The 72,089-nt window shown below is 43.6% G+C and overlaps 2 protein-coding genes across 2 annotated transcripts in view; one reads left to right on the top strand and one right to left on the bottom strand.

Annotated features, from left to right (window-relative positions):
* The first annotated feature begins 27,160 nt into the window (after positions 1-27,160).
* Positions 27,161-57,715, top strand: TMC2 (transmembrane channel like 2). Its single transcript, XM_054516388.1, has 20 exons — positions 27,161-27,206; positions 27,519-27,566; positions 29,517-29,868; positions 30,596-30,748; positions 32,949-33,039; positions 33,961-34,042; positions 34,332-34,438; positions 36,247-36,345; positions 39,595-39,737; positions 41,197-41,344; positions 41,773-41,961; positions 43,440-43,619; positions 44,414-44,566; positions 45,924-46,052; positions 48,246-48,313; positions 48,767-49,006; positions 50,576-50,701; positions 55,058-55,136; positions 56,234-56,354; positions 57,462-57,715. The coding sequence occupies exons 1-20, from the start codon at positions 27,161-27,163 to the stop codon at positions 57,713-57,715; spliced, it is 2,808 nt and encodes a 935-aa protein (XP_054372363.1).
* A 13,393-nt stretch (positions 57,716-71,108) lies between these two features.
* The window catches only part of RPSA (ribosomal protein SA), a 5,260-nt gene continuing 4,279 nt past the window's right edge, over positions 71,109-72,089 (bottom strand). Inside the window, exons 5-7 of the mRNA XM_036379038.2 lie at positions 71,756-71,884; positions 71,346-71,514; positions 71,109-71,248 (exon numbers count right to left, since the gene is read on the bottom strand). Of these exons, the coding sequence (XP_036234931.2) occupies positions 71,154-71,248; positions 71,346-71,514; positions 71,756-71,884 (393 nt within the window). The 3' untranslated portion in view covers positions 71,109-71,153. The remainder of the gene's footprint in view (positions 71,249-71,345; positions 71,515-71,755; positions 71,885-72,089) is intronic.

The following is a 72,089-nucleotide window of genomic DNA, read 5'->3' as shown; positions in this document are numbered from 1 at the left end:
CATCTAAGGTTTGGTTTGTTCCATTCTAGCCATGAGACAGGATGGAGTGGACACACAGCTGCCCTCAGTGAAGAAGGGCTGGAAGCACAGAACTTAGTGAAACAACACATGAGAATAAACTGGCCAGGAATAAATCTAACTTGGGGTCTAGAGAACTCTGGTGTTAAAGCAGCATCCAAAATTAATAAAATAAGCCAAATTATTTGGACTAGCGTATTTTCAAGTTTACAGCCTTCATCTATAAATATTCTATAAATCAGCAACTGTGGGGGCTGCAATCATGCACAGCTCATTGGAGAAGAGCACGGCAACCCTCTGATTTCCCCTCTGAGTTGGAGTTTTCCTCTGGAATTATTGTATCTTTGCACATGTAATCCAAACTGCCTGAAAAACACTGCTCCTCTAAAGTGGATCTGGATTCATTGGTAGTGGGAATTATTCAATGTGGTAGTTTGCAACAGTAAAGCCTCAGGCCTGTGGCTGTAGGGACCTGTTTTACATGCTAACTCAGCCTGCAAGTGGTTGTCCCCACGTCTCTAGGTCAGGAAATGAAAGGAAAGACATAGGAATGGCTGTACAGTGTGGGACCAAAGGTGATCCCGCTCCTCCCAGAGGGTTTTTGCTATAAGAAGTGCCCAAAGCAGAGTGCAGAAATAGGGAAAGTCCATGGAAGTGCTTCACTGCACACTCTCCTGGGAAGCAGGGACTGAGGCAGTCTATAAAGGTGATAAGACATGAAAGATTATCACTTTATAGAAGGTGATAATATCCTGCCCTCACTGGAATCACTGCCTTGTCTATCAACTAAGCTGAAAAAATGCCATGGAGCACAGTCTGTGTGTTAGAAAAGAGCAAATACATTTGTGACTTATAGCTGCTGCACTGTGACTTCCCACATAATTTATTTCTGCTGTCCCCAAGGATTTTTCTCACAGATGCTGTTAGTAGAAATTAGGGAAACTCCTACCCTAAAACTGTGCTACTGCATGGTATATAGTCACTTGAATTTCTCTATATTATTTCTGTAAGAAAAATATGAATAAGTGAAAAACTCTTTACCTCCTTGATAGTATACTATTAGCTTTGACTGACCCCTGATTTTGTTAAAAATGCAAAATCATTTTAGATTTCAGACAGTCCCAAAATATGTAATTGTACTGGGTTTGAGTAGCAAGACTTTGGTAGTGGGAGGCTTCTGAATGACTTCTGTGAGAAGCCACTGGAAGTTTCTCCATGTCCAATAGAGCCAGTGCCAGATGTCTGGAAGATGGCCATGCCACTGCCCTTATCTCAACCCACAAGACTTTTGTTATGCTTTCTCTTCCCTGTCCAGTTGAGGAGGGGAGCAAAAGAGTAGATGTGATGTGCACCTGGCATCCAGCCAGAGCCAACCCACCACAGAAACAAATTCACGTAGTTCTGCACTAAGATCCCATGCAGATATGAAGTAATGAGCCCTCAGCAACCTGAGCATATTTCTTTTTCCCTCTGTAAGACTGCAGTGGAGCAAACTACTGCAGACCATTCTGAAAACACATAATTCCATTTCCCTAATGATAAATGCTGCACTATGCAAATCTGAAGCATATATCCAATGCCTTTATTCTACCAAGTGTGTTGGTGCTGTTCTGTAATAAAGGGGATAATTTGAACTGCTGGCTTCCCAGGCCAACACACCCCCAATTTCCTTGACTGTCCTGCCTGATTCTCTTGTTTTCTTTGCTCCATTCCCTGAAGAAATTTAGATGGCAATTTCTCTAATTCACAGCAATGTACTGGCAAGCTCGGTAGCAGCTCCTGTCAGTAGCAGGGATAGAAATCATATTGATTTAGACACAGATTTTAGATTTATAACACAGCTTTCCAGTGTGCAGGCAGCAGGATTGCAGCGTGTAAGAGAAAAATCAAAGCTGATAGCCCCCAGGAATGATGGCTGCTCCAGCAACTGGTTCTTTGCCAGCCATCAAGACAAAGGAGAGGGGAGATCTTCAGTAAAATAAAGTTTAAGGGAAACTGCAAAAATGTATTAGAGCAAGCCAGGCCCATATTCATCATGTACACAGTAAACAGGCTCAGTAACAGGAATTTCTATGAATTTCAAGTACATGCAAAGGTTCATCATTGAATGACTGGAGAAACAGAGTTCATCCATCAAAGCCTCAATTACTCCCAGTTATCCGGGAGGGGGTATGGTTTAAATAAAGACCAATGTTGGCTTCACGTCAGCTTTATGCCTTCTGTGTCAGAGGGTTTGTTTTTCTGGCAAACTTGACAGCTCTGTAATAGCAAAAAAGATGCTCTCCAAAAGGTTTGGATGGGGGGACATGTCAGTGAGGCTCTTCTGTGGCCTGAGCCGAGGTCAGCACATCAGGAAGACCTGGGGAGGCTCAGAGGAAGCTGCGGATAAATAAATCTCAAAAGGAATATTCCTAGATCTGCTCTCAAAATCAGGGGAGAGAGGAATTTTTAAATCTCTCTATCTTGTCCCTTCTTATTTTGGCACACAGGGAGACATCTCTGCCCGTGGTGTTGAGGGATCCCTGTACTCTGGAGGGGAATAAGTACAGGAAAACAGCTTGGAACACAATGACACCACAGCTTGGTACACAGACACTTGTGAGACGGGATCATACTGACTCTTCTGTAATCTCTTCAGTGTCATATTTATCCTTTCCTGTTCCTCAGAAAGAGAGCCCCAAGATCTCCAGGAGATACTCAGTCCAGGTAGACATAGGGAACTGGAAGAAGATGGAGATCTGCATTTTTAGAGCTCCATCTTCTTCCAGACTGGTGGTGGTGTCTTTTCTAAAATAACAACAATTATTGTGACTCATGATTTTCAGGGCTGGTGCGTCATAATTACAGATGCCTGTTCATTTTGTATGCTCATTACACTGAATTACATCTTAGATGGAAACTTACCATTTTATTCTCAAAAAACAAAAATCAAAACAATACAAAACAAATTTAAAAAACAATTAGTCTCCCACATGTTTGAAACTCCTCAACAGTCTCTTTCTGGAAATTTAAGAAGTTGGTGAAAAACAGTCTAAATCACTAAGAGCAACAAGAGATATTTCAGCTAGATACCCTGCTAGACAAAGGTAAATAATGAATGTGAATCCCTGACTATGAAACCAGATGTTGGGGAGGGGGACACACCAGAGTTCTGCCCCTACCAGAAAGAAAATGGAGGCAGAATACAACATTTCCCTTCAGTGAGACTGGAAAGATGAATCAATGGGAATATTCATATTCCTTACGAAATAATCCCACTAATAAATATAGTAAACTGAAAAAACCCAAAAATATGATCCCTCATGAAAGGGCTTCTGCTTCTAGTCACTCATCTGGAAAAACCAGATTTCTAGAATTGTTTTGCCAGCCCAAAATAAGGCATAAAATGTAAAGCCATTGCTGAATTTATAAGGCTTCTAAAGATTCTCCTGACACAGGTTTGCACCAGCTTAGGTGTTGTTGGCTCATGCCATGCCATGCTATGCTTATCCCACAGAGTTCCATCAGCGCTCAGCAGGCTGTGCAGCAGATGAGGACCCAGCTGTCTGAGTCACATGAATTACTTAAAACTATGACTAAAAAAGCCAACTTGAAGTTGAACTCTAATTTGCAGGCTTTGCCAGTTTGTCAACCTAGTGAATTTCCCCAACCCTGTAAAATAAGTGGAGAGCAGTATATGTGATGCTATACTCAATATTTCCATTACCTGCATAGTCCAAGACCATTTTTATGGCATTAATGTTTTGAAGGTGACAAACAAACAATTTGTCAAATTTACAAAACTGACTGAGCTTAACAAATTTCACAAGTTGGAAACTAACTCCTGATAGATTCACTGCCAGCATCCTACAATTGTAGACACCACATAAACAGTCAGACCAATCTGCAAGAAATTTGTAGAGTAAGACTGGGACTAAGACACTAAGCAACAGCTCACATCAGGTGTGTATGCATGCCCAGGCAAAGCCTTGGGAAAACAACCAATTGGAAAATGTGTGATGATCCCATATGCTGCCATTTCCAGTGGTCTCCTTATCATCGCACCTACATCTGCACCAGTGCAATGATCAGATCCTGTCTGCTGGCTCTGGTGGGACTCCAGGCCTTGACAGCTGCCTTCCTCAAACTCCTTGTGGATAAAATAATATAAATAATATATAAACAATAAAATCTAGTCTCTCTTTTAAATAAAAAATATATATGTTGAGAATGTAATTGCCCCCAGTGTGCGATATTGCAATCTGACAAATTAAAATAACCTACCAGTATAAACAAGTTGATTATGATAAGAAGGGTATAAAATCACTTTTTCTTCTGAGTATTTGGGTGTTTGTTCTCAGGTTGTTGATATATTTTGTAAACTGCAGAGATTAAATAGATCCCTGGGGTTCCCAGGTGTGAAAGATCAGCACTACTGAAAGTAGCTGAGGGAGGGAATGTTCATGAACTGTATCCTGTCATCATTAAATCATTTTGCTGAATACATCAAGATGCTAAACACAAATATTTACATATAAATCAATTCCTCTATCTATTCATGTTGCTAGCACAAACACACAAAACATACGCAGAAATGTAACAGGTCCCTCCAAGGCTTTTCCCCCCCAAAAAATAATCAGAAAGGAAATTCACTATAAGAAAAATCTAAGTGATAACCTGGGATGTTACTGAGCTGTCACAGCAGCAGCTTGAGTTTGTAAACAAGCAAACCCAGCAGTTCAGACAGCATGAATCACCTCTGCTCATCTCAGGGGGGCATTAGCGGCGTTCCCAATAAAGAGCCTCCAACGCAGAAACACCGGGAATTATTTCACTGCTGACCAAAGTGGGAGTGAAAGAGAAACCTGTGTGACACACTTGGAGCAGCACCTTATTTTGGCACCATGCTGATGGAGGAGTGCCAGCTCCCAGGTGGTCTCTGGAACATTAGGGAGCCATGCCCACAGCTCTGGGGAGTTGTGCCAGGGAAGAGCCTGACTCACCTATTCCCAAACAGAATTTCCTTTCTCCATAGGGGGGGATTCAGAACTTCAGAACTATAGGTAATTACTGTGATCACCTGGCTCAAACCCAGCAACCCCTTCAATCCTTATGTTGTAGTCTGTCTGCACAGTCTTCACTGCTGCCAGCTATCTAGACCAGTACTGGTAACCTTGCTGGTATTTCGGTTACCATTCCCAGCAGCACAGGCTTTGCTCCCCTCAAATAAAGGCAAGGGTTAGAGAATCAGGCCTTCAGCATGGCAGGATAAAGCCTCCATCTGTTTAAATTAAGGCATGGCATTAATTTATCTCCACACAGGGACCAAGATGGGCAGGAAACAGCACAGAGCACTCACAGAGATTTTGGTTTCTTGCAGAACCCATCACGTCCCCTCTCATAAAACCTACATGAAAAAAGGGGACCAAACTCCAAACACACACTGGAGGTTTTCAGCAATTATTGATTTTGTTATTCAAGTAGAAAGAGCAGTTCCCATGGCAACGAGCCCATCACTCCCTACCTATGGCATCACTTGCTCTCACAACACAAAATCTTTATTTAAAGAAATACGTATGTTCCCAGAGCTGCCCCTTGGAGACTGATTTCTTTTCATTTCCCCCTGGCATAAGCAATGAACCACTCTGTGTCTGGCTGCTTGAAACCACACTGCAAGCTTTTCCCACATTCCACAGTTTCCATAGGAGGGCAATGGTGGCAGCTTGGGGGTGGCCACCTGCCTGCCCCAAGGGGTGACCACCCAGCAGTGCTGGGGCTGATGCTGCTCCAAAGCACTTCCAGGTGAGCTTCCAAGGGAGCACCCCTTTGTGCTGCTGTTTGGGGGCTTAGTGAAACCCTGCTCCTTTTGCATCAGCACTACACAAGGACAGAGATGCCCCCCCAATTTTTATTAGTTGTGTCACAGTGAATCTGGCGTTGGTGGGAAGAAAATTTACCTTCACAGTATTTCTTCAACAAAATAGAACAAGTAAATAAGTTAATTAATTAAATTAATTAATTAAAAGTGATATCACATCATCACAGAAAATAATGGCGGTTCTGATTAGGAAAAGTCAAGGACTTTTGATGCTTTCATCATTTAAAATAATGGACCAGCAGGACAGGCTGGCTCCTTGGGAGGTGCAAATCAGCACAGCTACCTGCAGTTTTAATGGCAGTCAGGTTGCACAGGCTGATGAGCAGGCTCCTCATCACAGAAAGAAAAACACAGATCAGAAAGAGGGGAGACAGCAGGTCTTCTTGGGGTGGTTGGCAGGGCAGCACTTGGGGAAATCAGGTCACACCACAACCTCTGGCTCACAGCAGGGCTTTATGTTCATCATGTGGCCTTCTCCATGCTGGGAAAGGGGAGGAAAAGATCCCACATGCACCTGTGAGCAGCACCATGGCTGGGCAGCAGCCCCATGCAGCCACCAGGAGAAGCATTTGGGCTCGAACTAGAAATGTGAGAAGCAGCAGTGGCACTGGCTCACCTGGAAAGTTAAAAGCAAAGTCTAGTCCAGATGCAAGATCTGCTTTCTAAAACTTACCCAGTGAAAGAGAGGAAGTGGGGATTGGTGTGACAAAGCTGGGAAAACCTGTGGCTGAGATGAAAAGGCAGCTCACTTTGCTTCTGATTATACATGGGAGGAAAATACATGTACAGACCCAGAAATCAGTCACTTGTGAGCAGGGTCTTTCGGGTGAAGTTCAGTCTCCTGGAAAAATTTTATGAAACATAAGCTATTCCCAAACTCTTTTCTCACACAGCTCCAGGCCCCTTAACCATAACCTTGTGCACCCTGGCTGGGGCTACCAGTGCCTGTGTGAGCAGGATGCTAGCTAGCCCTGGCTGCACTCCCAGGTTGTGGTACCTAAGGGATTTGCAGCAACATGCCTTGGTGTCTTTGCAGATCAAAAAGAAGCATGGTGTGCACAAGCCCAGCCACTCATCTGAGCTACAGACAGTGGGGTGGCACTACCAGAGGTGCCAGGAACCTGGACAGGGAGACCTCAAACTAGGCACAGAAGAAGAAGGTGAAGATACCTGTTTTGGAAGATGATAGAGGAAATAGTGGAGAGAATTACAGTGAGGGAGATCAGACAAGCCTTGTCTTGGAAGAAGCAAAGGAGTTAGAGCTGGAAAAACAGTGGCTAGACTGAGGAGAAGAATAAATATTAAAAGCAACAGCTGAAGGAAACAGATCAGTTGGAATAGCTGGAAGTGAAAAGATACAAGATCATCAGACATATTATAGTGCAGAGCCTCTAGAGATGCAACAAAGATTGATGAGATATTAATGGATTTCAAAAAAAATGTTTTAAAAGAGTCTCCAAGAGATGCTGGATATGAGAAAAGATGATGTGAAGAATCTTTTTTGTTTTCCTATGCTTGTGTCCAGATCTGTAAAATTCCACTCAATACAAGGGAACCTCTGTTTCACAGATACAACTGGTTTGAGAGCATTAGCAAGCATGAAGTAAACCAAGGGTTGATAGAGGGTAGGACTTGTACTTCATCAGCCCAATAATTCAGCAAAGACAAAACTGTATTTCCACTACTAATTTGCATTTAGTCAGTTAATATAGCTGAACATATAGTCCTAAGACCTGATAGAGTAATTAAAAATAAGACTGGAAAGAAAGTCACTGATGTCTTGTATCACACACTGCTTATCTAATGCCACTGATTACAGCAAAACTGCTTGTTTACCCTCAAGGCACAGAAGCTTGAGGTTCTTGCTATTTTGCCTCCTTTCCTCTTTCCAATTTTCCACTGATTTTCACGGTGTTGAAGGCACTGTATCACATCTAAGGATCAGCCTATAGAGAGGCATTAAAGAGGGATGAGAGAATTATTCCTTTTTATACAGCAGGATGCTTTTATAGGAATTATCAAATCTTTTTCAGTGTTCATTTTTGCACCTGCACAGAATGGCTAATAAGGAATCTGAAAGAAATTCTCTGGGAGTAACTGTGGGCATCAAGGTATTCCATGCAGAGCCCCATTGCAACAGGGCCAGCTGTTGCCTACTGTAAAGGAAAGGGAGCTGTGCAAGACAGATATCCATCTACAAGAGAATTGCTGTCAATTTGATGCAGCCAATGTAGGAATAACAGAAGGCTTCTCCCTGCAAATATGATTGCTGCACTATTCAAGCAGAAAAAGCTGTGGCATGAGGGGTTTTTTTTTACTTCATTGCTGAACAAGCCTGGGATACAATAGGAAAAATGACCTTGACATCTCTTACAAAGACACATAAACAACAATAAGCCTCTTCTTGATGTCCATTGCATTAGTCATGCCTTTATAGTGCAGAATTGAGAAAGACTCCTTTATGTATAAAAAGGAGTAAATACATCTGTTTCATGATCACATCCATTAGGATAGAAAGAAAGGGATTAAAAAGTAGTTCCTGATATTTAATCTTAGGAGAATGGATGGCTCTTTTTTTGTCAACATAGAATTATTCCATGAATTAGTCATGATGGTTCAATTATGTTCAAATATGTAAAGCACAGCCTTCTAAGTAGACTAATTTGTGAGCTTGCTTCATGGTCCTCTGCTTCAATTTACCACTTAGTCCTAGATTAAAGGACAATTTGCCTTGGGGAGGTGGCATGAAGGATGTGACAGCAGTGTTTGTCTTTCCTGGTGTGAGAGCAGGGTGCTTCTTTTGTGTGTCATGGGATCAGAAAACTCGACTGCTTTTTCCATAGGACAAGCTCAAAAAGAACACAATTGTCTCCTGTATTGTCAGAGAATGAGAGAGAAAGAAAGATCAGAGAGGATGTGAACATGGCAGGGGGTTAAAATTTGCAAGTTTTGATCTTCTCCAAAGCTGCTCTGAGTTTAATCCATTGTTGAACAGCAGCCCCAAGCATCAGTGTCCTGTGGGGATGTTACAGTTCACATGGTGGGCAGTTTGGTTACCTAGAGGTACCCACTTAATCCAGTTCATGATTAGCAAAAGCACCACAGGGTTTATGTTCAAAGGTAAACCCAAGCCCAAGTGCACAGGAGCTTGCAAGGACCAGGCAACTGTGCAGCCATAAAGTGCCCTTGTGCTGCTGTACCTTCTCCAAACTGTTTCTCTGCCCCAGAGCCCAGCTCAGGCTGCCACTGCCACAGAACCTTCCCTGCACTGCACTTCTACAAGGGGGGATTCCCAGGCTCCTTGCCATCACAAAGCACCCAACATGAAGGGGCCAGCAAAGTTGTGAAGAAGGTGGGAAATGATGCACTTATGAAGACAGAAAAGACATGTCTGGGACAGGAGAAAAGGAACACCTCAAGCTGAAATAAGCTGTGAACATTTCTATGCATACCAATGAAGGAGGCTCTGAAACAGGATGTTTCTGGATATATATAACAGGATACTGCTTCTGCATGCATTTCAAAGATTTTTTATTAATTAGCAAAAGCTCAGAAAATAATAATTTTTGATCTAGCAATTTGTACCTTAAATCTTTCAATGAATGCAATTCAATCTAGAAACTGTATCCAGAACTTTATCTGCACCTGGTTTGGTAAGAATCCTCTAGGATTTACAAAGAAAAACACACATACATTTACAGATGAACCTGAACTATCAGGTAAAATTGAAAAGAATATATTCATGACAATAAGATTCATCCCAAGTAAAGACTAAAAAGAAGGAGAAAGTTTTATTTCTACAATGATTGTCGGAATAAGGTGGCTTGAAACATGCTGAATCTTAGCTGTGCAAAGTCTTTAGCTTTCCAGGAAAGAGATACTTGAATCCAGCCAAAAATCTAGGCATTCACTAATAAGTAAAATGAAGTTACTTGACCCATGTGACAGGGAAAGCCAAATTCAAGATTCATAATTATTTGCCCAGCATTTAACTGGACTGATACCTCTCACTGGTGGTCAGGATTAGGACATCTTCCAGAAGAAATTCTTCAGGGATGGGAGGTCCTCAGGCTCTAGCTGCTGTGGGAAACCCCCTGAATAGAGCTAAAATAGGATTATTTTTTTTTAGCACCTCCCCATTCAGAAATATTAATTTACAGCATCACAATTGTGAAAACCTGTTCTCCCTAATGATGTGGGAACTACCCAAAACCAGGATTTCTACCATTCCCACAGAGACTATTTCTAAAAGTCATCCAATGCTAGGTTTATGCAGGTTTGTATAGAAGTACTAATATTTTTTTCAGTCCATACATAAGTCTTCTTTTTGGCATAGGAAACCAGATACAAACTGATTAATAGATATTGACTGTTTCAAAGACAAGCAATGAAACCAGGTGTCTTTACTAGTGAATGCCCCAAGAAATGAATTTGTGACCACTGATCAGAAAATAAGACACCTTCTGATACTTTCCCTAAGGCAGAGGTCAGACTACAAGGTGCAACACAGAAATTCCAAGACTGAAGAGCGGTTTCTGACAGGAACTGCAAAAGCAAGAGGGTGATGGAGGTGGACCCACCTCTCTGGGCTCTTTGATTCTTGTGCTGGGTGTGGGGATACTTGATACTGCACTTCAGAATTAAGAAACAGATTGCCACAAAGGTGGTGCAGGAATACAGCCCAAGACAAATTAACAGATGCTCTCTCCTTTTTTTCAGTCCCTTGGGGCAGGCAACTTTGGATGTAACTGCTGAAAATGCAGTTAACCATAATCTGTTGCCAGATGTTTAAGAATTGAGTGGGATTCTCAGGAAGGGGTTCCCATGGAGGAAGATCAGCACACAGCTTTGTGAGTGATGTGCCAGTCAGCAGGGTAGCAGCCTCCTCCTGAGACACAGAAATTGAAGGTGGTGGGGCAGAAAGGTGGAGGCTTCTGCTAACTTCAGTCAAAAATGCTGATTTAAAAAAAGAAAAAAAAAACCACATTAAGTAAAAGCATTGCTTCCTTTACATTGCAAAACACAGGAAGACAGCACAGAGGGCTAGTAGGAGGGACAAAAAAAATCCTCTGTGCCTGGAAGCCAGGAGATCAGCCAAAAACCTGGTTTTTGTTTGCAGAGCGTCTTTAAATCCACGAGTCTTGCCATATTTTAAATCCACGGGGATTTTCCCTTCCCAGGGAGCTAATTAAACTACACAGCTTGTTTTGTTAGCTAACAAGAAGCTTATATCCTTTATGGGACTATGAAAAACTCCAAGAAAGCCAAGCCATCACGAGCAAGCACTGCACACAGAGCACTGGTGTTGGCAGTGCTGTGTAATGCCGAGCACACCAGCACTTTTCAAATACTTTTCCAGGCTTTCAGAGGTTTTTTTTACCCCTAATTCCCAGTTTCCATCCATTTCCACCTGATGCTGATTTTTTTAATTTTCCACCCAGCTGACCAGTTGAGGGCACAGCCAATATTGCTCCACACATGAGGGATGCTGCCACTCCAGGAGTATTTATGCAATAACCAAGAGAATAGTTATGGATCTCATCTGCTTAAATGCAGGTAGAACCAGAGGAGGTGGGTCTGTCACAACCTAATTTTGGGAGGATAAAAAACTCAGAGGGACTTCTGTTCTGCCTCCTTCCCTCTGGGAAAATGACCCTGACCTGTGCCAGCAGCACCACGTGCTCAGCCCCTTGAGCTGGGCAAGCTCCCTGCAGACCATCGCTCTCCAACATCAGGAGCTAACACTTAATTCACACTATTGTTTTCTTTTCCTTGGAAATTTTGTTTCTCTGCATGGTCAACGTTGCATTTCCAAATCTGCACTGCTTGCTCTGCTGTGCGTGACCTTGGACGTTTCATCACAAGCAGCCCATCCATGCCTTAGCCCTGAGCTCAGCATCCAGACAAAGACTGAAAGAAGTTTTGACTTAGGTTAGTTTTGTTTCTAGGAAATCTTGCCTCTCATTTTGACTATTCTCTCTAATTAGGGATCAGAGGGCCTGGCCATTAACAGTGATAGTAATTTTTCAAACATTGGGGGACGGAAAGAAAGAAAACCAGGATGCAGCAGGAGTCTTTCCAATAATTTCCTCTTTTCTTTCTCTAACCCTCAAGTTCCACATAGAGAAAGACGTGCCTACATTAAACGCACTGAACTACAATCAGAGGTTTGCTTTTTCTCTACTGAGAATATGGAAATGCCTCACAGGCCATGCTAGACAGCCATGTATTTTGAAATACTGGATACTGTAATTATTTCTATTCCATTTTAAGAATAACACATCAATAGTCAAGCAGCAAACACTCCCTCCACAGCAAACTGATGGAAGAGCCAGAGAGCTTGTTTAAAATTCAACACATCAGCCAGAAAAAGTGCAGCCAGAGAGAAAAGCCTGTGTGCATTTCTGCTAACTGTCTTGAAAGAAGACAGAAGTCAGACACAGGCCACATCAGAAGTGACAGCAATGACCCAGAGTGAATTCTGCCCAGCCAGCTTGCAGAATCCCATGTCCTCAGTGCCATGGCCCAGCCAGCCTGCACCTGTCCTGTACCACAGTGCAGTAAAGGCAGCAAACAAACATATCAACTTTCCTTTCTTCTGGGGAATGAAGGGACTTCCCTGCTTCATATAGTGCTGGAAAGATAATTTATTGATATTTGAAAGTGTACAAATACTGCAGTAGTATTACAGTGCTTAACAAGAGAATTAACACCTCCACTTTTCCAGACTGTATCCAAAGCTGATTCTTTTTGTGCTATCCCATATTTAAATTCCATCTGGGAAGCTTGACCATAGCTTTCCCTAATGCTAACAAAATGGCCTAGCTGAACTATGGACTTGAACATTTGACAGTGATTTATTAATGACATCTCCTAAAAACACTGACTGCACTCAAACTAACACTAACTCTGCTTTGGCCAGCATTTCTAAACTAGACTTGTCTGGGGAAATGCACAGCTAACAAAAGGAGGCAGCGTGGGTGTCTTTGGATACAGATCTGGCCAGGTTTCCAACACTGAATAGGAATGGTAATACTCTTCAGTACAGAAAGATGATTTATACTTTCTGAACCTCTAGGCATCATTGAGGTCCTCATCCTTATATATGAATCACAACCTTATTTCCACATGAATGAAATAGAGATATATATACACACAGAGACACACATATATATGTATATATTCACAGAGCAAGGAATCTGCAAGAACTCAGAAGAATAACCTTTCTGTTTTGCAGTTCTGTGATTCTTGAGAAGAATTTGCAAAGCATTTCATGTCACAGCAAGTTGGTTGAACATGTACAGAACTTGTGATAAGAAGCTCAGGAAGAAATAAATTCAGATAAAAGAACAATGTGTCCCACCACTATGAAACCCAAAATTTAAAATGCCCAGAATGTTTCTGGCCACCCCACCGGACATTCTTCCATCCCTACTAGTGTAGGGATCATCCCTGTCAGAGTTCATGCTTCACACTGCAGATTTCCGAGTGCTTTGTGGTCACTGTTCACTGCAGCACTCCCTGTGATGGTTTACTTTCCTGCGACTGCTTTCACTCTAGCATAACATTTTAATTGAGAGCAAATTAACAAAACAATACTCCATAATATCCTTATTTCCTCCAAGTAGTACTGAGAAGCCAGTAGGTGCCCCAGCATCATTCTTGCCTGTAGTCCAGTACAGTGATATGATGCATGGGCTTTTGTGGCATGGGGATTGTAAATTGTAATTGGTTATTGATGCATTTGCTTGTGATCAAAAAGTGCCATTGACTGCCAAGGGGTGGTTCTTCAATTAATCTTCTTTGACCTAGCATATACTGGCCTTTTTCTACTTCAGTCTCATATACAATTACAATTCTGGCTTGTGTTAGTCAGTATAAGAATATACACATATGCCATTTACCTTCTATTAAAATGTGATGGCTTGCAGATTCCTAAAGTCAAGTATCCTATTTCCTCAAAGCAATCTTCTCTTCATCCTGCCCTGCATCTTTCAAAAAACTGACATTTAGAAACAGATTCTTTTCAAAATTTCCTTTTGAAATCATCCACAAGAGCTTGTTCTGATTCACACAGGATTTCTATTGTGCTTTTAACCTCTGCTACCAATTTGCATGCTTGCAATTTTTGTTTGTGGAGTCACTCTGCTAAAACAATGCACAAACAATGCTTGCATGCCTCAAAACTGAGAGAAGTATAAAAAAAAAGATCCAGCAAGTCAAGCTTGTAAGAAACTCCAGGGAGTAAAGAAGAGCAGCCTGAATTCCATCCTGACAGCTGCTGCTGGTGATAAACACAGCAAGGAAGTTTGCTATGTGAAGAAAAGGTTGGATTTTATCTGTAGGGACCCAGGAGGGCCCTTCTGACAGACAGACAGAGATGCTTTCTAAGGTGTGAATCTATTCAAGCAACTTTGGAGGGGCCTGAAGATTTGAAAACAAATATCTTCCTTTTATATCTGGCAAATATCACGGTTTATCTTCCTTTTATCTTGTCTGAAAACTTACTCGTCCGTTAATGATATCCTAATTTTCCTTTAAAAATGCCTTGGCTGTTTGACTTTTATAAATTGATCACTACACAAATCTACTGCTGCAATCTCTGCAATTCTCTCTCCTCTGCATTTATAGCCTTGCATCCATTAGATTTGCATATATATATATTCAAATAGGCACTTGAATCTCTGAGTTTCTTGACAGAGCAATCTAATTTTTATAATTTATATATTTTATTATAATAGCAACATTTAATTCCCAGTAAATTACCAAGTTGTTTTCAGTGAGTGCAGTAACACAACTCAACACTATTTCTCTGAGAAAGCAGAAAGAATCCTCCCTCTACCTTCCAATGTAACAAAACCCACTTGAGACAGCACCAGTTTGCAGCATCTAGGGGAGGAAGGGTCAAAAGTGAAACCCCACTGAAGTGGTACACTGCCATCAATGATGAGTATTTCTCAGATCCATACATCATAGTCAATATCATCATAACTATAGCAGAATAAATTGGCTCAAATAAGCACATAGAATTAGTTTTTATTTCATCTAGGTCTGTCTTGGTTGAAAAGGCAGTAGCTTGCCCTCCTGGGGCTACTGGATCGCTGTTTGAGCTGTGGAAATCACCAAATACCTCATGTACCCAAGGACAACGAGGGATCCATTGGCTGTTACTCATCTGTCCCTGCACTCAGCCCACCCAGGATACAGCCAGGAGTGGCAACACGCCTGAGGCATTTGCATTTTTAGTTCACTCTACCATAACATCTCCTTTTGGTCAGCGCTGGTCTCACAGAAGATGCTGCCCCTCCAAAAGGTGCTGGGAGTCAGTGGAGCTCCTGGCCCCAAGATGGTGCTTCCACATTCACTTTTCCAGATACCTCTCTGGCCATGGTCAGATACTGATACTATAGGTGCTTCCAAACTAAATTTTTGCTCTACATAGTTTGCATTCTCACCCTGGCCTATTCAGCAGGGCAATGTCTTAATAATAGTTTTAGGAATTGCAATTCAATAAAATGGGAATTTGGTCCTACTCAGAAATCTCTAGCAGGAGAAACACATGTTCATGAAACCAAAGGTGAGAGGCAAAACCTGCAAGTAAATGTGGGTAAAAGACAAATCTGGGAATTAGAAGACCAAATCTGAAGACTTCATTAACCTTCGGGAACTCCTAGTTTAACACCCTGCAGGCTCACTTTCCCTGTGGCAAAACAGGAATAAAGCTGGATTTCTCCTGTGAAAAATTTTACTGATATTTCTCTATAGAAATGCAATATATATGAGCAGCAGTATTCTGGTAACTTAAATTGCCACACACTGAAAATTCTTTTAGCATAACTTAACAGGATAAAAATTTGAGTCTTAGGCAAACCCCAGAAGGATTCTGAGGTTTGTGGGTCAAAATGAAGGCCTTGCACATCTTTTTCACATTCATAAAGGCATGAGGTTTTGAGAAAACTCTTCAAATCCCTATAAAACCGAAGAAGACAAACAGTCTGCTGCTCTGGGGAAACAGGAAAAGGTTTCAGGCTGGAAGCAGCAGGTGTAATCAGCATTTCTCTCTGTCACACAGACAGAACCCTAGCATCCTTTTTTTCAAAGAAAAGGAGGGATTAAGAACTCTAGCCCAAAGTAAAGGTTTAGGTTATATAGTTTAGATTAGCAGCTCTTCCTTCGTGCCCTACAGAACAGTTCTCATTAGCTCACAAGTGCATGATATTTTAAAGTAAGATCATTTAGGCTAAAAGGACACCTCAGGATGTCTCAAGTTCAACCCCTTGCTCAAAACAGGGTCCAAGAGGAGTTCAGACTAGGTTTCCTTGGACTTTGTCCACTTGGTCTTGTTAGATACAGTTTGAGCTCTCTCTTCAATGGCTAGAGCAAGTTAATGCTGATTTTGACAAGAGTCCTGCAGTCATAGCAAGCAACTACAAACCAGAAGGCAGGTTATTAAAGCAAAAGCATGACTGTGCAGTGACACTGTAAATGAGCACTTGCTAACAAATTGCCTCAGGAGCAGGCCAATGCAGTTAAAGCAAAAATAAAAACCAAAATCCATTCTGCACTCTACACACAAGATTAATAGTTTAATCAACAGGGTTTTGTCTTGTTTAAATAACCTATCTTTCAAACCCTCTCATTTGGATCTTCATGACAGTGTAGTTCACCTGATCTCAATCTCACTCAAGGGTGACTTAACAAATTCTCTGATAAAAGTCTCTGATCAGAGAAACACCCAAAAATCTGAGCCAGTGACTACGTACTTGAGAAAATTTAAAGCATCAGGCTAAATTTCCCCTTGTTACACTACCACATGAGCCAAGTTTACCAGCAGTGGCTCAGCAATAACACTCAGGCTGATCTGCCCAGTGAACAACAAAACATTTCTTAGGAGTTTGCCTAAGAAACTGTTTTTCCAGCCTAAAACCAGCCAGTTTCAGCTTCCAGAAGATCCTGAATTGCCCCAAATGGTAAAACAGACAAGATGATGGAAAAAGTTGTTTGCACATACCTGCATTCAATATTTATTTTGAAGCTTTGCAAAAATTCCAGTTTCATTGTGAGACTGGAAACCTCATCCACAGCAGCTCAGTTTTAGTTTTAACACTTGATTTGCCCAACTCAAAACCTGATTCCTCCAGTAAGCTCAAAAGAATATGAACATGAAGCCATGGCCACACAGCAGGAGAGGCATGCAGATATGTTTTACATGACACATTATATTAATTACTGTATACACTCTATTAATGATAGCCATGAAGTTTCAGCACATAAACACACACAAAACACATGATCACAAATATATAGGCACACACACCTATTATTAATAATAGTAACAAATCACCCTCTTCTTACTTCTCTAAACAAAGGGAGCCTCATCACAAACCATCAAAAGGGATTAAGTGCACCAGCAGATACTCAGTGACTTTAAATAAACCCCAGATGAAAACAATAGCTTCTCATAAGCCAATTATATCTGCCACATACTCCAGGCTAGAAAAGGACAGACCTTTATAATTATATTTTTCTAGTTACTATTTAATAATACACAATCATTTTATATAATAAGCATGGAAATAATTAACATTTTAAAAGCATGTAACTTGGCAATTTTCTTCCTTTGCCACTTATTGGAAATTTAATTTGTTCATGAGACCAAACAACAAATGATTCCACTGAATTTAAGGAATGTTTTTTCATGAATGAGAATCAAGATGTTTCTGCAGACACTCTGGCCTCATTTAAGATTTGATACTTAAGTGTGTCAGTTTTATATTGAAAAATGAGACATCATAAAAGCAAATTGGGATCATTTAGAGAGACAGCCCAGAATTTTTCTTCAAAAAGGCTTTAGATATTTCTGTAACAGATCTTTCCAGCATCACTAGACTTACACCTAGTAAGTAGGTGTAAGTCTAGCCCCCTACCCAGGGGGCTCAGAGACCTTGGCACAGAGCCCAAGACCCCTGTGCCTTTACACCTAAAATCAAAAGTGTATAATTTCTGGCCTTGTGTGCCATCAGAGACTCAGACCAACCAAGTTCCTGAAACCATGCCTAACACAAAGTATTTCCATGGCAGGGCTGCAGTCAGGTGAGTTACTTAGCTGCTCACACACCTGCACAGCCTTACTCCCATATCTAAATAATTTTCTCTCATTCTGCTGAATTACTGACCTCAGATCCCAGGCTCAGCCCTCCTGTGCAGACTGGCTGACTTGCTGAGCTCAGCTGTGATGGATGCCTCATCAAACCATCCTGCTGGGAAATAACAAATTTATTTTCTTCCAGCCCCTCCCCCACTAGTTAGGGGTTCTTCCTAAAAATATTTGTGATAAATGAAAATTTTGAAAACTCTTCAGGTTAATAGTCCTAAGAGATTTTTCTCATCTGCTTTTGTTAACAAAGTGGGAATTCCAACCCCATCTCTGTTTTGTTAAGAACATGAATTTATTAAAAATAGAAAAAAAAAAAAAAGAAATCAGATCCTTCAATAGCAAGGTATCTCACAGAATCACAGAATAATGAGTTTGGAAGAGACCTCTAAGATCATAGAGTCCAACCTATGCCCTAACACCTCAACTAGACTATAGCACCAAGTGCCATGTCCAGTCTTTTTTTAAACACATCCAGAGATGGTGATTCTACCACCTCCCTGGGAAGAACATTCCAGTACTTTATTATTCTTTTGGTGAAAATTTTCATTTCATTTAATTTAATAGAAGTACTTCAAAGAAAAAAAATAGAAGAGATAGAATATAAAAAGTCTTCTATTAATGACTTACACGATATGAAATTAATATTGCAAATGGCCTGGCATGTCAGCCATTTGGGATAAGTGGAAGTTTAAGCCCTCAAATCCCTCTCATTTTCTTTTCTTCTTTTCTGCTTTTGGGGGCTGTAGCTCCAATTCTGCCCAAGAGAGCAGAAGGTGCTAATTTCAGATGTTAATACAGATGAGGCTGATATAGGAAGTCTTTGAGCTTGTTAGCGTGCTAGGAAAAAGAAGAAATACCAGTTTCTCACAGGGCGAGCCCCATTCGTTTATCCAGTGTGCCGCCTCTGTCGGAGGAGGCGGTAAAGCAGCCGAGACGGAGAATTTGCTGTGCCAAGCAAGGGGCTGCCACAAGAGGGAGGTCCCACTGCAGCCGGCTGGGCTCGCTCACCTGTGCTGCAGTGAGCATCGCCCAGCCAGAGCCCGGGGCCGCCGCTCCTGCTCCTCCCGCTGCTCTCGAGCCCATCCCGCACAGGACGGACGCCATCCCCCTGAAATGCGCTCCCTTCCCTTGGGACCTCATCTCACCTCTCCCTGCCTTGTGCAGAAACTCTCCGTGGCCTGAAACTCATTTTGGTGGCACGTCACTGTCAGAACCCAGGAAATTCCTCTGGCTGCCCTGGAGGACTCGAGCCCCTGCCCAGGGGGCTCAGAGACCTTGGCACAGAGCCCAAGACCCCTGTGCCTTTGATTTAGCCCTTGGAAAAAACAATCACCAACCTTATATGAAGAATATAAGTAGAATGATAGTGAATTTATCAGAGGGTGAAAAATAGATTTTTGGGGTTTTTAGAATGGGGGTTCAAGGGGCATGATGGAGGAATCTGGGCATGTCCTGTCTTTCTCCTTCTTCTTCTTGGCCTCCATCTTCTGCTGTGATGTTGGCACTTTTAGATTGGTTTAAAGTAGAAGCTCACTGTCTAACATAGGTGATAGGTATTGGAAAGTTATTGTAAATATTGTACATGTGGTTTTTAGTATAAAAAGATAACACAGCCCGGGGGGGCAGACGGAATGCCTCTGACTGTCTTGCTGAGCGGACCTCAGCAGGTCAGGAGAAAGAATTTTATAGATAAGGAACAATAAACAACCTTGAGACCGAGAACTGAAGAGCTCTGACTCCTTCTTCGACCGCCGGGCTGGGAAAAGAGACTTTCTAACACATCTTGGGATCACTCTGACCAGCGAGAGTCCTGAGATGTCACTGCTGAGCTAGCTGGGAATACACTGGGAGCACGGCACAGGCAATCCGGCTTTTGCAGGGGCAGAGAGGGATACAGTCCTTGTGGGCACTATCTGCTCATCACAACTGTTCATCACACTGACACCGAGGAAAAGGAGGAAGCAGGTATTTAGCATGATATAAATGTACTAAAAGAATCCCTTTGGATGCCAAATCATTGCAGTCCTCTTCCTCAAACAAATTCGTCCTCTTTTGTCTCTCATGCTATGTGACTTCTGTCCACCACCATGATGCTGTGATTTATTCTTTTTGAAAACTTACCTGGAAAACCTAATAAAAAAGTAATCCAACATGTTTCATTAACATGTCTTCATCTTTCTAATAATGGCACAAAACCTTGTGGGTTTGGACTTTTTCATCCAGTATAAACCAACGATGTACAGGGCTTTGATATCATTTAAACAGAAATCCTAATTCTGACTTCCAGCCACCTCTTCTTTTCTGACACAAGCAGTCACATTCACAGGGACTATCCAACTCTGAAACAGCATTATGTGGAGACTCCTCAAAATCCTAGGCATCTCTGAGACTATGATCCAGCCCTAGGGTGCTATTTGGCACAAACCCACAGCTGGTGTGACTTGGTAAATCCTCATGGAAACCACTAAAGCTTTAAGAGTTTGTAGCAGCAGAGGGTCTGACTAATGCAAATGAAAGCAGAGCTTCTCTGGGAAGAGGGAGGTTAAAGCATGCAAGATCCTCCTGCCATGACTGGATGGTCAGGCAGCTTTCTCTCTAATTTCTAAAAAAAAGGAAAAGAAATTAGTTGCTTTACAGGCAAAGAGATTCTAGAAAAAATGTGGGGTTTCCCCCCCCCCCCCCCCCAGAAATCCTCTCAAACCCAGAAGAAAAGAAGGGTAAATCCAGCAGCAGCAGCTCCTCTGTGTCTGGAGGGGCTGGACAGGAGTCAACACAAAAGGCTCAACTCCTGTGAATGGTGTTCTGATCTTCTCACACTGTGACCTTCATTTATGCCCTTTCAGGGAGCTCCTACAAAGCTGCTTTCCTCCAGAAGAGCAGGAGTAAAAGGCGGAAAAGGAGCCCAGCAAAAATGTTCTTCCAAAAAAACCCCTCCTACCTCAGAATCTGTGCAAAAAAAATGCCATCTTCTGGTTTTGCACACATGTTCTCTAAACCACAAATCTTCTCATATAAATCCTATATGACAAAATCATTCTCCATTTAAGTCCTGCATGCAAGTGTTGACTCAGATTAGTTCAGAAGACTGTTGTTTTAATACTTTTCTCTTTTTGTCCTTGGAAACTTCACAAGAACTTCATTTTTGGATTTCATTTACTCTGCATAAATGGAGTAATGCGTTGGCAAATATCTTGTGTTGCCTCCATTCCCTAAAAGGAGTCTGGGACATGGGTAGGGGGTGTCTATATCTGGTTAGAAATCAGAACAGTTTTTCCAATGCCACTTAGTTACTCGTGCCAGCAGTGCCAGGTTCAAATGACTGTGTTGCATTCCATTTTTTGGATGAACAAGAGCCTGTTCTCCTCAAAGCTTGTCCCCAAAAATGGCAGCAACGAGGAGGGATGATGTAGCAGCAACACACATTGTCTGACCAGCACCACTGCTAAACACCTTCATGTTGTGTTTGGAGAACTCTGACAAGCTCACCTGGATCCAGGATGACTTCCAGCATGTGCTTAGTTTGAGACATGGAGTAGGTGAAGATGGCAGACAGCTGGCAGACATTGGCTTGTATTTTGCATTAATCTGGGGTCTTAATAACTGCAGCGTTTCCCACAAGGCTGCTGCAAATGGGGGACTCTAATCTTATACAGCTGGGTGATATGAGCACATTTGGGGAAAAAAAAAATCTTTACTTGTTCCTACATGACAAGAATCAGTGGAAGACTGTGGAAGACTGAGGGGCTCTGTCCTATGATTGATCTGACATTCCAAGATATCTCTCAGAGCCAGCACACCTCCAGGACCTGCCAGTGCACATCCTCCTCCCCCTGTTTTGGTTTATGTCTTCCTAAACTGAAGAACCTGGCACCTGAATCCCACTGTTCTGTGGCAGTTCTTCAGCTAAGAGACCTTCAGCTAAGAGACCTAATGGCTAACAGACCTTGCTGTGTTCCTTCTCAGCACTCTCCTGGCTGTGCCTTGAGGTTATGAAGTAACAACAGGAAAGTTATAAAAAAGCAATAGTTTTGTCTCTGAGGACCTTGTGCCCCCACCCTGGGTTGGGATTACACAGATAAAGCTCATTTCCATGGGCCAAGATAACAAGGCACTGACTTGAGCATCCCCAACACCACAAGATTAATGTTGCATAACTTCTTCCATTGGGACTTTGTCATCTTTACAAGTAACTAATGCCCACTCTGAACAGAGAGCATAGGGCATATATTTGTCATCATTTTACTGCCTTCAGCTACAGTCCAGACTTACCATTCCCTATGGCAGCCAGAGGGTTATTTTCAAAGTCTGCAAAGAGCTGAGAAATTTCTTTCCCAGATTATTTTAAGGTAATGAGACTCTCTTTCCACATGTTTGCAATCAATGCTGCAGGTGGGTCCTTCCTTTCTGAGCATTTTCATGCCGCTCTGTCAGAGTGCACTCCAGATCCCGGTATCAAAATACAGAATAAAACTGCAGCATTGCAGAGATTATGTGAGGGCAAGGATGACCTCTGCATAGATAGATGCTCAGGTTAGCATGTAGCCCCTGGTGGATTTTCATGGCTTTGTTTTTGCAAAGTTGAACTCAGACATGGTCAAAAGTCAGGTTGGAGTTGAATCCAGTTTTATGAAGCATGCCTGAGAGACCCTGGAAAACATGAGTTGGTCTGGGTTTTTAAAAATATAATAATTTGGTTTTCTTTAACAGTTCAGCAGAAGCAAGGATGTGTTTGGAAGTGGTCTCTCACTTTTAAATGTCTCTCTCAGATACATTGTTAAAGTTGGCTGCAGCAATTCACAAGTTTTAGGTCCTCATCAAAATACACACACACAGGTCAGGTATTATTGTTATTATTATTGCTTGAAAACCCTTTCAATTAAAGATTACTTATAGATGAGATGAATATTGAATAAATGTAATCCTTGGATTAATTAGCTAAAGCCCTATGTTAATCAGAAAGCAAGAAAGGGAGAAACACTAGCTCATTAAGCATTTACAAGTATGTTGTATGTGCTTCCAGGATTCAGTTACCCTCTCTCCATAACACAACTGTTTTTTATTTAACACTTGGATGTGTGTGAGACACCCAATGTCCTCCTATGCTAAAACTCAAAACTGCCAAATTATATAGTGTTAGTCATCACCAGTGTGAGGAGAAAAATACTAAATAACACAGTAAAAAACAGTTGTGCTACATCTCCATCAATTGCATACACATGATATTTACATAACTAATAGCTGAATTTGTGGCTGTCCATTACTTATTCACACCTTGTGTGGAATAACTCAAGAGGTAAAAGACTCGTCCATTAATCTCCTCCCCCCAGTCTATAATCCTAAGAAATCCTAAGCCCTGCAAGACACTTGATCCTCTTAGGAAAATCAGGCCCGTGAGCTGAGGATGATGGTGTGCTTGGTGCTGAAGCACTGCTGATGAACTCCCCATTCATTGTATGGCTATGCAAGTCCTGGTGAGCCCTGCATGGGTCTGTCACCTGTTTGATGGACACACACAGGCATGGAAAGTCCTCCATGTGTTCCACCTCCCTCACAGCCCATAAGGTGTCTTGCTGCTCTCCCAGGCCTGCTGTGCTGGAGTCTCATTGTAAAATTTTTGTGTACATTTTTTCTTTAATGGAGCACCTTCTACCATCAAAGATGGATGTCAAAAGGATGTGAAGTGCACTTTTTTTACTTCATACACAGCATTTTGTAAAATATCCCACCATAAGGTTTTTTTCACCATGAATAATTCCATGTTGCAATATCTTTTTTCCTCTAAACTAATTTTTTTTTGACCAATGCTATTCAGTGTCCACAAACTACAAGCAGACTATCACACAGGCAAAACCAGCCCAGAGGTACGGCAAGATCCCCGCCAGCCTAATCCTGGGGGGAAACTACAGATCTCTCTGCACTTACCAAAAAACAAGGCAAACAAGGCTGGCAAGGCAACCTAAGGTTCTTGGTCTCATCATATGTGACACCACTTTGTTGCACCGAATCCCACTCCTCTCCTCCCCAGCCTTCCTCTGCATCACAGCCTCTAACACTGCCTGGCCCACCCCAAAAGTGACGGTGGCTCTGCAAGTCTGCCACACGTTCCCCCAAGGACATGTACCACAAGGAATCAAGATTCCAAGGTTTCTCATCATGCTTGTGTGGCTGCACATCAGCCTCAGGGGGACCATCACTTCCAGAGGAGTCAGACAGCATCAGATGGAGGGAGGTTATTTATTTCTCTTGAGGCTCTAAGGCAAAGGGAGCAGTCTGTCATATGCAAAGGATCTGTTGCACCACAGGCTGAGTTGGAAAGGTAATGTAGGGATTTCTCCTTAGGGGTAAGTTCTTGGGCAGACACTTTAATAACACTCTTCATTAGGAAATAATTGCCAGGCGCTATGCAACTCCCTCCTCTCCATGGGAGGGAGTGCTACGGAGTCAGAAGTGTGAAAGGTCCCTACCTAGACAGGAGTGAAATGCTGCCACCCAGCCTGTAACAGCACAGTTTTATCATGGCCAGTCCTACAGCCTTTGGCAGTGCAGGTACAGGGCAGCAAAGCAACAGCCAAGCAGAGCCTATCGCAAATATGCTTATCCACACAGATGTGTGTTGCTTCATGGGAACAATGTGAAACAGCCTCCATTCCTGCTCTGTCCCATATGCTGGCACCCCTCAGCTGCCACCTCCTCTGTGAGGGGAGTGCAGGGCACTCTTATGTGGCCAGAGGTGCCCAGGGCCTCTGTGGCTGCTGTGGAAACACCACACCTTGCCCCCACTGCTGTGAGCAGACAGTAAAATCAAAGAGCAGGTGTTTCATCTCAGGGCAGGAGACAGAGATATTACCTGGCCACACATTTTGGTAGTAAAATGAACTTACAGTCTCCATCACTTTTCAAAATCACATACTTGGTACCTTTGGGCATGCCAAGTGGCACAGGCAGCTTTGGAGCCTGCAGCTGTCCCAGCTCCAGTGCAGATCATGGGTGAATCACTGACTCTGTGGTGGAGTGGAAACCAGGACGCTCAACTCTGCCAATGAGATGCCCACATGAACAGGCCTTAAGCATGCAAAATCCTTGGTGGGAAAGAAGGGGTAAGGTCCATTAAAGGACAAGGGGTAATAGTTTTAAACTAAAAGAGGGCCAATTTAGATTAGGTACAAAAAGAATTTTTTTGACAATGAGAGTGGTAAAACAGTGGCACAGGTTGCCAAGAGAGGTGGTGGAAGTCTTATCCCTGGAAACATTCAAGGTCAGTTTGGACAGGGCTATGAGCAATCTGGTCTACATGAAGATGTCCGTGCTCACTGCAGAAGAGTTGGAACAGATGGCCTTTAAATGGCCTTCTTGCCCAAACTATTCTGTGATTCCATGAGGCAGAAGCAGTGCTATCACTGAGTACAGTGCCAGGGGGTGGAGTGTGGGGTGTGATGAGCATCCACAGCCCTTTTGCATCCTGCCACAAAATTCTTCAGAAACTCGGTCTTCATTTAACTAGAAGACCCCCTAGATCTTCTGATTGGGATAGAGATGCTTGGGACTGAGGCAACTGAAGCATCTTGCAAAAGATCTGTTCCAGTAGCCTCCAGCAGCTGGGAATTTCTCCTTTTTTTCCTGGAGCAGTATTAATTCAATGACCTAGCGATCGCATTGGAAACAAACCACATCAACATATAGAGTTACAGGTGAAACTTATTCACTGGGAAGACCTTCAAAAGGCACTATCACTGTCTTCAGATCCAGTCAAGCCCACGGGTGTGGGGAACACACAGTGAAAATGCCCTGTGCAATGAACTTGTAGGGTTAGAGCTGTTAATAATGTATGGGCATATACCATCCATTATGTATTAAGCTCAGGAGAGCTGAAGTCAAACATAGATCAAACAATCCATGGGATTGGATTTAAAGTACTTGAAAGGTACTCCTGAACCCAAATTCAATGAGAAAAAGCAGCAATTGAGAGGTTCAGACTGACATCCCCTCAGAAACTACACCTGTTCCAAAGCAGGAGTCTTCAGCACATGCCAGTGGTGGCAGCAGCCTCAAGCTGATCTCTGCAACAGTTCTCTCTTTTGGGAGGGAAGGAAGGGATTAACACTCTCCCTGATAATCCTTGGAAAAAAGTCATCATGCCAGGTCCCCGAGGGACACCTGTGCAAGCCAGGGGTCTGCAGTATGTTTCAGAGATGGTGTGTGGGTAAGCTCTCCTTTTGGGAGACCAAGAGAAACCCCACACTGGGAATGCACCCTTGGGCACTCTCTGCAGAAGCTACAGCTGAGGCAGATGGAGCAGGTTTTACTCTGGATGTCACTCAGACAAAACTATTCTTGGCCCACTGAAAAACTGCAAGCTGCAGAATGCAATACAATACTTTGTGGTTCTAAAGGACCTTCCAAATGAGGGTCTCACATTAATTAATTAAGCCTCAGAGCACCTAGAAGGAAAATCTATCCTATTTTACCAGCAAGTGGAATGAGTATGCAAAGGTCACACAGAATAGAGGAGCGAAGGAAAGAGAGATCCTGGTATCCTGACTCCTGACTCTTTGCTGCATCTATTAGCTCATGAGTCCCCTCCAAGCGACACGCATGGAGGACAAAAGGTGACCCACAGCTGTGTCCAAGGGCCACTGGCTGGGAGATTTAATAAAATGCAGGAGAATGACTAACGGGGTTACACAGATTGTCGCAGGTCAGTAAAGAATATGGCATTAAGAAAATTGATCCTTTGAAAGCCTCCAGCCACATGCTTATGTCAGAACCAGACGTGACTTGTGTCTGTGCTTCATACGACACCACCAAGTACCCACCAAAGGGCTTTCCTTCATGTATAAATAATGAAATGCAATGCAATGCCAACAGGTGCTTTTTTCACAGGGAGAAGGGAGAAGAAGGGAAAGTGTTTGGGTAGGCTGAGGCAGAGCCCAGGTTCTCCCTGCCTCTCCCACCCCTCCCTGTCCTCATGGCTCATGAGCAAGAGGTCACTGACGGCTGGATGTGCCCACCTGTCTGCAATGCCAAGGAGACAAGCACATGGGCACTGGAAGAGGGAGTAAGCTGTGTATGACTGGGGTGTGTTTGCAGCGCAGCAGCTACCGTGTCTGGGCAATAGACGGGAGGCTGCCATGGGGAAGAAAAAGAAAAGCACTCTACAGGTCATCCTGGAAGATGGTTGGTATCACTGTGAGATCATTTCAGTTTGCATGCTGCCAAATACTTGACTAAACCTCCTGGGGCTTCCCGAGCACGCCATTTTGTATCTCTCAAAGACCATACAATTTCAGGTTGCTTGGGCAGGGGACTTTTGTCAGTCTGCCAGACTAAAGTAAATATTAAGAGCATTGCTGTAGGGAAGGAATATAATGTATAATCAATGAGGGATATTCTGCCAAGCTCAGCTGGAACTTAAGGGTCAGCTCTGTCAAGCATCACATGTGTAAATTCCAGCAACAATGCAATTACTCTTCGTTCTTTGTTTTGCAGCCGGAATAGAGTTTGATGGAGAAGTGGAAACTGACACAGAGAGTGAAGGTAATGTAGAGATTAACAAATGTGGTCCTGTTTGAAATACAAGAGGTGATACCTTTTCTTTTTCTCTCTGACTTATGACTTGCTCTACAACACAAACTCTTTCATGAGCTACTTGCAAGCAAGCAGATTTTTCCCTTGAGGTTTGATTTCTAACAGTGATACGTAAAGTGCCATTCTTAAGCAGTCTGTCCTGTTTTATCCATGTTCCCGGAGTTGGAGGCTGTCAGAGCCCACATCCCCTGGGAGTCAGCCCCTAGTAAATCAGGCACTGCAGTAAAGCACCACCCTGTGCAGGGCTGGGGCTGCTTTGCACTATCCTGAGGTCCTGCTTGCCCTCTCTGTAATGCTTGCTCAGACCATAACACACTGGGATCTTCATCAGTCATGGCCATAAGAAGATAGTGATGAAAATGGATTGAAGGGAGATTTATGGCTGTGAGGGAAATCAGGAAAAGCCCATGACAGGACTAAAAACACCTTTAACTCTGCAGGTATAGTATATCTGAAGTGAGAGAGCTCAGAGGTAAGACCATAACAGCAGTGGATTGGTGATACACATGTAGCTGTTACTGCAAAAACAGTTCACAACTGTGTCTGTATTAGTCAGAGAATATGAGAAAGTAAACAGCAAACTATTGGAAGTTTTTGGTTTTGTTTTTTTTTAAATCATATCCATCTTTTCCATATAGGCAAAAGAGGCAGTAAGATAAAGGTTACAAATTAATGCTTCATAATTAGCCTAATACTTGAGAGGTTGCAAATAAAAAAACCCCTAAAACATTGGCTGTCCAAAATGAACATTTTCCCAAAGAGAGCAGGTGGTCCTTTGATCTAGATGATTGTTCAAAATTCAGTTTAGATGGACCATTACATAGTAACTGAAACCTGCATAATGCCTCCTGAGAAATTAATTGGAAGCTCCTTCTCATTCCCAGTGTCAAATGTGACAACCACTTCCTACTAATTTTTTACCACTAAAAACCAGAAACTATTTGCTTATAATTAATTTCTAGCTTTTCACCAAACCAAAAATGCAAATACTCAAATTCTTTTTATTATTTGCTTCTTTTTCTCACATTTTAGGCTCCTCATTTTACACTCTGGATCCCATTCCAACACAATTTCCTTCTTCTATTACAATATCTCCAACTCTTTACTTTCATCAGACAGAAATTTTGGAAAAAGAGAAGCCAGAATACTCTGGAAAACTTACTATTAATTTTAATAGGCTTGGTAGTGTAAGAGATAGAGACACCTGGGGGCTTTTGAAAAATTTTTCCCCCTTTCCATAAAATTCTGCAATTAAATCATGCTCTACTTCAATCCTTTAAGCTGGAAGCATTTCTGACTTCTGGAAAGAGGAGGTTTTTAGCTTGCAATGCCAGTAAGAATGAAATGTGCCTCAGAGACTGTCTGGTCTTTTTCTTCTCTGAATAGAGACCATCCAATAAAAAAGGAAACTGAGAGAGAGGAAGAAAACCAGATACTGCCTGTGCTGTGCCTTTTCTCTCTATAAATAGAAGAACTCCATTCCCAGCCTTGAAAAGTAAACATCTTTCAAGGACATCGCATCAACAAGCAAACTACACATTGTGTAACAGACTGCAATTTCTGTTTCCTTTGTTCTGGTGTGTTTACAGGTCAGGGAGATATCTGTCTGTGCTGCCTGATGGATGGGCTTTTGCATTTGTAACTAATTTCCAATCTTCTTATGGTCACATATAAGTCACTGATGTGCTAAATTGTGGTGTCCTAAATGGGAGTTGCACAACCAGAGTTCCACCTGGTTCTTGGACAGGGCATAACACAAAGCCCATTGAGATCAACAGGCACCTGCTCTTTGAATTTGCCAGGGTTTGCATCAGGTGTCCTGCCTGCCCATGCTCTTCTGATGAATCTTTATTCTGCCAGCATGGATTTCCCAATGTAATTGTTTTTTATCACTTGCAGAAGATGAAGCAAAGGACAAGAAAACTAACAAACAATGCCTTAGGGAAACTGGCAGAGCAAGCACACTTCAAAGCAAAAAGCAAGAGAAAGACAAAGAAGAAAAAGAAGACAAAGAAGAAGATGAGAGTAAAGAGGAAGACAATGGCAGCCAACAAAACAGAGTTTCTAGGAGAAAAAATTACCAAAGGAAAAACAGAAATGGAAAAAAGGCAAGAGAGGAAGGAAGCCAGAAGAAAGACAGAGGCAAAACGGCTCCTAACAAAGATCAAAAGGAATCAGAAAACAAAGAAAAGAAAACAACCAAGAGAGGGAAGGAGGGGGAGAATAAACACATGAAAGGCAGGAAAAGCAGGTAATTAAACAATCCCTGACTATGGTGCCTTGTTCAGACTGCCAGCGATATTGACATGCCAGTGGCATATGGATCAGAATGGCAAAACCAATAGACTGCAAAAAAGTTCCTGCTCTCCTTAAAGAGACACAGTGGAAAACATTTTAAAATGCCACAAAACCAAACTCTTTCCAAGTTATTATAATTTCTCAACCAGGATCAGGTCTATGCATGTTGTGGAGTCTTAGTACCTACAGCCAGGGGTAGAAAAGCACGCCTAAAGAAGGTACCTGGAGAAATTTGGGCATGGAGACCTTTTTTTGGTTGGTCTATGGAAATGTTCCAGATAAAATGTATCCCTTGTGTTTTCAAGTCTCTTCCAAATCTTGCTTGTCCCAACCTTTGACTTCTATCCATATCTCTCCCATTTTGTTATGAAGGCATGAAAACCATTTTTCTGGAGCCAGCTGTAGCCCTGGAAGCTGTAGGCAATGTTCTTTAGCTGATATGTGGCCCAAAGCACAACATTGAGTAAATTGTAGCGGGGCATAAATGGCTCCTCACTATCCTGGCTGGAAACAGAGTGCGATGGTCGCTGGCATCGCACTGAGCCAGGGGAGGTTGAGGCGCTGTGCCCACATTGGCATGGAATCCCCAAGGCCAGAGCTGCAGTCTGACTACCCCAAGCAAGGCCTTCCCTCTAACCCCTGTGAGGTTTTCTGTGTCCTTTATTTTGTGTGTCTTCCAGTACTTCTTCTGCTTCCTCTAACTCGTCTGATGAGGAGTCACTGTCAGAGGAAGAGCTTGCAATGCTGAAGGAGCAGGTGGAGCAAAAGAAAAAACTGATTTCCACCATGAGGAACAAGCCCTGGAGGATGGTGAAGAAGCTCTCGGTGCTCAGGTACCCATTAAAATGGGAACCCCTCTTCATTGGGTCTCTGCTGACTGTTATGAGATGCACTTTGTCTTTCCTTGAAATTACATATTTGCTGCTGCTGTAACACCATAGTATCAGAAAAAGTGTGGCAGAACCTGGCCAGACTGTCTGGGTAAAAATGATCAGAGTTAAAATGTGCAATCTGATTTTCAGCCTCTGTAACCAAAGAACAGACAAAGTGCAAATCTGTTCAACTGATACCCATGGCCAGGACATTCTACCCTCGTGTTTAAAACCAAATGACTCACTACAGTCAGGCTACTTGTTAAAGCAAACTCCGTACCCTGGCTTGCTTATTCATGTCTTTTGTCAGACAGAAATCAGAGCAGCACAGTGCCCTGTTAGTGCACAGTCCTGAGACAGGGCTTCTTGGAAAAAATGCTGTATTATTTTCAGAGGTTTATGGAGCAAAGAGAAATCTGCCACACAGACCCTGATGAAGGTGGGAACAACTCAGGCAGCAGCAGAGACCCCTCAGTGCTGGGCAATGGGGAACAGTGGGGCAGAGCAGACCAGAGAAATCAAAACCCACGGGTTGATAGGGAACGGCTCATAACAAACCATTCCCTGTCAGGGCAATGATTCAGCTCCCAGCTCTACTGCTTAAGGAACTTCTGAAACCCCTTTCTACCAGGAGAGATCTAAAAATAGCATTGCAAAGCACATATACATTTTCTTTTTAACTAAAAACCAAGCTGTGTTAAACCATGACACAGCCCCAGAGGGAGTGGTGATGCCCCAGCTCTGTGTTTGCTGAGAGGTTGCTCAGAGCTGCAGGGACTGTGCTATCAAAGCTGACAGTCACCATGTGTCTTTGCCTCTCTCTTTTATGCCCTGAAGGCCAAGACCTGTTCCATCTTCCAATAAAATCAGAAATTGTGAACTCTGACAATTACTTTTGAAAATCTGGGTAAAGATCTATAACAGGGAAACTGTGTTAAAGTAACTTTTCCACCTCACAGCTGTGCTATGAGCCTGAGCTCATAACAAATAAATTCTTATGGCCCTAAAATTACAAATTTCTGTAAGGAAAAAAAAAAGGGCAAAGCAGAGTTATTTCTGATGCTTTTTTTCCCCTGTGGTGGAGGATACTGACTAAAATTCTACTTAGGATCATGTTTGACAATGTCCTTCCATACTTTCCTCTTATTTCTGAGCTATAGCAGTCATCACTACCCACTAATGAAACAAAACTGTTGCACTGCTTGTCCAGGGGTCTCCAGAAAGGCTCTCAGCACACTGTACATTCATTAGATATTTTTGGTTGCATGGACTCAACCCTGAGAGAAGAAATTATGAACCCCATTGCACAGATGAGGGGTGTAAAACATAAAGAGAGTGAAATAATATGTTCAGGACTTAGAAATCTCACTTTAGTTTTGCAAATGAAGTCACAGGTGATTTTTCCAAGGTTATAGGCTGACCTAGCCAACTCTTTATACCAAGTGGAAGTCTATCTTTCCCACAGGCTTAGGATGGCATAAAACCTCCCAGCTCCTGAAATTTAATCTCTTTTCATTGGCAATGCCAATATACAATATAATTTTATTCACAAGCTCAGCATACTCAGCATAACAGCAGCTACCTAGACTATTTTTTCTGTATTTCCCTTAGATATCCTCGTGTAAAACTAGTTTCATTTTGCAGCTTGATTTTACTCCTGACTAGCATACACTCATTCCTCTGGCACTGAGATTATCCCCTTGGGCTGTTTGCACATCTCTGGTATTTATCCTGGGAGGTGTTCATAAAAGGAAGCTCTGCATCTTCTTGGAGGTTATTTTCTCCTTGACCAATGCATCAGGAGAGAAAAATTATAACAGGCATGCAGGCTGAGAGAGCTCTGCAGTGAGAGAAATGGGCAGGCTTTTAGTTTGCACCCAGGGAGAAGTGTGGAGCAAGATTTGGGGCACTAACAATACTTAAAGCTAATATAAAACATTTCTATATGAATGTGAGTGCTTTGGGAACCTGACAGCTAATCCTGGGTGGGTGTCTGAGCTCTACATGGCACAGCAACTGATCAGCAGAGAGCAGGTGGGGAGAGAGACCAAGTCCCCACCTTCCTACGAACACGGTTGCTTTTCCCACTGGTGCAGGCAGAGGTGAAAAGCTAAAGACCCCTCTGCTGTTTTAATAACCTCCTTGTTTTTATTCCAATTAGGGAGGCACAAGATTTTGTAGAGAAGTTTGAAGGAGCACTGGGAAAAGGAAAGGGCAAAAAGTTGTATGCATATAAGATGATGATGGCAAAGGTAAGCGCTACAGCGATGTCAGCGAAGGGCTTGGATACTCAGTTATGTATTCAGAACATTTTTAGGTTTATTGACCTCTATTTGGTGAAAGAGGCACAAGGAAGTCAGAATAAAACTTACTGCCCACCTTCAGAAAAATACTAGCTGGCTTCAAATCTACAACTATTGCAGAAAGAACAGGGGGAAATTCACACCTACCTGAACCTGATTGTGACCTTTCCTGAAGCAAGGGAGGGTTTAGAGGAGCAGGGAAAAGCCATGGCTTTCTGCTGCAATCTCCAAAACCTTGATATGTAAGAAAAGATATCCCTAAAGGGGAAAGAGGCCCTGCCAAACTCTTGCCCTGCCCCTCATCCTGTAAAATTTCATCTTCTTCAGTGATGAGGAGATAACAGGGAGAATGATGGCTGTGCTTTGAAGTTGGTAGCCAAGTTGCATGTTGTCATGGAGATTATATTGAGAAGTGCAACACAGAGCCAGACCTGAGATTATGAAATCAATGGGAGCTTAGCTGCTGGCCTTGTGAGGAAAGATTCAAGCTCAGTGTTTTATCAAACTAAATGTTGTTTTAAGTAGAGTTTGTTCTGAACCAATTATTTCAATCCAGAGGCAGGTCTGAATTTCCCACCCCTATATAATCTGATCAAGCCATAGCACAACTGCAGGTTTCCAAAAGCCTGGAAAGGTTAAAACTCTTAAAACTCAAATCATAAATGTGAACACTTGGGAATGGGAGGGGGGGATTTTTGGTTGAAGGGAGTTTCTGAAATAGTCCAAAAGATAAGACCCAGACCAGAGCTCTACTTTGGACTTTACACCCACACCTAATCATGCTACTAAACTCTGATGTTAAAAAGCCCTGCTTAAGAGCAGACCCCCTCTTCACACCTCTCTGCTCACTGCAATGTTGTCTTCTTTCAGAAATGGGTGAAATTTAAGAGAGACTTTGAAAATTTTAAAACTCAGTGCATACCCTGGGAGATGAAGATAAAGGAAGTGGAGAGTAAGTTGAAGTTGCTGTGTGGTGGCAGTGGGACATTTTCTAAGATTGCCTTGTCTTCATACAAGCAATGTTCCAGCTTCCTGGTCCACAGTCTCCACTTGCCCTGGGCATCAGTGCCAGACAAGGAGCACACACCCCTGGCAGCTCCAGGTGTTGCTCTCTCCAGCAGCTGTGGGGACTCCTGGGAGGCTCATGGGGAATCTCTCATGGGGAGACCTGAGGGCAAAGGGTTGCTGAGGACAGTTTAACCCTCCTAAACTCCTAACCACAAAATGTCTTCTGCTTTAAGGTCACTTTGGCTCCTCTGTTGCTTCCTACTTCATATTTCTGCGATGGATGTATGGAGTAAATCTTGTCCTTTTTGGGTTAATATTTGGACTGGTTATAATTCCAGAGGTAAGTGCTTAATTCTTCTTTCAGTAATATCTTGCCCTTTGCTTGACACAAACATGGCATTGACAGGACAAATGCCTTATAACAGGCATCACTTTAGATAAATGAAATGCCTGAGGACAATTATTTACAAAGAGTTACTGACACAGGAGCAGAAGTCGGATTGATATCAGGAGACATAAAATGCTATCAGAGATCCTGCTCATCCAGCAGCTGAAACAGGGGCTCAACAATCAATCTAATTCAAGGCTAGTTTTACATTTTGAATAAAGTGAAGAACATGACATTCCAATCCTAGGCACAAGATCTGGTCTGCACGAGCCACAGGAAACGGATTGTGCTCTGAAAATAATTAAGTGCCATCAGTTTTGGGCTCTCTGGGGGGCATGGCCATGGGGCAGCAGCCATGGCACAGCCCCTCGGGGAACAGACAACTTGCCAGCACTCTGCCAACTAACACTTGCTTGGGAAATAACCCTTTTTTGTAGTTCCAATTCATAAGATTCACAAGCAATAATTTTATTTTTAGTTTTTCTATTTCTCACTCTTCTTGGAGAATGAAAAGGATCTCATAGCCAAATTTATATGATTGTTTATTGAAGAATTTTTTAATGTAGCCATTACAGCTCTGGCTAAATTACTCAGTGCAGTATTTAAAGGCTGTGCAATCCACAGACAGTGGCATCTGTTCTGTTCAATGCAGAATTTTATGGAGCAAATATGCACTGCAGAATGTCTCCTGAGGACCGTGCTTTTGTTCTCCTTAATGTGCTGGCTCACACTATGGAAAGGGAAAGCTCAGTTTCCCCCCAGGACGAGGAGACATAACCATTAGCACTGAACAATACAAATGTGTTTGGTTAGGAACGACGCATATGGCAGGAGCTCTCCTCTCTGAAGTGTGCACACTGTTACTCACTGCCTACTGAGCTGTTACGATACGGGAGAGTAGCTGGGCAATAAACATTTAATCATAAATTATTTTGAGTGTAATTAGATAGCCCTAAAAAATAAGTGATAGATGATATGCATTTCTAGGCTATGAATGCTAATGAGATATTTTGGTATTGGCACCAGTCAGCTTGTAAATATAATAATTCACCATAGCCCTTGGCATTCTCTGTCTGGACTTCTACTGCTGCTCCAGCTGCAAGACCTGCTTTGCATGGTGCCATGAGGACAGGCTGGGCCATGAAAACTATTCTTTGTATCTTTTTGTCATAGTTTTATTTTCCCCCAAACCTAATTGCCCTTTACCTCACCTTGACAACATCTTTCAATTCAGGACTGAAAAATACAAATTATATTGCAAGCTTGACCCAGTGCTCTTGACTTCTCTCAGAGGAGTAGCTCTGCATAAATAGATGGAGCTAATCCCTTTACTGCATTAGACCCATGAAGTTCAAGCAAAGAACTCCTTGCCAAACTAAGGACATTTCAACTGCAGATGTTCATTGAGGATACAGTTTCTTCAAAAAACATTTCCTGTGCCATGGATATGTCCAGGAAAAGGAAGTCCTCCGGTTATTTGAGTAAAATTAATACTAAGTATAAACAATAATTAATAGATATACTTAGTACTAAATATTAATAAGTATAATTAATAATAAATAATTATAAATTAAATTAATGCTAAGCAGTTTTTAAAAACTGCTGTTCTAGCATTAAGAAATAAAACATATATCAAAATCAACAGGAAAGGAAAGCCAACAAAAGCAAACCAAGACAGACTCATTAAGAAAAAAAAAACCTGTTAAAAACTCTTTGGTGTTTTATAGTATACATACATCATTGTTATGAATGTTCTCCAGGTCCTGATGGGAATGCCATATGGGAGTTTGCCAAGGAAAACTGTACCCCGGGCTGAACAAGCAACAGCCATGGATTTTTCAGTACTTTGGGATTTTGAGGTAAGCATGTAAGGGTTAATCATAAAAGATAATTTGAATACCTCCTAAACCCCTCTGAAGTTAGTGGTGCTACAAGGATGATTTTGTTCCAAGCTAAACCAGTGGAACACCTATTTCTTCCAGAAGAAGTCTGGAAATTGAAAGCCTTTAGCTGCAACAAAATCTTTGTGGATACTGAGATTTCTGCCCAAAGCAGCATGTCCACGTGCAGACACCTGCATATGGATTTGAACCACTTCCATATACAAATGTGCTGCCTGGTGTACACTGTGTGTGCAGACACAAAAGACATTTTGCTTCCAACTGGAAAGGCAGCAAGCATCCAGGTGAGAGGCTGGAGCTGCTCCAAACCAGGCAGCCAGACAGAGACTTCAAGCTGCAGACCCCTTTCACAAGCAGGAACCACCATGCCAGACCACTGAAAGTGCTTGGAAAGGGAGTTGCTCCCCATGTGCCTGCCCTCCCTGTTTGCCTGAATTACATGAGCCTGAAGTGCAAACAAATGTTTAGGACTTGCACCCAAAGGAAATATCCAAGTTTCCAGCCATCTCTGGGTGCTTGCCTGCAATACCAATCCACCTCCCACCTCAGTTACTTTGAAGATTTAAGCCAAAGGGATTAAGTGTTTTTAGGTGACAGCCCAAGAAAAAATATGTGCAGGGGGTGAAGACTTTCGGATGTAACTGGTGCCTTGGGATCTGACTTTCAAAGTAATTAATTCTGGAAATGTTTTTTTAAATTTTATCAGCACTGGCCCACATGCTACAAGCATGGGATGACATGCTACAGTCCTTCTGTAATAAACCCCTTTGCAATTTCTTTAGCTAAAAAAAAAAAAGAAAAAAAAAAAAGAAAAAAAACAAACCAAACAAACAAAAAACAACCAAACAAAAAGAAAAGCTACTTTCTTGTAAACCAGATTATTTAAACTAATCTATTAATAAGGCTTCGAATACTGGTGTCCAGGAACCTGCCAGGGCCAGGCCTTCATTTACCCCCCATAATCTGCTGAGGATCCTTTCAACTCTTCCTTTCAACTCTTCCTCTCCCTGCACTTTCCCTCACTGTCAGAATCCAGAATTCAGAGGTGAATTAGGGAGATTTTTAATAGAAGTGTAAGGAATGAAAAACTCATTTGAGTAGTGCACTGTAAAAATACAAGAGGTAGCATTTAAACTCATTAATCCAGAAAAATAAAAAGCAAAATAAAACCCCCAAACAAACAAACAAAAAATCTGAAGGAGTGTTGATTAAATGCAGCGGCTGATTTTCTCTGGGAGACCATAAGTAATAGACCCATCAGTAAGGAAACTTGTCTCTGGATGAGGCTGTATGCTTCCAGGAAACGTTTACTCCCATGACCTGCCAGTCTCCTGCCTCTGGCTTGGTACACACATCTACATTCCCCTGCTGTCACTGAGGGGTTGGTGCTCTGAACCCCTCTGCTGTACAGGTCCCCATCCAGCACCCATTCCCTTCCTATCTGACATCAGGGAGCGATCATCCAAGCTCAAGAAGCATCTCCAACCATGGGGCAGCACAGTACACCAACACCCTCTGCAGCCAGGAGATGTCAAATGAAGCCCTGTGCAGAGGTTTGCCCTTTGAAAATGAATAGAGGCTTATTCCAGCATGCTCCACAGGAGAGGTGCAGGGGGGAAATATAAATCAGAGTAGGCATAAATGAAGAGTCAATGCTGTTACCCTGAAATACCTCAGGAGAGGAGCTGGGGAAATGTATGCTTTGGCAGGAAGGAGGTCACATCACAGATTTCTAGAGGAGTAGAAAGGAATAAATCTCACTTGGACACCAGACACCATGTCTCACAAATGGAGTTTAAAGAGCATACTGGATGATGTGAGCGGGGAAACTCATTTTTCAGTCCCTGGCATCTGATGAATCAGGAAGACAAAGGTTTGGAATTACAGCTTGAGAAGCAAACTTCACTAGCACCTTCCAGGGACATTATATCTTACCAGGCTTTCTTCCACCACTCCTCCCCAGCAGATACTGTGTGTAGCAAGCCCCAAGCAGCCGTGCGGGGCTGTGCCAGCCACAGGCTTGCTGCACTGGTAGAAACACACACAGAGTGGTCTGGACTTGTGACACAGCACTTTGTGCAGGGCAAAAATGCAGCTTCTGTGGCACCTGAGGGTACCAAAGCTTTTACTTTAGGTTAGGGATAAAAAGTCAAGGGTTTTTGGGGGAGCTTAGTTTGATTGATCAAGGGAAGGTGGTCAAACACTGGAAGAGAGGCCCAGAAAGGTCGTGGGAGCTCCTATTCAAAGCTCAGGTGGACATAGCCCCGAGCCACAACACTTCCTTTTCCAATTGGCTCTGCTTTGAGCAGGGGGCTTGGTTAGACAGCCCCCAGAAGCCCTTTTCCATGTGAACCCTTCAATGTCTCCAGACAAGATCCATTACTAGGCTCTGATACGAGCTTCAAGTTGTGTCTTTCTAAAGGCTTGATCAGAGGGGAGCTTGCTCAACTATCGTGGCCAGACTGATTAAGTACACTTAACTTAGGAGCTGAAAGACAAGGGGCAAAAAACCAGAGAAGTACAATGTGCAGTGATGCACATCAACTTGGATGAGACATGACAGAAAACCAGGGAGAGATTGCTAATGCGGATTAGGTGATCTGCACGCTTGTTGAATGCCTAACAGATTGCACAGCAAAAAAAAGATTACTTGAGACAACGTGGTTGATACTGTGTCTGAGCTCTGCTTTCCACAGGAAAGTAATGCTTTGATTTCACTCTTTAGTTATATTTGCTCTGCAGGTGGCAACCAGTAAAAGGAACTAAATCTGCAAGGCACTGAGCATCAGCTGCCTCCTACCTGAAAGGAAAAGTTTCATATCATGGTAGGAAGGCCCTTTGCTACTGCTTTTATACAAGATCTGAGTGTTTGATTATTGCCTTAGAGAAGCAGGTGGGCTGCAGCCACAAAGAGCAATAAGAATGTTTTTCTGGGAGGCATGAAACAGTGATGAATCAAAACCACATTTTAGTTTTAAGCCACTATCTTCTGATATGGTCTCCCTCATCTTACCTCTCTTAGGAAGATGAACTCTTAAAAATATGGCTCTCAAAGGTGCCAGAGCAGCAAACAGACAAGAATGAGACCCTAAAAACTTTTCCAGGCTGATTTTCCTTGTTTTAAATCTTCAGTTTTCTCTAGAAACCCCTTTCCTGCAGAGAAGAAGCTGCACAGCTGACACAGGATTTCTTTTGCTTTACCTCCAGGGCTACATCAAATACTCAGCGCTCTTTTATGGCTACTACAACAACCAGAGGACAATTGGCTGGTTGAAATACAGGCTGCCAATGGCATATTTCATGGTTGGGATCAGCGTATTTGGCTACAGCCTGATGGTTGTTATAAGATCGTAAGTGCAGCCGACACTGACCCCTCTGCAAAATCCACCCAGATGTGTCTCACACCTGGGTTCCCCTCCCTGGGCACCCAGACTTGGTCTAGCCTTGGCTGGATGGCTGGGGAATGTGGGGAAAGGGGGGTGTGTGCCTGCTGCTTTCATGCACTCGGCCTCCCCATCCACCACCCTGGCTCTGGTGGGCAGAGGGGACCTGGGCACTCCCCTGCCTCACCCATGTGCTCATGTGCACTATTCTGAACCCTCCCTACTCCAGCCATCTTCTTCCTTCTCCTCCCCTCCAGATCTCTTTAACCCTTCCTCCAACATTACTACAGGGCCACCAAACAGGTAGATTTTGTAAATGAAGGAGGATTTTACTTGCAATAAATTTCAAAGGTTCCTTTTGCATGCTTTCATTGCAAAATAAACATTCCTGAAAGACAACATGGGTCCCACAGACAGTGCAAGGGTTGCAGAAAAGAGCCAAGTGCTACTAGATTGTGTTTGTTGAGTCCCTAAATTAATCAGTGGAGTTTAAAAGTGGCCACAATTTCTGTGTCTCTTGTGCACTGTTCCCAGCCTCAGTGAGGCTCCCACAGCATCCTCAGGGCACTGAGGATACAGCCAAAGCACTTGTCAGTGCTGTAATGGTCTCTGCAAAGTTAAAAATAAAAAAATAAGCCCCTCTATCTCTGCCTGAAGGACATGCCATGAAAAGTTCTTCCTTTCTTTGGAAGAAAGGATAAGCCCACGGATTTGTATAGCTTCCTGAAACAGGCCATATTGCTGTGCAGCAGGAAGAGCTACTTGAGCCTTTGGCTGGAGTGGGACATGGGGATTTGCTGTACATTTGCCATGAAATTGCAGCATCTGTTGTCTTGCCTTCCTTGAGGGACTAGTGCTAGGAGCTCTAGGGGGACTTACAGAAGGGTTTCAGGGATCAAATAATAGAGAGGAAACAGCAGAAGCCATATCTGCTCCTATGCTGATTAACAAGAATAATCCTTTCTCCCTCCCTGCATGACTTCCTGCAAGCTCTTTGGCTCCAGCATTGTGCAGCAAGTGAAGTCTCACTAAACCTTTGTGCTGCAGTGTATTGGATGGGACATGGAGGTTTTGACTAAATTTAACTAACTAAAGGTAGCCATAGACATATACTGCAGCCTAGGACCCAGAAGCACCATAAACAGACTTTCTTCAGGCACCAGCTAGACAAAGCAATACTTAACCTCCTCAATCACCTGTGCTAGTTTTTCTCTGTACAACTATTTTTAAGAGAAGGCCTGCATGGCCCTGCCAATTGACAGTTCAGTCCTCCTTAGACCTAAAGTCCAGTGGCACATTTTAGTCATTCCCAAGCCACAAGAATGGTTGTCCCACTCCATCTTACCCAAGCTGTGCAAAGCTGAAGGGTGTGTGGTGGCTCTGTGGAGCACTGTCTGACCTTGTCACTGCTCATATCCTCATACAGGATGGCTCGTAATGCCAACGAAAGCACAGCAGATGGGGATGATGGCAACTTCATTTTCAGCTGGAAAATGTTCACCAGCTGGGACTACCTCATTGGCAACCCAGAGACAGCAGACAACAAGTTTGCATCCATCACCACCAGCTTCAAGGTAAACCTAACTGTCCTCTGCCTGTTCCTGGAGACACTGCCAGCACCTACCAATGGCAGAGATTTAAGGGGAAATCTGGATACCTACTCTGCATCTCTCCAAAGGAATAGGGCATGGTGCTGATCCATGGCAGCTCCAGCTTCTGTGACCCACTTCCCCTAACTCCCTTTTTTTTGGCCTTTAAAAGAATTTGTATTAATTTAGAATGCAGTTCCCCTGGGATATCTCAGACTCTTTGCCATTTGATATCTTTCAGTCAAGCCAGGATGCCTCTATGAAGGTTAGTTTGAATTTAACCAAAAGCTGGATCTAGCCAGAATAGCAGAAGATTGAATTTCATAGGGTGAAAAACCTTGTGGTGTTGCCTCATGCTTAGCAGTGCAAGATATGCATCCCAATTTCTTAAGCACCCCTCCTGTTTTTTTCAGGAGTCTATTGTAGATGAGCAAGAAAGCAACAAGGATGAGAATATCCACCTGAGGAGGTTCCTGCGTGTTTTGGCTAATGTCCTCATCATATGCTGCTTGTGTGGGAGTGGCTACCTCATTTATTTTGTGGTGAAACGCTCCCAGACATTTTCCAAAATGCAAAACGTTGGATGGTATGAAAGAAACGAGGTAAGGAAACTTTGCTTCCAGTTTTCTGCTGGGATAATTTCCTTTGGACATCAGCAAATTAATTGTCACAGGTTGAGGACAGCATCTAAGGCAGGGGATTCCCTATCAGGGACCAGGAGTGCCCTTCAGTACCTTTGCACTGGTTGTAGCTGCAATGCACATCGATCTCCCTGAAAGTTCCTAGGGCAAATTAACAACTCCTGCAGAGAAGGGAAAATACTCTTATAATAAATCACTAGAAAAGTCAATGGCTTTTCAGCACTTCCAATACCAATCACCATCTTAAGAATCAAGTTGCATCATAACACTTACAAGCTCTGTTGTACTAGAAAGCTCTCTGGGTGTTAGAAATGTTTGTAATCAGACTTAACTCTAAAATCAAATCTTTGTCATTCACCTTGAATAATGGGAATAAAATTTTAGAACCTGCAAAAAATGTCAACTGTGAAAGTTTCCCTTTGTCTGATTTTGGAATGAGAAGTTCAAATCTTTAAGCTCTTTACATACAGCAAAAAATATTTCAACCTATGCAAAGGTTTAATTTCAATGTCTACTACATTAACATGTATTTATATATCAAAGCCAAACTAAATCCAAAGCCATGCATTTTTAAAATTCATTCAGAAAACTTTAGAAAGACAGCACTTGCTTACCAAATGCTTTATCACTATAGATTTTTCCCAAAGAAAAAAATCTTATTAAAAAAACTTTAATGTCTGACCCTTTCCTGGTGATAATGTGAGATCTGAACAAATATAGTGCTGGGTACTGTTACTTATTCTGGAAAGAAAAGCACAAAGAGGAGTCAGAGACTGCCTGTGCCTGTACAGATGCAGGCTATGGGCCTGAAGGGCTATAAAAAGATTTAAAGCCTTTAAGTCATGCCTGAGCTAACCTTGACTGGCCAATGACCCTGTTTACTACAGTACAGCTTAGTATCTGGCATGATAAAGAGGAACAAAGATACCACTGGGGCACATTTTCTTGAGCTGCAAAACTGAGATCTTGATGTGCTTCTGTTCAAGTAGGTAAATGCCTTCTGCAAAAGCAAAGGTGCTGAACGTGGAAAATAAACATTAGCATTGACTAATTATCTTTATGCACACAAGCCAAGTCTTGCGCTTCCTCTGAAACTAAAATAAGAACCTTGGAGCTGATGCAAGCAATACTGCAAGGTACTTGAGGAACCTAAATATTCATGAGTCTGGACTGACAGGGAGCAAATTCTTTGGAGCTCATCCCTTTGAGATAAGAGCAAAAATGCTCCTGCAAGAGCAAGTCATGCAACCCGGCCCTGAAGTCTGACGCTGTGCTGCCTGCACGCTGAGCAAAGCCAGAAGCTGAGTTTTCTTTGACTCCCTCCCCTTTATAAATCCTTCAGAAATCTCCAACCAGTTGCCGGCAGCCCCCGCTCTGCTCAAAGTAAGATAGTCACTGTTGTTACTATGAGCAGTTATCTTGTTTTCCTCATGTGGCAGGTTGAAATTGTGATGTCCTTGCTGGGCATGTTTTGCCCTCCGCTGTTTGAAACCATCGCTGCCCTAGAAAATTACCATCCCCGCATTGGGCTGAAGTGGCAGCTGGGGCGGATCTTCGCGCTCTTCCTCGGGAACCTCTACACATTTTTGTTGGCCTTGATGGATGATGTCAACGAAAAAGTAAGAGCTGAGCCAAAAAGCCATGGTCAAATAGCATTTCCCAGAGTTGAGGGTGAACATACTCTGTCCTCACAGCCAGCAGGGACAATCACCCCTTCTGCAGCAGGTGCTTGCTCTGTTCCCAATCCTCTTGAGCAGTGCCCCAGGGAGACTCACCAAGCAGAGTCCCTGGCTTCTCTTTACAGACCTGAAAAGAGCATACTTGTTGTCTTCCTATAATCACAGCATGTTAGGGCAATTCTATTTTTTTTTCTCCATCTGACATTGTTTGCAATTTCTATTACTGCAGACCCTGAGGATACAGTTTATAATCCTCTTCCCCTGCCTCCCCTCCTTAACATTATCCTGGTAGCGTGTTGTGGGCAGATAACTGCAGGAAAGGATAAACGTCTAACTTATCCACAGAAAAAATTACTCTGTTTTAAACTGAGAAGAATTAGAAGAACCAGGGCAGTTTACTCTGCCCTGAAAAATTAAGGAGGACTGGGTGAAGGCTACATCTGCATACAGGAGTCTTGAAGGAAGTCTGACTCCTCCACGTGCAGGGAGCATGCTGCTTGTTCCCCAAAAACTCATGGAGCCTTGACCCACTCTCAGCTGTTCCCCTGCTCTAGGCAAAAGAGGAGTTTCTGTGCTATTGCCAGCACTGTGACTCAATTGTGAACAGATGTTTATACAAGAGGTGGTAACTGCTAAGGAGCAGGGAGAAACTCAATGCCTTGGATTTCTTCAAGCACCTCCATGTTTTCTGATGGTTTTGTCTGGGGGGGTGTGGGTGTGTCTGTTCATTGCAGCTGGCAGAAGAGGATGTGGTAAAAAACATCACTCACTGGACACTGCTTGGTCACCACAATTCGTCTGCAGGGAATGACAGCACCGTCACCCCAGCTCCCCTTGACCCTGCAGACGTGCCCAGGGGACCCTGCTGGGAGACAACTGTCGGCATCGTAAGAAACCCATTATGTACCAAGTCTCTGTGTTAGTTTGGGATAGTCCATTTACATTTTTGCAACTGATGCCTTTAAAATTTCCAGGCTTGAAGTGTTCCTCACAAAGAGCAGGTATTTCCCCCACTCTCATACAGCATCACCAAGGCAATACCAACCCTTGGCCACGGCTCTCAAGCCATGGTGGTGAAATCCTCAGCTGGAAGCAGCCAGGGCATGCACAGCTCTGAGGCACTGGCTGTGAAGAGCACAAAAGACCAGGCAGTCTGCAGCCACACCTGCACGAAGTTCTTGTTCAGATCATGACTGTGCCTTTGAAGCAAACCTCTCTTCTCCATTTATTGGGGCACTGGTCCCAGAGAGGCTTTGGTGCAGGTGTAAAACCCAACCAGAGGACATGCCTCAGGAGAGCTCCTGACATGTCCCAATCAGTAATGCAGCATGGGGCCATGGGATGAAAGCAGAATTAGGAAAAGTAACCCACTTGAAAGGCAGACAGGGTGGCCTTCAAGTCCTCAGAGTTTCACCAGACAAATCCACCCTGCATTATTTACCTTGCACCAAGAAAATCTGCAGCCAGACTATGCACAACTTAAAACGTAAAAGTAGCTGTTTACTGGCTGACAGAGATAGTTAGGGCTTGCCAAGCTACAAGGCTATGCATTCCTGTGCACACTCAAGGCATCTTCAAAAGCCAGGTGGTTAGTTCTCAGTCATGTGGGAAAAGACCAGCCACTGTCACCCATCAGAAGGAGCTGATCCTTGGTGCAGCTGAGCTGTCATTCAGCAGATCTTTGTTTTTCCCCCCTCATACTTTAAAAACCCTTCTTATAAGTCTATTTTCTTTTGACTCCTTGGGCCACCAGCTATTTCCACCCTATGAGTCTTCCTTCTGCCTGCAATTTTATCTTCTTTCTCTTGCACATCTCCTTTCTCTACACTTACTTGTTTACAACTGAACAATTTTCTTAGGAGTCCACGTGAAAGTTATGGGGCTGAGCCATACCAGAGCAATGCACAATCAAACCAACTGAGGGCATATGTATATTTTACAGCAGCACTCCTGCAGCATTAGCATTCTGCTCCCACTTTCTGTGCTGCCACAGCATGCAGTGCAGTCAATAAAGCCAGCAGCAGCTATCAGGTCTAACAGCTGTAACAGAGCTCGTGGCTCCCAAGCACAGAGGTGAAGCTTAAGCACTGCACAGTTTGAAAGCAGGCATGGAGTTTGCTCATGGCATGCTTTCCTGAAGATTATTGTCATATAAAGACAAATAGCTTAATAAAAAATACAGTCCTGAATGTGTTACTGAAATTATAGGAGTTAAATGGCTTTTTTCCTTCTTTTAAATTGCAGGAGTTCGTGAGGCTCACTGTGTCTGATATCCTGGTGACCTACATAACCATCCTGGTGGGAGATTTCATCCGAGCTTGCTTTGTCAGATTTGTGAATTACTGTTGGTGCTGGGACCTAGAGGCTGGATTTGTAAGTATCTTATAGCCCAGTCAGTATCTTATAGCCAAGAAGATAAAAGTAATTTAGGGCCATTTGGTCAAACACTACAAATGAATTTGTTTTGAATGCTTCCAGTGGCCATCTGATCTTGCTGGATAATTGGTATCCATATCACTATGGTATCCATAGTCTGCATCACTTTTCTGGGTCAATCAGCTCCGTCCCAGTAAGAACTCTACAAAAATGCAGTTCTCCTCCCCATCTCAGAATTTTAAGACATAAAGCTGACTTAAGAAAGAAATAATCTGGTGCTCATTCAGTTAGGGCTATAGAAGGCCCAAAACCTTGGGCCCTTCTATATCCCCTTTCAAAGCCCCAGACCTTCCTGTTCATTGGCCACCCTGGAGGCAGGAACCTGCTTTTCTCACAGCAGTGTCTCCTGATTGCTCCTGGAAGCTTCTGCTCCAGAAGCTCTAGAAGCTCCAGATTGCTCCTGGTGTTTCTTCTGCTGCAGTGGAACAAGGAGCATTTCCTTCCCCTCTCACATGTGTCTAACACACAACAGCACCGGACTCTGGTATTCATAAAGGCTGCATTACAAAGCACTCAGTACTGGAGCTGCACAAAACACCAAATAAAATAACGGAGAGATGGAGGGAAGTCCATTGCTTCACAGGAGAGGAAACAAAAGCAGATGGATTCAGAGATGAATATACCTTGCAAGATTACAAGCAGATCAGTGCACCCACTGCCTAGCTGTCATAGTGACAGTGCTCCCAGGAGTGGTTTGGAGAAGAGCAAAAAGGAGGGCTTTGGTCAAGGAAGAGCAGACAGGGCACAACAGGCATTTTGCTGCTTGTGCAGCTCTGTGTTTCTTCTGAGGGAGGCAGAGGACATTCCCCAGGGTGGCCTAGGAGGGTCCCCCCAGCAGCCAAGCAGCATGAAATTACTTCCATTGCTTGTGGAAAGATGGTTTGCTGATAGCCAACTAACCCAACCTAGCCAGGGACACCAGCACAATTTTCTATGTGTTTTTCTAATGCAGATAATGAATAAGCTTCTTGTTTAACCCAGCCTTCTCACCTAGGAATACTCAAGGCAGAGGACAACAGACACTGAAAGTTGTCTTTATTTTCATGCAAAAAAGAAGCTAATATTAACTTCTCGCTGAAGATTTAAAGTAGAAATGGACCAGAATCAAAAGAACAAAGAAAACTGTTTACAGCCATCCCTTCCCAAAGCTGTGAGAAGTCAGCAAAGAAAGACTCTGACTAGACTCTCCTTGAGTTTTCATCATAAAGCACAATCTTCAACTTTATGAATTGCTGACAGTATTAAGTAAATGCAAATGCCATAAAAGACAGACATACTACATAGGATATTCCAAAGATATAAGAGCATCACTAACCATTTCTTAGAATTCTGTTTTCTGCATTGCAGTTAAAAAGAAAAATAGTTTTTTTCAAGAAAACATAACATGAAAATCTTTACACAAAGTTTCATCTGCCAAAAGTCACCTAAGTTTTGTGCACACAAAAGTAGATATCTATAGAAGAAATAGCTTCATCATAGGCAAATCTAACAAAATAATAATTTATAAAGCAACAAATACTGCCACTAGATCAGACCAGCCTGTTCTGGACCTGCCACCATTAGCACCCACATCAGATAGGTAAAATACTGCATTATATGGAGCAATAGATCAGCTAGCACAGAGTAAAATGTTACCTAATACCCATCAGGTCATATATTCTCTTGTATTTCTCTCCCTTTTCCCTGTGTTTCTGTTCTTCAGCAGCTTGGACCCAGGAACACGGACATAATCCAGCATAGCATTTGCCTTCCAGCTCATAATTATCACTGCCTCAAGATTCAATATTTTACCAGGGTGGAACTGTAAGTCCATAGCCAGGCACCAGCTGGAGTTTAAACGTGGTCCCGTGCCATGCTCACAGCTGGTGTCATATTAGCAGAGAGAGAGAAACACAGAGCAGATCTAAGCACCCCCATCTATCTTAGCAGTTTTCAGGAAGCCAAGAGAGAAGGAGCAGTAGCTCCAGTTCTGCTTTCCCCACCCTGCTGCTGCTCATTCAAGCAGTGTGCACGCAGCAGGAGCCCTCCCATGAAGCTCTGCTTGCCAGCTTTAAATAAGCATCATGCACCCAGCAGAAACCCAGCAGGTACCTCCAGCAACAGCACACTTTCCTTTCTTTCCCCACACAGCCGTCCTATGCAGAGTTTGACATTAGCGGCAACGTTTTGGGTTTGGTTTTCAACCAGGGAATGATTTGGTAAGATAATTTCCTTTTATTTTATTTTTCATGTTATTGAGAAAACCTGTTAGTGGAGTTAGAGAGCTTCCAGGCCAACTGGATAAACCTCTGGGTTCTGTTTTTTCTGATCAGCTTTCTGTGCTTAACTATAAAAGCGTGTCTCTCTCCTCTGGTTACATTCACCTAATATTTTCCAAGCCATCTCCAAGAAATTTTTGTCACAAACTGAAAAACTTTGCAACCCCTGAGCAGTCTGAGGCCTTGCTGCTCTCAGTGAGGGGGACCATACCTGCACCTGTGGGTGCAGGTGACTTCTGCTGTGGGGACATCTTGGTAGCACCTATCAGCCTGCTCAGCCTTTGTTTGTGAGCAAACTTGTCACCACACAAACACCTCCTTTTCTGTTCTTGAAAAGAGTAAACCTTCCAGTCTGTCAAAAAACAGCTCCTGTCCTTCTCTTTTCCTTTTCAGGATGGGATCCTTTTACGCCCCAGGGCTCGTGGGTATAAACGTGCTGCGCTTATTAACCTCCATGTATTTTCAGTGCTGGGCTGTTATGAGCAGCAATGTCCCTCATGCAAGAGTCTTCAAAGCATCCAAGTCTAACAATTTTTACATGGGATTGCTGCTGCTGATCCTCTTCCTCAGCCTCCTGCCTGTGGCTTACACCATCATGTCCCTGCCTCCCTCCTTTGACTGTGGACCTTTCAGGTATTACCAAAACACCAAAAAGGATGTTTGTGTCCTCTGGTACATGGGAACAAAATTTTCATTTTTGCTTTCATGCTTTGAAAGCAAAATTCTCATATTTTCATGAAGTTAGAAGGACTGGACTCCAGCAGAGATGGAGTCTCAGTCCCAGAAAAAAACCCCAAAAAACCCAACTGGAGTATCCTAAAGGCTCTTTGGAACATTGAGGAAACAAAATGAGTCCAAAGGATGTATTTTATATGTTGACTTTAGTTGGCAAATAGCAGGAAATGGATAGGGGTGAGCTGTAAAATTACTGCCTTTTTTTCCCCTTCTTTGGTGTTTGGGGTTTTTTTTAATGTTATGGGGTGCTTTTTTTCTTTTAATTAGGACAGAATCAGCACTGCACAAAGCATTCAGTGGACTGGATTAACGTGCCAATAAAATCTAATTTGATTGAATAACGCCATTTCCTGGGCTTGCTGAATCTGACTCAGCAAGGAGCCAGCTTGGAACAAATTGTTCTTGTAGATGTTTTGGGTTATCTGCTTGCTGATGGAGAATGACATCAGAAAGCTCAAAGACTCTGGGGAAAGGCAAGAGACCAAAATACCCTCAGTTCTCTAACAAGGACAGGTGTCAACGAGTAATGTCAGAAGATCTGACAAGTAACTTGTTGCACGCACACTATCATTGGGATATGACTAATCTGCAATGTGAAAGAGCTATTTCAATTCCCAATCAACCCTTCAAAAGCCACTCAGCCTGATTCAGACCCTTGGCAGCTCGACTGAAAGCTCAGCTCTCCTGAGCTCCTGGCAGTAGATGAGGTTGGGATGCTGTTTATCCAAGTTTTCTTTATTGACTCTCAACATTGAGACAGAGAGTCCAACACCCTCCTGAGGGGAATCCTGCAAGCTACCAGGAGGCACCAAGTCTAAATGGGAGGGATAGCCCTGATGGTGTTGAATTCCCAGACCCAAAGATGCTGGGGAGAGAAAAAGGTCAATTATATAATCCAGCCCTTTACAGATTTGTTCTTCTTTCATACAGAATACTCTCATCTGCTTCATCAATCCCGTTTGAAATTACTCTTTCACTGAGTCTCCTATTAAGCAATAATCACAGCTTGCTATTTTTGTCATTACTTAGCAGCTCTTCAAGTTGGCTCATTATTTCAGAAAGCTGGAATTTGCATATGGAAAGTCATCTCTACCATGAAAAGGCCAAACTTAACAAGATATTCATCAGAAATATGTGGTTACTGCAGTCTGTAGGGTTTTATCTATTTCAGAGGGGTAAATAGTCAGGACTCATAAAGGAGTCAAGCGTGGAAATAAATGTATTGACTCCAGGAGCAAGTTGGCCTAGCAAAGATTAATTGTATAGTCAATGAGGGGAGAGAGTGAGGGAATGAATGAACCCATAGATAATTTCAAATAAAGGCATTTTAAACTCCTTTGAAGCCTTCAGCAAGCTGATGTTCATTGAAAGAGAGGTGAAGCATGCTGCTTAGCACTATGAGACTATGGGGCATTTTGTCGCTCCAGAGGATACCTACACTCCGTAACTGGCTGTTTGTCTTCCCAGTGGAAAGAAAAGGATGTATGATGTCATTCAAGAGACCATCGAGCTTGATTTCCCACTTTTTGTTGCCAAGATCTTCAGCTATTTGGCAAATCCAGGACTGATCATACCTGCAATTCTGCTCATGGTGTAAGTTTTCATTGCAATATTACATGCCTGGCTTGGGGGAGAAGGTTGGAAAAAAAGTTCTGGTATATTAGTCAGGTCTAAATACAGGTTCTGCTGAGATAACAGCATGGATTAGAGCAGACACATGCTCCCTACACCCCTTAACTTTGCCTAACCCAATTTCCCAAAATTTAATTACCTGACCCAATTAAACACAACTTTGTGGATGAAATACATTGCTGACAGAGGCCTTGTAGATATCTAAGCTGTCACAGCTTCCATATGAAAAATTTTCTCTAGCCAGCAGGAAATAAATGGTCAGTCTCAGCCTGGTGCCTTTTGGAGAAGCAATTTCTGTCACAGCTGGTGGTATTTAGAGCACAGCCAAGACAGGGCATTCAAAAATTACATGTTCCAAAAATATGAAGAGTTGTGAGCTTTGTTTGGGTTTGGGGGTTTTACTTCTTCATTTTCCAAGTAATACATCTGGTATTTGTTTTAGTGCCGTTTGATCATTTCAGCTTTGAAATCAAACTTAAATCCCCAGCACCTTCAGCAGTATTAGGATTAGTTCTCCTTTTATTTGAAAATATATTTTTGGCACTGTTCTTGAGGCTTTACAAAGCTATCAAAATGAGTAGGAGGGCTGTGGCCAAATTCTGTAGGCAGTTCTGAGCACTTCAGACTAATCAATGGGAGATGGGGACAGAGCTGGGGAGCCTGATGCATACAGAGATTCCTGTTCTGACTCTTTCTGGGGTGTCCACACATTGGAGATGAGCCTCTGGGCTGATCCTTGGGCACTGTGATGCTTCATCCTGCATAGCTACACTGAAGGTAATGCCATTAAATTATATAGAATACTAGTTCCATACAAAGTTTCTTATACAAACAACCTGAGAAAAATCCTAAATAAACTGAAAATGACATGTCATCCCTCTACCTGCCTTAAACTACTTGCTCTTTTTAACCACAAAAGGATGATCAGGTACTGTAAATTCTGCAGGCAGATCCTACACCTGTACAGACCAGAGCAGGTCAGTGCAGAAGACAAGAAGTCTCACACCACACCCCAGCATGGCCAAGTATATATTGAATTAAAAACTCTGGCCCTGTGGGCTTCACAGCAGCACTGGCAGATACTACTGCAAACACAAAACGAAGACTGCAGAACACCCCAAATGAGCCACCTTAACAAAAGGGCTGCAGGCCAGGTTTCTGAGGCTTTGATGCAACCCTGAAAAAAGCTGATGGGAGAGAGCAATATCTTTGAAAATAATGGGTTTTTTTTTCCAGTCACAATCTCCTGCCCTTTCCTCCACTGACAGCTGGGAAAAGTAACAGCACAAATTCCGTTTATTTGTTGAAGAGACACCTTTTATCACACCTTCCCAGTGCTGGCAATTCCTACACCACAGCTTTACCATCAGTCCAACTCTCCTCAAGACACAGTTTTGTTTCTGCCCTGACTCCCCTCAGAAAACTGAGAGATACCTTATGCCCATTTTACCCAAAACATCTCACTTTCTAGCCAGATGCACTGCCTGTATGGCCTGTATGTATTACACACTTGCGATTTCCAGCTCTTCAGCTCCCAAGAGAGTCACAGCCCTAAAGAAATGGCTTTCCTCGTGGTGCCTGGACCAGTCAGACCTATGGCCCCTTGGCAGCAGCTCTCACATGCCCTGAGAGCATTGGGTGCCTTGCAGAGGCACTGATTGTTATCTACGTGCTCACCTTGCCTGTGATAATCCCAGACAAAATCACAGTGAACAAACAAGGTTGTTTCTTAAGGCTTTGGCCCTTTTCTCTCTTCCTTTTCAGTCAAGTGCCCAATTTCCTGCTTTGTCTCTGAAAATCTTCAACTTCTGCTGTGGTGCTGACAGGCAGACAGCGTTAAGCTGGAACTAGTCTCTGTGATGAACCCCATCCAGTTTTCCAAGAGGCTGAAACCAGGGAAATGCAAAAGCTTCATTTAGTCCTGATGAGCATGGAGCCACAAGCTCTCAAAGCAGCAGGCAAGGCAACCTGTAATCCAGCCTAACTAAAAATAGCCTCTACAAAGAGCAACAGGTGGATCATAAATGGACAGTCTGTTAATTTTGATTGCAATCTCTCAAAAAATGTGTTTTCCACTCACTATGGACTGAATTTAAGTAATTTTCTCTAGCCATGACAACCCCTTCTCTTTTATCCAGGTGCAATCCAAAATGTATCTTCTATTTATTTCGGTTCTTAGCTCCTGGTTCCAAACAATGATGGGGTCCAGTGAGTGACATGGGTCAAGCTTACTGTCCTGCTTTTAACTGCCCAAGGACAAGGGAAATAGGAAATACAGAGAAAGAAGTATGAAAGATATTGTGTCCATGGGCACATAACCTAATCCCAGTCAGGCTGAGAGTAGGATTTAAAGCTGTGGCCTGTAGAGCTTCCTGGCAGAAGATAGAAGCATTTTACTGTATCAAGAAGGGGGAAAATTAAAATTCCTCTGCTAGAAAAGAACAGCGACCCACAGTCTCCCCAGAACTGGGGAAGCAATACATCAGAGAAGAGGGGTGCTGGGGTGACATGGTTTAAACCCACTTGGAAATTAGGCACTACCCAGCTACTTGCTCAACCTCTTCTCTCTCTCTCTCCAATCCTGGTGGAATGAGGAGGAGAATTAAAGAAAAACTTGCAGATTGAGATAAGACCAATTCAATAATCAAAATCAAAGTAAAATATAATAATAATGGTAAATTATAATAATAATAAAAAGGGAAAAATAAGTGTCACACAATACAGTTGCTTACCACCCACTGACTGATGCCAGACCCCCCTTGCCAACACCAGACTGGCCCCTGTTAAAGGTAGCCCCCCTATTTGTACACCAGGCATGACATTGTATGGTGTGGAATATCCCTTTAGGTCAGTTCAGGTCACCTGTCCCACCTATGCTCCCTCCCAGTTTCTTTTGTGCACCTCCTCACTGGCAGAGCTGGAGACAAAAACAAAGGTCCATGCTCAACTTAGGATAAACAAGAATTAGCAAAACGAAAATATCAGTGTTTTATCAACATCATTCTTATTCACAGCCCTGATTACAAAGTAGTATTTTCTAGACAATGAGCTTGATAACATAAAAGAAATATCTAACTATCACACCTTTACAGAAGAACAAAAAGAAAAACAATTTCCAAGAGGATTTGCAGGACAGAGAGCCTAGATCACCAAGACTGAGTTTTGGGTTAATGTTAGACAAAAGGAAGCAAATGTGTTTCCTCTAAACAGACCCCTGTAGAAAGGCAATCCTAAGCACCACTTCCTGATCTTCCACCTGGAAACCCACATGCCACTACAAGGTGCCTTGCTGGGCTTAGGGTCAGGCACTCAATTGATGAAATCATTGAGTCTGGTTTGAGTTGGATGAACCTGGGCTGGAGCAACACACACAGCTTATGAACTGTCAGGAAACCATTTTTCTTTCCCTGCCTTTGTTTTCCTTCTATAAGAGAATTTTCTACTTTATTAAAAAAAAAAAAAAAAAAAAAAAACAAACAACAAACCAAAACAACTATAGCAGTGAACTGAATGGCTGGTACTTTTCCTGGAAATGGCTTGGAGTCACTGAGCAGATGATAGTTATAACTCCACAAAAGCAGGAGGGAACATTTTTTTTACTACCAAGATATTACTGGCTGGTGAGTGTCAGAGGTGGCAAGACAGACCCAGACACCTGGGCATGTTTTAAAGCACAGCCTCCCTGTGTGCCAGAGGCTGGCAGCCAGCATGCCCTGTCCCATCCCCACTTGCCTCTCAGTTCCCTCCAGCTTGGCTCAGCTTTCCCCTGGCTTTGGCATGCCCTTTTTGGAGAAGAGAGGATCAAAACAAAAGCCCATGGCTCTGCTCCAACCTGGCTTCTTCTTGCCCTCAAGGGCCCTGTCCAGGGATAGAGGATGCAGCTGTTCCTTGAACACTGCTTTTCAGGAGAGGTGTCAAGGCCCTATTCTACCACTATTTCCCTGGTTTTCCAGTTTTTCCTAAGGTCCCTGTGTTATGTGGTAGCAGTTCCATTTCAAGGCTGGTGCTTGGTTTCCCCAAGGTTGGTGCAAAGGAAGCAGAGAGAGCCCATGGCCAGCCAAGGTGGAGGCACAGGGGCAGGCTGGTCATTTTTCTTCTGTTTGATAGAACTGAGCTTTGGATGGGCTCAGCCTGTCTGGCTAACCATGCCACAGTCAGCTCAAATTTCTACTAAACCTTGAGCTTCTAAAAGAAGTTTGGAGACAGCTGGTGGGAAAATTAAGAATTAGAGGGTAGGCAAAAAATTACATGTTCCTTCCTTGTGAAACTTTCTCTTTCCCCTGATCATATCACTACAGCAACATGTTTTCTTTCTAGCCTCACCATCTATTACCTGAACGCTGTGTCTAAAGCCTATCAGCGCGCCAATGCAGAGCTGAAGAAGAAAATGCAAATGGTAAGTACTGATCTGGCAAAACCACCTTTGAAATACCATGCACTTAAATCTTGATGCATAGCACACAAGAAGATGACATATTTTATGCTTGTTCAATCCCCTCTGATGGCATTTAATGTCTAGCTGTGCAGAGTGGTCACATCCCATAATAGTCTGCTATTTCATACATCAAAACTACAGTTGGCTTTGCCATAAACTGTGGTTTTTACCTACAAGAATAAGTTACCTCAAAGTTCAGACAATGCTTTGGTGTCTGAGATTTCCCAGGAACAATGACAAGCCCATGAAAACCACACCCATTTTACTGGCACGAGACAGGATCCAGGCCAAGGAAGCAGTGCCACATAAAGCAAAACATCACATAAAGCAGAGACTGGTGCAATATTAAAAGTGAAGATGTGAGCACTGAGAAATGGTACTCCACAAATTACATTCAAATGCTCAAACTCAGAATCAATCACTCGGCTTAAAGGAAGTGTCCTGGTGCAAAGGGCACCCTTGAGTACTGCAGGAGGTGAATCTGTGCTACAGCACTCTCAGATTTTGGGGCATTCAATTTCACACTGCACAACCTGGCTGGGATCAGGGCTAAAGGTATCACAAAGCAGGACTCAGCCCTATACAAAAGTACAGATTCCCTCCACTATCCAGAAGAGAATCTTTTGCAGCCCTAAATGTATGCAAATAATGTCAAAGCCAGCCCTACAGCCCATCTCTGTGCTGCCATACCCTCTTCCTCTGGCATTTATCCCTGACACCCTCTCTCACAAGAGGCTCACATTTAAAACTAACCAATACACCAGAGAGGGCAGATTGGTAGCTGTAAGAACACACAGACAGCCTGATGGACCTAAACCATGTTATCTGCAAGTACTTTAGCCTAACAGGAGGAGACCCACTGTTTTCCAGTCCTGTGTGGGATGTACTTTCTTTCCTGGAAACACCTGATCACTGGACCAGGATTCAGCACCTTGAACTTGGCAAAGAGATTCATTCATAACAACAAACACTTAGCTAGGCAAACACAACATCAGGCCACCATTTCCCAGATTACACCTGCAGTTTTTAACTAAACCCAATGTTTTTTATTGATGCAGCAACGAGAAGAGGAGAAAAACAAGAGAAACAACAAAGCCAGTACAAACCCTATGCTGCAAGATCTGGAGGATTTACTTACACCAAGTACGAAGACTGAAAGCCCCCCCAAACAAGCAGAAGGTAAAAATTGAAACAATCTCCCCATAACACTTCCAAAAGGGCTCATTTAGCCACCAAAGTGACTGGTAGGATTGAGAAACTGGAGGGATACACCTTAGCAAGGGATTGGATGAGTATCACTAGCACATGTCTTGTCTGTTGCAGAAGTCTACCTGCCAATGGACACTCAGGAAGGGCACATTTTTAGACTGGATTATATCTCACACAGGCATGTCACAGTGGGAATTGTGATCTAAAATTATGATTCACATCCCAGCTATTAACCATGCTGTTCATGAAACCAGCAATTTATTCTGGGAATAGTGTTTAAACACAGTGTTGTTTCAGGGCTGGTGAGTTGAGTCAGACTTTTTCCTCCTGAGTTGAGCTTTTCATTGGAAAATTCATCATGAATGAGGCAGAAACTTTTCACAGGATTGGGTTAAGTCTTAGGGTAATTAAATGCATGCTCTAAGATCTGCTGGGGAGGTGCATGGGCAGAAAGAATCAGGAGGAGGCATTAGCACCAGGATTGGGTCATTTTCAAAGAAAATGGATTCTCCAGGCTCAATCTCAACCAGCCACTTCCTGACTATCAGAGCCTCTGGCTCTCACTTGTGAAAATCACCTGAAAGATTTTGATTTTATCCTGGTACATGTGAGAAAAGCAGACTAGTGCCACCATAACCCCCTTGAATTTGATGGGCTGAGACAAAACTGGAAGGCTCAGAGCAACCCAGGTCAGATCCTCTCCAAAGCAGACTCAAGGCATTCATTTAAATGGATATAGTGCTGGCAGTGTTTTGAATGCACTGAAAATAAAGACTAAAATAAGGATTTACCCACCACACCCCATGCCCAGGTGTGTGCCAGCATGGTTGGTAGGATTATTGTGTTTTATCAATGCTTCTTTAGGAAGCTGAAAAGAAGGGTTGGGCAGCAGAGACACGTAATGGCTGTTGAGCTGTGGGGGAGAACATTCTTATTCCTGGTTCCTTCACTCAGATGCTCAAACACAAATCCCCAGACACTCTGGTCATTGCACAGAAAAGAAACAGCAGCCACTGGGGAGAGGATGAAAGGCAGTCCTTGCTACAAAGAAAATAACATTCATAATCTTTGCTCTAGACAAGAAAATAGAGTCTCCAAATGGATCCAGCCCTGCCAGGAAACCAGGCAGAGGAGAAGCCCTGGCTGGCAGCCCCATGGTCGGCGGGAGGGGAGCAGCATTCACCCCGCCATCGCCAGTGTTTGTGACACAGCCATGGACACTGGGCATTCGGGCACCCTACCCTGGCCAGCCCAGGCCATGGGGACACCCCCTGGGACCAGTCCCCGGAAGGGGGAGAGGGCAGCCACGCTACCCACGAGCTGCTCGATAACCTCAGCAAAGTTTCTCCTGTCTGACACTGAAATAAATAGATGTGCTGCATGAACTGCTGGAGCTTTGGTAGGAAATGATTCCCGCATGCTGGACATCCCCTCGTGGTGCTCTGTATCTACCCAACACTCTCTAATACAGATTTGTTTAGACACTTAGGAGTACTTCTGAGTTGTTACCCCCAAAGGCTGTGCTGATTTTGATCCCAAGGGAAATGGGAGGCAGTCAGAACAAAGATCAGCCGTGACATTGCTGAAATGCTTCACACAGGATGCAGGCCTGTGGCCACTAACTTGCTCTGTGGAGCAAGTGCTTGCCAGTACTTTCAAAGGCTTCTTTAATTAATAAAAGTGGTGTGACTTTACCTGTCATTTAAACAGAGGTTTGTTGTGGGTTTTTTCAGTTGTTCCTCTGCCCGAAGAATTTAGTGTTCTTCTTAAAAATGGAATGTCCCTGCTCAGCCACAAGAAAGATACTACAAGGAGTAGAAGATTCCTATCAGTATAAGATTCCTATCAGAGGAATTTGGCAGCTGCATTTTGTCCCTTGTCATAGCTTTCCTATGTTCTACCTCCTCCAAACTTTCATCTTTTAGTCTCACCTCCACTTTCTCTAGGTTCCCACTCCACTCCTCTTTTCACAGTCTGTTGACAGCAGCTTGGACCATTGTTTCAATCCCTGGATATGATTCCTAGTCTGGCAACACTACCCAGCACAACTGAGAGACTAACAGTGCCTTGGCCTAGTTTCTGATTATAACAATTTACAAATTCCTGTTGCTATTTAAGAACAGTAGAGAAGTACTTCCAGGAGACAGAAGCAAGACATAAATAAAAAGAGACTTCAGAATTTCTTCAAAAATGAAATCATTGCATTTTGCTTTCAAATACAGCAAAGTCAATGGGTTGTTTCTAGAAACAGCTGTTCCTGGTGTACAGCTCAAAGTCAGTTTGGCTGTTCCCAGGACACTGCTGTGGTCAGGGTTGGTCATTCTCCCATGGAGCCTCCACCTGAGAAGCTGCTCATTGGATTTATTTCCTGGGCTTGAGGGACATTTCTCTGATGTGGGTCCCACAGAAAATGTCTTGGCTTGCCTCTTTACTGTTAGAGTTGCTGGTGCAACATAGGTGTGGTGAGCTCTCTGCAGAGATACCCATTCACTGAACTGGACAAAAGTCAGACAAGAGAAGGCCTTTTCCAGGAGACATCCTTCCTTGGAGGTATCCATATTGGTCAGCAAGTGCTGGGGGAAGGTGTTCCCAGCCTGCCAACTCAGAAGGATGTCACAGAAACAACACAGTGCCCTGATTTTGGCACAGCCTGTCTGCCCTGCAGACTCTGGTATCTTAGGGACTGGTTGCATATCAAGGAAGAGCACTCTCCTACTCTTCACTCCTCAGCTCACACTGCAACACAATTTGGAAAGGGGAGAATGTGGCTTCAGATCTCACTCACCTCTGCTGGCAAACTGAAAGAGGCTGGAAGCATGTGTGTGCATACATGCCCGCACACATATAAAGGCAACAAGAAGCATTATGAAGAAGACATAAAGAACTCCAGACAGGTTTTGAAAACCAGAGAAGCAGAGGCAGACTTAGACCAGATTAGTAACCCTTACACGACTTCGATACTTTCTGAATCAGGTTCCTGAATCAGACCAGCAATAATATGGAGCATTCCAAAGCACTGTGTCATCTCTGGAGCACACAACTGCCCATTAGCTAATTACTCCTTCAAGGCTTGTTTATCTCTAATTATAATACATTAGGCTCACCCATTGATCAGTGTCTGTTGCAGGCTCAGAGACTCCAGGATACAAGGGTGATATTATCAGCCAATTCCTGCAGGCCAGTGGCAACTCTCTGCCCTGAATCCAATCCAATCCAATGTGGGGTCCTCTGTCAGAGCACAAGAGTCATGAAAGGTGTAAAAATGCCAACCCTCAGTCCTCATATTAATTGAAATGATCATTTATCTCTTGGAGCTTTGAGTCCATTTACCAGTTATTCACATGCAACTGAAGGTTAAACTCCACAAATCACTGGAATATTCAGTAGTGTTTGGTTTCATTCCTATTTTTCTATTGCTAGAAACAGCAAAAAGCCCTTGTCTGAACATTGATTTCCAACCCCCTAACATTTGTTGAAAGACTGTATCCATCCCAGTCTTCCTCCAGGGCTCAGTCTAACTTCAAGGGGAAAGTGGAAAAAAAAAAGAGAAAACCTCAGTGGTGAGTACTGGGAATCTCCTAGTAACATCTCTCACAGCTCTCAGCTTGCATTCATAGATCACTGGAAGAGCCCTCTGCATTGCAAATTTTTCTCATCTTGTACTGCCACTAGCTCAAATGCTGCAGCCAAGAGGTTTTGGTAAAAAAAAAAAAAAAACACAAGGAAATATCTAAGCTTAATAATTTTATTATTCTTCTCATCAGAGATTTGTTTTTAAACAGGCAGCTCTCATGGGCATCAATTTTTAGTTTGCATGGCCAGGCAGAGCATCTGCTCAGTGTTACTAATAATCCGGAACCTCAGCAAAATAAAAAATTTAAAGGGCAATTTTGCAAAACACATGGCTAAACATGAACTGTGAAGGGGATAACAATGTGCACTCCTCTCTTTTAGGGTTGAAAATATAATTCAGATATTTCTATCATAAAGTGTCCAGCTGTATATAAGATAAGGTGCTTTCTGTACTCTCAATGAACAAAAAACAGTAGAAACCATTAAGCAGGTTTGCTCATAAACCCAGAAAAGAATGCAAAGAATACATTGATTTTGTATTTGATACCAAGGCACCTTAGGTTCTCCAAAGCAGAAAAATCAGCTTTTTGCTGCAGAAGGACAGTAAGTTCTTTTCAAAAGGGAACCTTGAAACACCTGAACTTGTATTTTCAGGTGGCCTTTATGAAGCTTTCTAAGGAGAGAAAGGGAAACAAGCAGTGGATGTCACCACTACTGACAGCACTCTTTTTCCTGATGACCTCACGTATCCTTAACAAGCAGTCAAGATTGTCTTGAGCTTTTATCCTCTTCTCCTATAGCTAACCCTGCACTATGACAAAGCCATTTATCACACATTCTGAACCTCCACAGAAATAGAATTGTCACTTTGCTTGAAAATGTGAGCTGCAGAAGTCTTGTGTGTCACCCATCTCTGTTCTTCTTCGGAATCTTTCTCTGCTCATGGATAGGGGAGAGGGTTTTTTCATACCAGTTAACAAGCCAGAGCTTTGGGGATAGATTTGTAGTTTCTTTCAGGGTGCTGAGGAGGGTTTTCAGCTGCACATCCAGGCTAAAGAAACCTCTCACCTACAAACAGGCTCTAGACACCACAAGAGCCATCATAGGGACAAAGAACACAACACCAATTTCCCAGATCTACCCTAAAATGATTCCTCTGACAAATCTAGGTAAGAAAGACAGCCAAAAACCACTTCCCAGAGAAAATTTCTGATGATGGAGACTGGGATTTTATCAGTTTATTCTGCCCCACAAGCTTGAGGAGCCCCACGAGCTCCTGTCTGGCTGGGCAGGAGCTCCACCAGTGCCAGTCTGGGAATATCCACCTTCAGGGAACTGAGCAAAGGACACTGGTTAGGTCAGACATGAGGCAAATTCTAAAAAGATTCTGCTTTAAAGGTCTAACCCCAAAAAACCACTTAAGTATCTGTTTCCTCACAGGAATTAAGAGCTTAAATACAGTGTTGTGCTCATTTGTAGAGACTTAGCTCTTTTCTTTATATCTTTGGCTTATAAAAGGCACCAGAACCTTAAAAAAAACCCCTCAGGAAATATAAGCAAGAGACAGATAAAAAAGAAACTTCAGAATTTCTCTAAAATTCAGGTGGTTGAGTTTTGCTTTCAAATACAGAAAAGCCAAGAGGTTATTTCTAGAAATAGCTGCCCCACTCAAAGGAGGACATTCACAGACTGGCACTGGCAGAAGCCCAGTGAGGCAAGGTCCCTGCCAGTGTCAGGAGCACCAGAGCAGCTTCTATGCTGGTGAAGATGCCCTAAGAATTAATGGAATGTCCTGTGGACCCTTGCCTTGACCCGGCAGGCCATGGGTACAACAGCAGGTCTCCCACCTTCCTGCTCCCCAGCATGTTCAGACCCCTCCCTGCACTCCCTGCAACCACGAATCAGTGCTTTTGCTGGCACCAAAGCAGGTCAGACAGGGACCTTTGATCCTCACCCCACCACCTCTCTAAATCACATCCCTTCAAAGTAAAAATGTCCTGGATAAAGAAAAAAAAACCAAAACCTGAGTGCTTGCCAAAAGACTTTAAATTAGTGATTCCCCCCATTTTTGATTCATGTTGCATGCAATGTTATCAGCTCTCCAGCCTGACAGCTGTGGGGATTTTTTTGCTCTCTGTCATGGTTTTGCCCGAGCCCTGAGGCAGCAGCTTGTCCTTTGGCAGGTGGCAGCCTGGCTTCATCTGCAGCCAAGGCTTTATCACTCCCAAATGCTCAGATTCAGTTTTCCCCTGGGGAAAAAAGTGACTTTGAAACCCCAGGATTTTAGGTCCTGGCCCATTTCTCACACAATGTAGTCATCAGTGCTAAATCAGAGCTCAGCCTTGTGTTTTAAATGGACTGTACCAACACAATGCTGGGCTGTGTTGAGCTAATGCAGGCAGGCTTGGCTCTGCTGCAATCACAGGACACAACTCCCAGGGGTCCTCTTCCATTCCAACATCTATAAACATCCAAACCCAGTTGTGAGCATTGTCTCTAAATCTTAAATTGGTACCACATGGTGCTACTCAGAGAATACCCAGGTTCTCCATGACCTCAGCAAATAAAGGCCACCAACCGCCCACGTATCAGGAGACAGTCTGGGTATGCCTGTATCCACACAAGCACTGAGATCAAGATGAATGGATTTTTAAAATGTTTCAGAATCTATATTATTTTCTGCACCACTCCTCCATGATTGACAGCAGAACGAGAAAGCACTGAAGCACAGAGATTTCACTCTGCAGCTGCCGCTCCAAGCACACAGGTGGAGGAAAGAGAGCTGACAGGCACCCAGGGATGGGTGGATAGACAGATGCCATTTCCCAGCAGGCAAAGGCTTTATGTGCATCAGCATCAAACCTCCATGCAAAGACCCAACTGGCAAAAGTCACTTGAAGGTGGCAGAGAAGCCAAGGGGAGGAGAGGGACAACCACTGAGAGTCTTCCTCACCTCCTGGGGACCAGACCAGGCAGGAGAACAACAGTGGGACACAAGAATCCCCAGTGCTGATCTCAGCTGTGCTCCCTGGAGGCTCATGCCTGAGGAACAAGAGTGGGATTTAGCATCCTTTAACCCAGCTCACAGAGCTGGGAAATCTGAAGGGTATGAAATTCAATAGCCCTGCACCTGCCTTAGGGCACACTGCACCCACCACAGCTACACAAGGCAGTGAAAAAGCTGTGCAAGGAAACAGCTGCAGGATATAAAAGCAGCAGAGCTTCTCCATTCAGAACCGAGCAGTGCTTGCAGAAACTGCCAGTGCCATCCCTCTCCTGGCAATGCGGGAGAGAGAAAAAATAACTTCAGCTCAGTTGAAAATAAAATGAAAACAACCATAGCAGCACTGTTACCTGGACTGCTAGAGGATAGACAAACCACCACAGTGATCAAGTGTACAGATCAGGTTAGTAGGAGGTGGAGCATTATTTTAATGGTGTTACTAACTCATTTTTCCAGGGAAGAGCAGCTGCAGAAACACCCCAAGCAGCTGAGTTCTCCCTCTTCCTCCATTCTCCCTCCCTCAAAGCAAAGTTGTTTGGGGGAGCCAAGGCTTGCCTCCTACAAAAGCCTGCAGATCCAAACCTTCGTCTAATTAAGAAACATTTCACACATATGGGACTTCTGGGTTTTTTTGGATAGCAGCAGCAGTAAATAATTCAGTGCCTTGGCAGATATGTAGGATCTTCAAAATATGAAGGCTATTATCAGATTTATTTTAATAAGGTGCCTGAAGGGCTCAAGGCCAGGAAGACAGGAAAAAAAACCCAAAACACTATAATAAAAGCCATGTCTTTTTCATTAGCCAGAGCACTTTGCTACAGCAGCTTGGACAGAGCAGCACAAACACTGCCTGAACACCAAGGGAGCTTCACTGCCACCACAGCAGCACCACTGCAGCTTGCAGGTCCCCCAGCTCCATCTGCAGCTGCTGCAGTGGCCAGGGCTGCAGGGCTTTTGCAAAGGGCCCTGGCAAACTCAGCTTCTGCTCCCCAGGAAGCCCTGCAATTTCTGGAGGAAGAGGCTGCAAAAGCATTTTGATACTGCATTTGCAAACATAACAAATGAGCCACTGGCAAGGTTTTCTTCACAAGCAGTTGCAGCTCTGCCTGTGGAACTCTCCACAGTTTCTGCCCAACTTTCCCCACCTCTGCCATCATAGGATGGGGTTGTGCCACAGCCACAGAGAGCCAACAGTGGGGAAACATCTGCCTTAGCACCACCCTGAGCATTGATCCATGGACAAAAGCAGTTCCTTTGTGCAGAAGTGGTGGAAATCTCTTGTAATCCATCTCCAGGGAAAGCCCAGTGTCACAAAGATGCCCTTTCAGTGCTTTATGTCCTCCTCAGCACCTATGCCAGTAACATGGAGGGTAAGTAGCTTTTAAAGACCTTTATCTGGCTCTGAGGAGCTGAACTAGCCCTGCTGCAATAGGACAAGTCACCACCTGGGTATGCCACACTACCATGGTGCCACTGAAGCCAAGTACCGTATATGAACTGGTTATCCACCAAACAGCCAAAACCATCACATTTGCTCACAGTTCTCCTCCAACCCAATGTCCAGAAGGAAAAACAAATCTCCACCTAAAATAAAGGGTTTCCTCTTTCCTGCCACCACCAGACCTCGATTTCAGAGGACAGAACATAGAAGGCAAGGCAGAGCCTCTGGAAGTAAGGTCTGGTTTAAACTATTTGTGAAACTGCTGTTCCACCTGGCCTTCCAGGTGAGCAGGGAGCCTCTGGGCAGTTTTGGGGGCTCCACAACACCCAGATGCATCCTAGACAGCGTCCCTTAAATCTCATCTAACCAGGAAGATGTGCCAAGCACATGTTTGCCACAGGGGTCCCTGTGGTACCAGCAACTACTGCCTGAACAGCTACCACAGCTGCTGAGCTCACCCAGCCTAGGAGAGCAAGGAGGCAGCTGCTCTGTGCCTGATGCCCACCCTGCTCCACTCTGGCTCACACTGCACCGTGGGAGGCACTCATTGCTCACCTCTGTATATTGTGTTGCAATTATCTTAACAGCAGAAAAACAGTACCTACCAAATGGATGCTAGAAGACAAGGTCAATCCACTATTCTTGTAATGATAGAAGATTTAAGATAAAATTTAAAGAAAGCTTGATACTTACCGTAAGAGAGCACGCTCCATCCTTGAGATCCTGGGGGAGACAACACAGGCCACAAAAGAATGGCTTCACAGAGCACTCATCCCACCTGGGGACCATGCAGAGTTGATAACTTGGCTCATTTTAAATCACAAGTTGCAGATTTGACATTTTAATGAAGTTCCTTCTTCTATATTCAAGGTATGGTTTGAGAAATCCCAGTTCCCATTTTGAAACAATAAACACAAACATGCAGCTTTCACAGAACAAAAATAAAATATAAAATGAGCACAGGCAGCATAGGAATCAAGCAGAAATCCAAGACAGGCTTAGGGAAAAGAATTATGACTTAAAATTTGCCTCAAAACTTTTCAAAGGACTTGAGCCCTTGAAGTCAGAAAAACAAGTTGCTAGACTTCTCAGCCCTACTGAAAGAGGTGATGAAGAACCCCTACCTGCTTACAGCACACAGACAAGGTGGGTTTGCCTCACAAAGCCGAGAAGAAAAGCCAACAAACAGCACATTCACTCCTTCCCCACACCAGTCCTTGTGAGAAAATGGTAGGAGACACTTCAGCCTGTGGCACCTGGGGCTCGTAAAACCTTACCCAGCTGGGAGCAGGAATGAGGCTTAAAGGAGCCTTCTGAAAACGTGCTGCAGAGAGGAAGTGGTAGTGTCTTTTTTTTTTTTTTTTAATCTTTCCTCTCAAATTAGAGCCTTTAACAGCAAAATAACAAGTGAGAGAAAATGGTTCACACCTGATTCCCTCTCTGCATGTGCTGCTTAATTTTTTCATATATAAACAAGGCCAACAGGTGCAGTGAATTGTATACCTGGGAGCTTTGGGAGTACTAGGTAGAAGATGAACCACTCTAGAAAATGCTGGAAGCAATAAACCAAAGAGGAAAGATGAGTTAGAAGCATGGCTTTCCAACATGGAGTTTCTTCAGCTTGGAGCACTCACAGCCAGCGGCATTCCACACTTGCTCCCTTAGGGAAATTACAGTCAAGATCAAGGTTTGCAGCTCAGCATGGAGGCAAAAAGTTTAACACTCAGACACTTCGAGAAAAATAGTAGGGTTTCGGTCGTTTGGGGTTTTTTTAGGTATCTTATGGTCCCGAAGAGACGGCACCATTCTGGTACAGGAAGGCCAAAAAGCCAGGTGAGGGGCAGCTTTGTACCTTCCCTCCCCGGGTCTCCGCTCTGCCCAGCCTTCCTGCCACGCGGGGAAAGCAGGATCCACAGCCCCATCTACTGGGCACTGGGAAGGATCCCCGCACTCGTATTTTGCACTTGTGCAAGGCACCACCGCCATCCTCCTGTCACCTGCCAGGTGGGAGCGATGCTGGGGTGTCAGCCTGCTCCCAGAAAGCCATTTGTGTCACCATGCCAGTGTCTGACGGAAAATGCTGGTAGCGTCACCCTGACCCGGTTCAGGCCCAAAAGGCAAACCATTGAGACCACCTCCTTCACTCTGAGCAGCCCCCGGGCTCTCAAGAAGTTAGGTGGCAAACACTTTGGAACCAGTTCCTTGGGCAATGTTAATTCAGCATTCCAGGTGAGAGCCTGAGCTTCCCAGCAGCTTTCCTGTGTGGCTGCACCCTAACACTCCCAGCTGCAGCACAGGGAGGAGCAGTGCCAGCACGCCCTCGTATGGCGAAAGCTTGCCATTCTTTGGCACAACTGTGCGCCCCGTGGCAGAGCAGCTGTTTTGAGCTGTGCCACACCTGTCATACTGAGCTCCCTGCTTTGCAAAACCCCTATACCTGACTGACCCACATACCTGGTGGGAGGGTGCACAGTCCCATTGAGCAGCCACAATGTTGTTTCAGTCCTCAGCATCCAGCTCTGGCCCATTCAATGGACCCTGTTCCCCTCTTCTGAGCTGCTAAAACCCAAGCCCCATACCAAGGGTAGTGGGCACAGGCTGTCCCTGTGCACTGTGGTGTTGTCACCTTATTGCAAAAGTTCCGTACCCTCTCGGTGATTTCGCAGGGGCAGCTCCTTGCAGCACTGACTCCTTGTCTCTCACAGCACAGCCAACGAACTCCAACTCTCTCCTCTAACAGCTAATCCACTCTTTTGTAGCACCCCTCTTGTTGGACACAGCTGTGGCCTATTAAGGGCAGGCCTGTTCCTAATCTTTGGTGATTAGTACAGCTGCAACTCCTCAGGTGTGAGAGACTACCTTCTGCACTACCTTTATTTTCTTACATTCTATCCCTCCACACTGTGGTACCCTTTGTCCTGCCCAAATGTCACCAGCAAGACAGCACCAAAACAAAGAGTGAGCTGTGTGACTCAAACCCAGGAACCCTTCTGCATGTGGTGCATTGGCATTTAGCATGAAGAGAAAGATTTTCGACCAAAGCAGGTTTCTCTGGCCTTCAAAGCAGAGTTAGGGAGCCATAATTTTAAAGTATGCAACCTGCATGCCTTCAGAATTTATTTTATTCATGCTTGAACAGAACTAATAAAAGCAATCTTGTAGCCAGTGAAACAAACACTGACAGATATTTAGGACTCCATCACATGAGAAGACATACCAGGTAAACTCAAGTCTTTATTAAACACTTGATGAACTGAGGGTTTAAGCAGCAGCCCAGAAAAGACATGTTCTTTCAGCTACTGAGATATCAAAAATGTATCTTCATTATGTAGTTCTTTTCAACAGTGACTACTGAGTGTATAAATGAACAATGTATAACTGAAAATGACATGCTTCCAAAGTTGGACAGCAGAAAAATGGCATTGAGTATTCTTAAAATCACAAGTATTAAAAAAACTAAATAAAAACAGGTTCAGAAATCAGTGCCCCATAAAGCAAGAAATTGAGAAAATTGGTGTTGTGACATAATAAGATTGTACCCATCATGCCCAAGGTGTTTATCACAGTCTGCCTCTTTGCAGAGCTGATGATCAGTGACGTTCTTCATTCCCAGTGCTACACATAACTGTAACACTATTCTACCTTCACCTGTCATACAGACTCAATGCAGATCAGGTTTTCACCAACTCTGAGGCTTTGTGGTTTTCACAAGCTTTAGGCTGCAAGGGCTGGGAGCTGGTAGTGCCAAGCACTAGCTAGAGAGAAAAAAATGCCTGAAATGCCGGCTGATGTCTCTTTGGAAGCTGCAGGGCAGTGGGGACAAGCTCCAGCAACACCTTGGTCCTACAGCAATAAATCCGGAATGCTTTTCTTTTTTCTCCCTCTGCCAGAGAGAAAATATATTCAAGATGCCAGGATTCATCTGTCCTAAGAAGGTACAAGATACACAGATTGGGAGAGTGCTGCATTCAATTTGCAGATTTACCATGTGCTTTACTCCATGTAGAGTCTATCTGCATCAAGATGCTAGTAATCCAAGAAAAAAAAAATTGTTACAAGATCCACTCCAACTGCATGCAGCATGCTCACAGTCCTGGGTGGGGAAGAAGCCTCCTAAGAGGAGTAGTGAGGTTAATTCATCACACACATCTTAGTTTCCTTTACATACTTACACAGTGCACAGATTTGAATAAACAGGCTCACAATATGAGTATACTATACTCCTAAGTCAGCATCAAATATCCTATAGACAGATGCAAAGAGTGGAACATTTCTGCAGCCTGGATTTAAGCAGAGAGATGAATCTCTTCAGCTGTGCATAAAACCTTTTGCTTCCTGCAAAAGAAAAACCTTGGTGTAATCTGACAATACGTGGATACTAAAAATATGGTGATTATTTAGGCAAAGGAGTGACTGGAGAGGAAAAGAAACATCTCTGAATAGTGGCATATAAATTAGGGAGGGAACTGGAAAGCCTGTATGTATGAGACACTCATGGATCACACAGTACCATATTGGCAAGGACTTCAACAGCTCATTTGTCGAGAGGGGTTCTATGATGCTCAGAAACCCCAGCCCGCTCCTGTTGAGACAAACTTTGGAAGAAGGCTATCCTAAGAAGTTCACCCAGCCCCATTCAACCCAGTTCCATAAACCCAAATCAAATCCAAAGAGAAGGCCACAGAGAAAGGAAACACTATCATGACCCTCAATGGAAATTGCCACTAAAGAGAGACCTCTGTCTAAGCCATTTTGGGTCAAATCAGATCAGTCCAGAGCAACAGTTACAATTTTTTGGTGTTCTTATTCAACACCAACACTGCACCTACCAAAAAAAAAAAAAAAAAAAAAGCAATAATGAACAAGCCAGTGTCTCAAGGATTTGCTCCTACCTCCTCATTCCTCTACACTGTCTCTGTGGATTACACCTGCCAGGTATTCACAAGGGAAGCTCTGGCAGACGCAGGATCTTTTGCTACATCTCTGCTGCTGTCTCCACTCCTGTGCCACCCTGTTCTTCTGGCATACTGAGAATCATAGCCTTCCTGCACTGAGTCCTCTGCTGTCACAGCCAAGGCTGCCTCCTTTCCTAAAAAGTGCTATTCACCCCCTCTGCAGTACTGCAGGCAAACGAGCCCTCCCACTCTACCCATTGCCCCAACAAGGTGATTCTGAACCCACATGCAGAGATCTGTCTCCTGACCAGGCTGTGCAGATCCACCTGCCACTGCCAGCCCCTTGGTTCCAAGAATGAGATTCATGAAAGTCAAAGTGATACTTTAGGAAATACTTAAATGAAAACAACCACATTGCAGTAACATGGCAGGAATATTTTAGCAGCAATTACCCAGAACCAATTGATTTAAAACAGCACCATCACCCACACAGGAGCTGTCTGATGACTTCTACATACTCATTAACAGGAACGCATTTGCAGGAAAGAAGTTACACAACGGATAAAAGGGGCAACGGTGAAACAGCAACAGTAACAGCAGAGATTCAATGTACCAAGGGGTAAGACTGTGCTCCAAGTGTGGAAATTTTTAATGTGGCAGAGAAAAAAAACTCCAGGCCAACAGATCTTTTGGGACAATCTCAGATCCGGGGAGTCAAACAGCAGGTACACAGTCCCCAAAGACCAGGCTCTTGACACACCCTGACACACAAGTGACAGACCTCAGGTGGCAGGAAGGAGCCTCCCCCCGCTGGATTCTGGGAAGTAGCAGAGGATGTGCCACAAGCACTTCTGAGGAATGCAGTGAACAATTAGAGCTTCTCTTTCTCTTTCAGGAACAAATGGTGAAGTGCTCACCTGTTCATAATTAACAAAACTTTTAGTCACCTTGCACGTAATAGGTAAAGACAAGAGGAAAAAGATCAGTCTCCTTTGGACAGATACCGTGCAGTAATGTGCATAACTTGCTTTAGGTTTTTACTGCTAATATGCACTATTACAAATTAAATGAGCACATGCACCAAGAGAAAATGCTCTTTACAGGTTAATTGGCAGTGCTGAAGGTACAAAAAGGAGCATCTGCAACCACACCGATACGGAAAACAGGGTCCAATCTGAACAATCTTCCCCTCCAACAAGCAAACCCCCATTTTCTTGGTCTACCTCCCATTATTGCTAATAATCACAGCAATATAATCCTCAAGAACTAAAGCAGATGAATTAATATGGTGGTTTTTTTTCCTGAAATTACTGCAGTATTTTTGAGGAAGAAACTGGCAATACTGATGCAAAAGCTGGGAATCTATCAGAGGAGCAGCTCCCAACTTAAGGGCTCTGTTCACCACACTGTTCAGTCAGGCCACCATCCACACCTGGTCACCAGAACCATCCTCACCCTGCAAACCTGTGAAACCCCAGGCAGACAACAAAAGCAGCCCATTTGGGTGGACCCAAATGGGCTGCTATAAAAAAAGAAAAACCAAAAGCAAACTGCTCTGCCTGAGCACACACACTGCTCCCTTCTCACTGGGGCAGAGCCAGGGAAGGCAGGACTGTGAGACCAGCCTCACACACAGAGAAAGACAGGAGGGACAGCCCAGCAAGCTGCTGCAGGCAGGGGCAAAGCCCACAGCCCCCAGCTCCATTTAACTGGGTGTAACAGGCATGCCCACTCCTGCCTGAGGACCCTGCCCTATGCTACCCACGTGTCACCAGCCAGCAACTTTACAAACGCAGCACCAGCACAGCGCATACTAAACCAGCCTTTATTTCTCTCACAGTACAGCAGGGCTGAAGTTAAGACCATTCCGTGGCAGTGCCAACCCACTCAGTAGCCTGGGCAGTGGGAGCTGCTGACCAATCCTCGGTGGCAGGCTGGGCACTCCAGTCCTCTGCAATCACAAACACAACAATACTTAGTAGTCCCCAGCTCCTTCCACCCACCACAACACCCTCCACTCCTCCTCACAGACATCCCCCCAAACTGACCTGTGGGGAACTGCTGGATGGGCACAGATGGGACCTGCACTCCCTCAGACCAATCTGCAACCTCAGGCTGAGGAGGAGCAGTGAATTCAGGTGCTGGGGCTGTCCATTCAGTCTGGAATTCCTCCTTCGTGACTGCTTTCTCAGCAGCTGCCTGCTCCTCCTTTTCAATCTGCAATGGAAGAGCCCAGCCTGAGTCTCCCAGCAACACATCCCAGAACACAACCCTTACTATCAAGTATCAGGCAACAGGCACCAACTGGGTGGGATACAATTAACCACCATGGCAGAGTGTGAAGTGCCATCATTACATTAGCAAAACCTGTCCTCGACAGCAGACACACGGGACCATGGGATATGAGCACAGGCAGAACATCCCAAAGAGACACACTCCCTGCCATGAGGATTCCTACCTCCTCAGGATCCCTGTAGAAGTACAAGTCAGGCATGACTTCCCACGGGTGCTCACGGGAGATGGTGCCACGCATGCGCAGGACCTCCCGAGCCAGCATCCACCACATCAGGCCCACCGAGTGGGCTCCCTGGAACAGCAGAAAGTAGGTATGAGCTGGCTGTAAAGCAAAACCTTTGCAGAAAGAGCAAAAGACTTATCTGTACCCTATCCAAGGCTCATGCTTGCTGAAACCCATTTGCCAATGCCGGACTCAAGTACTTGAACATGAAAAAAGGGCAACTTTTCAAGTTCCCAGTGACATTTTCAGGACTGCAGAAATTATGATGCCATTA

The sequence above is a fragment of the Molothrus ater genome, chromosome 1 (genome assembly GCF_012460135.2).
Source record: "Molothrus ater isolate BHLD 08-10-18 breed brown headed cowbird chromosome 1, BPBGC_Mater_1.1, whole genome shotgun sequence".
NCBI classification, from domain to species: domain Eukaryota; kingdom Metazoa; phylum Chordata; class Aves; order Passeriformes; family Icteridae; genus Molothrus; species Molothrus ater.
The sequence above is the reverse complement of the archived record's forward strand: the minus strand, read 5'-3'. Positions and strand labels throughout refer to the sequence as shown.

Excerpts from the sequence above, each read along its gene's own strand:
- TMC2 (XM_054516388.1), top strand. The coding sequence starts at position 27,161 with ATGGGGAAGAAAAAGAAAAGCACTCTACAGGTCATCCTGGAAGATG. Across the intron at positions 27,207-27,518 it reads ACAGGTCATCCTGGAAGATG|CCGGAATAGAGTTTGATGGA; the intron begins GTTGGTATCACT and ends TTTGTTTTGCAG. Across the intron at positions 41,345-41,772 it reads CCATCACCACCAGCTTCAAG|GAGTCTATTGTAGATGAGCA; the intron begins GTAAACCTAACT and ends TGTTTTTTTCAG.